We start from the raw sequence: 72,089 nt of genomic DNA, 5'->3' as shown, positions 1-72,089 counted from the left end.
AAGTGCTTTATCAATTTTGGCAAGAGGGAATAACTTCTTTGAAGACTCACTTTAATTTGTATTTGACTTTAGAGTGAAAACAATGAACTTGTAAAACGAGGTTACAAGTTGAAAATACTTAAGAAATGTTTTTGAGCGGCCATTTGAAACAAACAAAATGACAGGTTATAGAGAATAATTGTCATGTAATATTAATGTCGCTGTTATAAGAATAATGAGGTTCCAAATTCCACTTGATATGATCCGTATATCCAAACAAAAAAATCATAATCAAGCCAAAAATAGTTCTGATAATAGAATTTGATACAAACAAAATTGTCCTAACGTATATGAAAAAGTTGATTCAAGTCTTTTTCTTCTTTAGCACTTAGTTTATGTAGGATAGAGCTTAATACGTCTTTGTTAAGTTTATTCCATTTATGTTTGTTTGATTCACATACTATAACGATTGTTTATAAGGTGATTAATAATATTGAATGACTTTTATTCTATGATTAATGATAAAGAAATTGTTACACATGACTGACTTACGTTTAAAGAGCAATTTGCCTTTAAGTGGTTTCATCCCTAAATAGCTAATATATATTTCTTATTCACATTTATGCAACATGATTTTCGCATAACTTAATACGAATATTATCGAATTTCCCGTCATTCAAATGCGGTACTTTTTTTTCTTAGGCAACTAAACAAATATTATATTATTTTATGTGGAGTTATATACTCGAATTAAAAAAAGACAGTCAGATAAATAAAATATCTTGTATTTACGCAAGGTCCACTGAGCTTACTATAATGCAAGCGTTAGTGGTTGATTCCACGGCTTGAACCTGTAACCTATAAATCACACGGAGATAATTTTATCGTTACGCCAATGCTCCTTTTCACCGGGATTAATTTGTTCAAATACAATCAACTGAAGGGCCCCTTTGTTTGCCTGGCAGTACACCTTTAAGCTATGAACTAATTAGATGATGTGTTCTTAGTTGTCTTTGAATCATTTGGTGTTTGGTCTCTCCAAAATAACTCATAATTATTTGCCGTTTAATTTGTCCTTTATATAGCTTTTGGATCTTTTATCATCACTTTGTGCTTAGTATTTATTATTTGTCTTTATATCTCAAAGGGGGCCAAAACATTCTTAAATTACAGAATAAAAAAACGTGATTAACATATGGGGAACTTGTAAAAGAATGTGCATCAATTTTAAACTTAACAATTGATGTAAGCACCTTTGAATTTTACACAAGTTTGACCATGTTGTCGTTAAGCAAAGTGAACGGATTGATTAATTCTCATTAAGGCAATAGCCTAAACTAGCTAGTACACTTCACTACTTGATTCAAGAAAAGACTGCTGTGAAATTTGAATATTTTAGACTGCAGTGAAATATTAATCTCCAGCTTTTATTATGTCTTTATTGTTTCATAGCATCATAAACATCTCAAGAACGCAGTGATTAAACTCGGTACGGAGCCACCTATACTAAGAGATGTTAATTGACACCTTTTCGCCAGAACATTAAATTGTATAGTTTAATCAAAATTTTATTTTTATGTATATATATATAGTGAGTTTACTTTTTTGTGAGTTTACTTTTTCATATTTTGACACATCTTAATAAAATTAATGGCTCAGTCACTGCTTATAGTATAAAAATATTTTGGACCATCATTGTTTTTCGCCATGTTGTAGAAGATAGCATGTCGTATTTTTCAGGTTACTAATCATGATTTTTTTTTTCTATTATTTAAAATTTAAATATGGTTATAGAAGGTAATATGTCATATTTTTCAGGTTGCTAATCCCATCCTTCGTTCTATTATTTTGAAGTTAAACTCCATCTTTATTAGCAACTAAACCATGTTTTAAGGAATTTCAATTTTTCGTTTGTTTCATTGGGGTTGGGAGTACTGGGGATGTGTCGGTGGCTGGTTAATTGGCTGGAGACAACCAACAATTAAGGACGAATATGAGAAACACTGCTACTTCATCCGCTCCATAATAACTGATTTTTTTTAATTTTTTTTTTTGCATATTTTCACACAAATTAAGAAGCTTACATTTTAACAATAATTAGCAATAAAATTGACCATATTAACCTTTACTATTTTTTCACATAAACACTCCTAACACATACTCCAACACTATTTAGTATTTATTCCAAGGTGAATATAGGAGAAAAATAATTAATTCATTCTTGAAATCTGAAAAATCAATTATTTTGGATCACAAAAAAGAGCAAAAAAATCACTTATTGTGGACCGGGAGAATAGTATTTAATCACGACTTATGAGGATTAGTAAATGAATAAGAAGTACTACAAAGGACACTCGCATCATTAATATCTTGGGGGTAGATATAATAAATTAAGCACAATTAGTAAGTAAAGAGTTAGAAATATGGATATTTTAGTATTTCTCTGGAAAATATGTGGAGTTAACATTAAAAATTACAACAACAAAAAAACACAATATATAGAGGACAAAGTTGTATAGAAGAAAAGTAAAAATGAGTAACATAAATTTTATGTATATAAAATATATTACTAAAGCTTTTAATTTATGAAAAGTGTAGAATATTTTGGGAAAGCTCAAAGGAGGAAAAATTGGCATAAATTGCCTTAAACTTTTTTTGGGTGTATGTATATAAGATCCAAGGGTAAAACTCAAAGTGAAGAAGAGTTAATTATATGGATTAGCGAAGACAAAATAAGAGCTAGTTGTGGTTTTCTTTTTCTTGGACTCAACAAAATTCAACGTGCATGAGACCACAGACAAAAGACGACAAGCAATTATGAAACATTAGAATCGACAAAGTACTCTCTTGAGAAAGTTTCTCGTTAAGATTTACATTAATTGATGTTTGTTTGGATTTCTCAAATCTTGAAAGACTATGACGTTGTTAATGTTTCCATTGATGGTTTTTTTGGATTCTCAAAAGTACGACGAAATTTCTAATTATTTGTTTATTTGCAAGTGGGGGTGGTGGAGGTTTTAGGAAGAAGTTTCATAGAATACAAAACAACAAACAAAAAGCATCAACCCCAAGATAGCAAGTGGAGTAGCAAGGTTGATTACTTTGAGCCACGAATAATGGAGAAAACAATTCCATTATTAATTAATCTTTTTTATAATTGGAGACAGAATTATAGTAGTTTCTAATTGGGTTCTAAGTCAAAATTATGCATCAAGTTCCAGATTACTACCTTGATTTATGCTGTGTGCTTAATAGAATTATGAACCCATTATATTATAGGGATGAAGTCCGTAAAGGGAAACAACAACAATATATTAAGTGTAATTGCATAAGTGGAGTCTGAGAAGAATATAAATTATACGTAGACTTTTCTCCTACCTTGTGCGAGATAGAAAAGTTGTTTCGATAAATCCTCGGTTCTAGAAAAATAATTCGTCTAAAATAAGAAAAAGAAAATAAAAAAACATTTAAGTTATCTTTAATTTTTTCTTCAAGCATTTAGTGTTTTAGCGCTCCCTACTTCCTACAAAAAAAAAACCTCATCCTCAAAACTCAAATCAAATGAATTAAGAAACTTGTCGATTCCACCACATTCTTAAATAGTGCATATAAGTTAATATCGTATATACTCGTACATTGATTTCTTAATTTTTTTAATTAGAGTTATACATCTACAAAAAGAATATTATAGCACAGCTTCTATATTAAAGATTAATAGAATTTGTTTTAACAGCATAGTCAAGAAAAAAATGATTTGACTCCAAATATATAGTGTTATATGAAAGTAGACAAGGGAAAGGATTCTACAAATGGGAAATTTAAGCTACATTTGTCATAGTACATTTTGAAAGAAAAGTGACATGGAAAATTCATCGGATTTTCGTTATAAATTAAGGGAGAGGAAAAAGAAGATATTTGTCTGCATGTGTATATTAGATTTGTATATGTTAAATCAGTATATTATTGTACCTATACGTTTCCATAGGACAACAAATAAGACAGGTTTAGTGTAGTCGACTAAATTCATTCCTAATACAGCAAATTAAAATTCATTTTTATAAATTATAATTATTATTCGACAGACAAAAATGCCAAAATTACAATAATTATTCAAAGAAGAATATTTTTCCAGGCAGGAACCTAACTTATTAGCAGACAAAACTTGGATCTTCTTTGAGGTTTAGTACTTCAACTTGTTTAGATACCTAATTTTTAATTCATCTTTTCAGTAATTTACAAGCTACATCTACCATAAAAAAATGTTCATTTTACCCCTTTTACTGAGCAACATTTATAATCATCTCTTATAGTTCTTCTTAATTTTACTTCGCCAGATTAATCAACCATACCGCTTCTTCTATCACAGAAACTGCTCATTTTGCAGAATTGTTGCATGTTAAATATGCCAAGGCAAATTCTAGAATTTAATCTTGATAAAATCAATGTTTAAAGTTCTTACTTCTTAGTAGTTATTCTATTTTTTGAAGTTATAGGTTTAGAATTTTATATTTGCTTAAATTTTAGTGGATTTTTATATATTTAACTATGTATCAATGTTTCATGCCGAATATTGAGTTCCATATACATAATGTTCTTTGCATCATTTAAATTAAAATTTAGAAGAATTGACCTAAATAGTCGTCCACCCAACCGCTTAAAATTTAAAATAGTTGGCAGATGTATGTAATACATGTATAATTAATCCATTTATAATAAGTGTGTAATAATCGTGTATGATCAATGTATAATCTATATATAACAGAGAGTATGGGTGGAGCTAGAATATAGGATACAGTTTCGGCCGAAACCTAGTAGCTTTAGTTCAAATCATATATTTGTCTTAAGAAAATCACTTATGGGTCGTTTGGTTGGTAGTTAAAGCTATGGGGGTAGTAATAATGTAAGGATTAGTTATACAAGAGTTAGTTATGCACGGATTAGTTATGCTGGGTTTAATTATATTACGATTAGTTATGCAGAATTTAGCTATGCATGAATTAGTTATGCATGGATTAGTTATACAAGTATTAGTTATGCAATAGTTATGTAAGTATTAGTAATTTAGTAATGTAATGTGAGTATTTTTTATTATTTGTCTAGTTTATTCTATTAAAATTGTTAAGTATATTTTAAACTAAAAATTTAAGTTTGAATAGAGGTTATTCTTGTCATCTTGTATTTTAATACAACTATTATTAATACATATGTATAAGTTATTCCATCTTCTATCTTACATAAATAATACATAGATTCTCTTTTAACTTATACATGTATTAGTTATGCGGAAAAGAAAAGCATGAACCAAATATTATATTAGCAATACTATGTTTTATGTGAAAAAGAGAAAAAGAACAACCAAACATTGTATAACTTATGTTAGATTATATGTGGAGATTACTTTTTCCTATTTTTATAACCAAACAATGTGTAAAATTATCTCCAACCGGCTACCAAACGACTCTTTAACATTATAAATTTTTAATTTAGAATCGATTAATTAATTAAAAAGAGTCGAATATAGAACCCATAAGATTCAAATCCTGACCTCATCTCTGCCGGCTAGGAAAATTAACCAGTAAATTCGACCCGGCTATTTGTGTAAAAATACCTTAAATTTATTGAATTATTCGGAAGGGGCAAAGTTCCAAGTAGAAGTTTCCAAATATGATGGTGTTATATAAATAAGCTCTAGACAAGTCAATAGCATTAGGAATGGTGCTAAAATTCTTAGTCATTTCTCAATTCGTTTCTCCAGCAAAACAGCATGTTAATAGTATATAATAGAATTTGAGCAAGTATGGGCTGAAAAGCCTGAAATTGTACTGAAGTCACGTGCTGCCCCTCGATTTTCATGAATATATTCATAATTTAACCCTCTCATAAATTTTGTGTGTGTGTTTCTTTCTTCACTTAGCCAATTTATTTGTTTTTTTTTTCCATCGTGCGTACTACTTCTCAAGCACTACTTACATTAATTCTACTGCAATTTCATATTCATAAATGATGATGTTGCCTATATACAACCAGACTTCTTTGTAATAGCCATCATCTATACTAACACTTTACTGTAATAGCCAAGTTTTTTTTGGAACCAAATTTTTATTTTATGTTATAATATATGTTTTCTATAACATCACTTCACTATAACAACCAAAAAATATCAAAACAAATGAGTCTGTTATAAAGAAGTTTGACCGTAGTTGAAAACTTGAGCTTTGCAAGGAAAAGCATATGGTGATGATGATAATAGTGCGATTTCGTCATGTAAGAATGTTTTATCTTCCTTTTTGTTTTTTGGTAAATTTATTAGATATGCGGTCATGAAACAAGAAATATTATTTGTGTAAGGAATAATACTCTCTCCGACTCTCTGTTCATTTTATGTGATATTGTTTCATCTGATATGCACATTTTATCCGGCCTTAATGACATGACTTATTAGATTATACGAAGATATATATAATATGGAAGGACAGGTAAACTCTAGTATTTCTCATTTGATTGTTGATAATGAAGATAATTGTAATACTTCAAATATATATTTACCTTATGTGTCAAAAGTTTATATTTATTTCTTAAATTTTGTGATCAAAACACCGCTATATAAAATAGAACGAAGACACTGGTTTTTTCAAGAAATTAAAAGAGCATTTATCATGCAAAATGGCAAAAATACGTCGTGTAGCATCTTTGGATACCTATTCGGACGTAAATACTTGCGACAGGTGTTAATATAAGTTATTTTTCATTTTTAGTTTTAAATGTTTTCTTCAGTTCAAGTTATAAACCAAAGTCAAGATATTTCCATCGATTAATCGGGCTCTAAAACGAAAATTGAATGAAGGGCGGAAGATAAAAATAAATTCTTACTTTAATTACAGGACAATACTTTAACTTTCAAATTACAATATCATTGTATATAGAATTTATAGAATTTCTAATAGGGTAATCCATATTCGATTCAAACGGAGGTGTGTGAAATAAACTTAAATTAAAATTCTGCTCGTAAATATAACAGTATAAGTCTATTTGATGTAAAATTGAGTGATTAAAGAGAAACGATCGGGTGATCTAGGAATTCCAAGTGGAAGAACTTAGGGGCGGATCTTTAGTGTTAATTATGGGTCACGTGAATCATGGTCTCTCTGCCATATTTTATGTACGTTTTTTTCAGAATTGGTCTAATATTATGTATTGACACTCATGCTCTATATATGTTGAATGTTGCACTTGGTAAAAAAAGAAGAAGGTATTTTTGAGTAGAAGCAGAAACAGATTTTGAGAAGCATAAAAATGTAGGTTCTCTCCGAAACTACTTTTGAGAATAATATATTTAGAAGCAGTTTTTAAAAATTTGATCAAATACTAATTACTGCTCAAAAGTACTTTTAAAATTAATTAGTCAAATATACAATCACAAATAATACTTTTTAAAAAAAAAATACTTTTAAAAATAATCAGATTTTAAAAGTTTGGACAAAAAAAGGGTTATCGGTGAATGCTGCATTGCAAGTGGAACTAGAATTTGTGTACTTACAAAGTTGGGAAGTAATTAATAAATTGGTAAAATTTAGGTGAGAAAGTTGATGGGAAGAACAAGCGGATCGTACGGGCCATGTCTCGGAAGTCCAAAACAATTTAATGGACCTGTTTTTTGGACTCAAATGGGCCCACAACTGGTTCCACGCTGACACCTGTCCACCACCCATTTGAATACTCCGTTACCGGCGCCGTTTAAGCTCCGTCCGTTAACCAGCTGAAACGTGTACCTTCACGTGACGTCGACGTGTCTCCGTCGTGAATGGCTTGGAAATTTGAGAAGTCAAAAAACAATTCCCACTTTTTTACATTTATTATTTACTATAGTAGAGATGGAACAGTAGTGGTCATTGAATAGAGAATATAAGAGAGAGGACTAACAAGGATTGTAGTGAAATATTAAGTATTCGTCTTGAGATCAAGCTAACCACTTATATGGAATTTTTTTATGCTAATCTGATTTTAATCGAATTATGAGTATCGAATACGGGGTGAAAAATAAATAAATAATTATATCTTAGGTAGGATTTACCAAAAGTAATGATGGATGATGGATAATAAATATCTTTATATTCTTAGTCAAAATTTTTAGTTTTGAGTCATGAGAATGAAATAGTTTTTTACAAGGAACGAAGTATTTCAATCAGGAATTTCCCGATTAGAATCTAAATTAATCAGATTCCAAAATATTAAGAGCTAGACGAAAAAAGAGTATCTTCTACATGGTTCTTAGTTAAGATGGGTAGTTTAAACATTATATTCGTGTTAAATTAATAAATGGAAAATAAATTTTATAAGTTAAATATAAATTAATTATATTAATGTTGTATATTAATTTGTGACTTATACGGATAAATCATCTAGTTTGGTATAAAGATTGAACGTAAGTAATAGCATGTTTGGCAAAAAAAAAATTCTTGGCCAAAAGTGTTTTTTTCCTCAAAGTTAAGGTGTTTGGCGAAATTTTTTTAAGAAAAAAAGAGTTTTTGAGTAAAAGTAGATGCATTTTTTGAGAAGCAGAAAAAAATAGCTTCTCCCCATAAATACTTTTTTGAAAAACATTTTTGAGAAAAATACTTAGAAACACTTTTTAAAAGTTTGGTCAAACACTAATTTGTGCTCAAAAATATTTTTCAAATTAATTAGTCAAACACAAAATTCTTCTTACCAAAAGTACTTTTTTGAAAAACACTTCTATAAGTTTTTCCTTATATATAAAATCAGCTCTAATCGATTTTTAGTCTAACAATCGATGTCCTATTTTCTGTCACGATCTTATTTTTTTGTTTTACGTGTTAACATACTAACATAGAAAACCAATTGAGATCGCAATCTTTTTTGTACCACTGAACTATTTTTTTGAGTTTTAGAAATAATTTGTTTTTGCTTGGTTATTCTGATAAATTTATTATGGCATGGTATTCAAACAAAGTACATTACTAATGAAAAAATGTAGGCAATATACTTTTATATCCTTTTTGAACAGTAAATATTTTCTTAACTTCTTTAAAATTTTACTCTTCCAGAGTTCCAGCCTTCCTTAATAATCTTTTTCAATAAAAAAATGTTTTCTTTTTCTATTTTTTTCTTTAGAAAATGCTAGATTCATGGGACTTTGTTTTGGCTTAGTACTCTGCCTACTTCCTAGATTTTGTCGTAAATAAACGGAGCAATTACTTCTTTTTCACCCAAACAAAAAAGATGTATTTATATATACATATACTATAATTTTGACTACATGTAATTAGTTTAAAATGTAAAATGGAGGTTTAGGTAGGGGACACGAAGATACTAAAACACGCTTGGAATGTATGCCTATATATTGCTAGATATGTGTTTTAATATATAGTTTAATATTTTAATTTTTTCCTGAGCTATAACAAAGTAGGGTTGACTATAGTTTCTTTGATGACATTAATTCTGTCTTAATTCTTTTTTGCTAGCTTAAAGTGCACTTTTGCTTCTTACAAAATACATATATTCTTTACTCATTGCTCTTATTAATTAAAAGTAACAATAAATAAAAGAAAATTATGACTAGTCATCACTACTATTTGTCAAAAACAAATTGTAGTGGACAACTCAAAAGTAATTAAAAAGGGAAAATACATCCATGCCAACACTTACCTCTTATTCAAAAGGACAATTCATAGTACATTTGAGGTGCCCAAAAGGCAACTCATTTAATTTAAGAACTTATATTCAAATGATTAACGAAAGAGTAGACCAACTTAAGCATGATTAGGGAATTATTAGGCTGGATGAACCTTTTTTGAATTATTATTTATATTTTGTCCTTGTTAAATTTATTTTGAAGACAATAGCCGTGTCAAAACATCAAAATACCCTTGCCAAAATTTCAAAGCACCAAAAATTCTGAAGATCATCGGAAGTTTCAGCACCAGAATTTTAAACCAAAAATTCTGATGATCGTCAATCTTCATCCAAATGGTAAAAGATTCTGGTAGTCTGTTAGGATTTGCGACAATATCCTGACGATCACCATAATTGTTGAAATTCTGCCGAGTTTACTTTAAAATTTTGGCGATCGGGAAAAATTCTGCCCGATGTGTTTTAAATATAAGACATGGGATTTTTTTTCTCAAAACTTGTGTTGATGGGGTCAAAAAAATCAATAGTAACACAAAAGTATCCTGTTTTTGTCACTTTCCCTATATCATTAGGAACATAAGCAAATTTAAATTTTAAAATTGATTGGTTTAACTTTAAAAATTGTTAGGACTACACATATTGGACTATTAAAAATATTTGCTCAAAATTTAAAATTTGTTAAAATCTTGATAATATTTTACACACACATATTATATGCCGAAAATACTAGATTCAGTTTAACTGTTTTTTGCACGGTATATCTTCACAAATGAATTGTATGTATTATTGTATTTTGCTTTCCTGGTTTAAAATCTTTGGTCAAGATTGGGTGGAAGGTCAGGCTGTGATTCTTAAAGCTTTTCCAGTTATAATAGAGACAACATCTAAGTACATTATTAGGAAATAAACTAGAGGGTTTAGCATTAATTGTGATTAAACTAGAGGGGTTTAATTAAGACTTAATAACCTGAATCTGATATGCTCCGCCACTCGTGTGCACGACTATACTTTGCCTGGACTAAGCTACAATATTTGAATTAATTCTTTTTGTTCTTGAATAGGGTTTGCACGTGCCATATTTTATGCTGAAAAAACAGTTTAAAAAACAAAGGCATCTTGTCTTTGTTTTTTTAAACTGAAAAAAGGGATTAATTAATAAATGGAAAGGTTGAATAAAATTCCACAGTAAAAGACATAGGTCACAGTTCCCCATATATAAAGCCAATAATTAAAAGAAGATATAACAGCGCTTTAATTGCTTTAAACCCACTCTCTTTTTTTGGGAAAGATTAAAGAAATCCAATTTAAATTACATTTCTTGAATATTGACTCCGTTGTTTACGCTACGAATCGACAAGTACTGTTCAAATGTAGATAGAACTGGTGAAATGGTAATCTTATAGTAATGTTTTTGGTTCATAAATAACCAAAAAAATATGTGGACGAAGTAAGAACCAAGATTCCATATTAGGTGCATTGAACTTATTTCCGAATTTATTTCCTTCCAAACACCATTTTTTTTATAATAGTGGTGTCCGAAATTTTGCGAGTACCTGCTATCTCGAACCATAACAAACACCCAAATTTACGAATTTGACTGCATTCATTAACTTTGGTCTAAATTGTATATTTGTTTTAAGAAACTAATTAATCTAGAACTCAGTAATTTAATTAGACTAAAATTTTAAATTTATAAACTTTAAATCCTGACACCCCTCCGCATATTATGACATCTTTACTAGTGTGTTGTATTTATGAATTTTACTATGATCTTAACTATAGCTAGGATTTATTGCATTTGATTTGACAAGTGCTTGAATGTTGGGTTGATTATGATTTAATTTTTAGTACAAATGCACTAACGATCAACGACAAGTTCTAGGAAGATATACTAAATCTTCTTTTATTAATAATCTTTTGAACATATTAAAAAGGAAGAAAAGGACAACTCGTAGTTCGAAAGAAGAATAATAGTTGTGGGAAAGTCATGCTGTTATACTATTTTGCTTTGGAATTAAACTCACTGCTTTGTATATATGTTGCTCATAAATGAGTATGGTAGAGCATACCTAATTCTTTTAGTTTTCATAAGTCTAGTATTTGCTTTATTACATTAAATGTCAAACTACTTTAGCAGAAAACTTCAAATGCATTCTGCAAATGTTTGATTGTCTGTTTTTTTTCTTCAATTACACTTCATGTTACACATTAAATTAACACATTATACTTTTCACACATTCAATGCTATGTTCTACATAACATATCTACAACGCATTGGATTTTGCCCAACAATTTACTCTTCAAAGTACAAATGTGTGGCCTATTTCATTAATTTGATCGATGCACTAAAACCTATTAATAGAAATGAAGAGAAATATATAGAACTATATATTACATTTTTATTAAGATTAGCTTGTGCTAAACATAGATATTGCAATAATATGATTATATATTGATAATTGACAAGACTGTGATGGAAACTTGAATAGATGTACATGGAACGGGATAACGTTTCATCTAGCATATATTTTGAAAAAATAGCGGTCTGACAAATTATGATGTAGATTTTACTGTCATAAATTATGACGTAGGCTCGGCCAATGGGTTCAAACTTAGACATGCATTTCCCCTAAGTGCATAGGAAGCTTATGAAATAACCTTTCCTTGTCATCCATGGATCCCTTCCAAGTAAGTTTCAAGCAGTATAAAATTTGTATATTACAAGTATATCATACGTTAATATACAAAACATATACACTTTACCGGCTATTATTTTTTGGAGCGGCTATACTATGTAATTTTTCCTAATTACAATATTTTCCATATAACCAAGGTACGTAAAAGATGAAAGAAGAAAAAGGGGGATTTGGCATGGCATGACAACTAGGTCCAATAATTGGCATAAAAAAGCCAAAGTTTTAGGATTTGGCATATGGTAGCCTAAAGTTATTCTCTCTTCTAATGGTTAAACCACCATCTTAAAAATAAACCCCATCAAAATTATTTTCCTTAAAAATAGCAAAAAATATTTAAAACCTTCTCTCTCTTCTCTCATAGCAACCATCATCCCAAAAATTAGGTTCCATTTCCTTTAGTAGTATCCGAAAAAACTCTCAAATATTTTATAATTATTTTTTTACCTTTTTTATCTGTATATCCAAATATATATAACACAATAATAATTAAATTATTTGTATATCACAGTGTATAACATAATAATAATGTGTATATGAAAAAAGTATATTAAAATTTTATTTTACTTCTTTGTATAACAAATTTCAGATTGAAAACTCAAGTTTAAGACGACTCCACATGTGTATTCCCTATTGCACCCCGTGTACATCTCTATGTACATCAGTGATATCTCATGTATGTCATGTGTATCTGTGTATATCCATGAAACTTTGTGTTATATATACGATATACAATGTGATATACACAGGCGTCCATAAAACAATTGTGTTGCATACATGATATACAAAGTGATATACGCATACGTCCTTAAAATACCGTGTGTGATATACACTGATGTACACGATATATAACGTGATATACACATGCTTAAATTTTTAGGTACGATTGTTTTTTACCTGAAACCTGTCTAAATCACTTCTAATCATGCTTAAATTCTTATATAGACTCTTTTAGGTATTTTCAACCAATTTCAATCACACCCACTCATTCAATCCAACCAACAAAAAAAAAAAGAGAAGAAAAATAAATTTGAAATGTATTTTTTCTCTCTTAGTTTTTGCTTATGATTTTCTCTGACGTGAGATCAACCTTACATTTTCTTCCCACTAATTATTTTTACATACTTTGCAATAATTTTTGCTAAACTATGAGAGTTAAAGAGAATAGACAGAAGAAGAAATATAAGGTGAGAAAGGGGGAGGGAAACGGTGAACAAGAAGAGAAGTGAGCGGCGAAGGCGGGGAGGGGGGGGGAAGTAGACGGTTTGGGGCCAATTATTTGAGAGAATATATAAGAGAGTAGTTTTTTTTAAGATTTGGCTATTCTTTGCCAAACCTAATATAAGGCTAAAAAATTATCAATTCATATTATGTGTTGTCACCTGGTGCCATTTCTTCAAGAAAAAGTTCGGAACTAGCCCATAACAGATGTTTGGGCTTGTCATTTAGGCCCTTCTATTTTTGGGATTTGGGCTGCTGCTTCAAGCTTGGAATCATTTAGTATTTTTTACACACTTGATCCTTTTTTAACTATTATTTTAAAAAATAGCATCATTTATTGTTTATTTCATAAAGAAGACTTTTTTTTCATTATTAGCATATTATAAAAATTAAACCCAACATTCATGTTCTTCACTCCATTTTTTAAAATCTGATGCATATGTGAATGCCACCTAAATTCAAGATGTATTGATTTATACGTCTTTTATACTTTGTATATCAAGTATCACTTTAATTCAAAATGTATTTTTATGTATATAATTTTTGTATATTTATTTGATAAGTGTCATCTTATTTTAAGATGTATTTTTAATGTATATTTCAAATATATTTTATATGTCAAGTACCATTTTAATTCAGGATGTATTTTTTATATATATGTTTTTTGTATATTTATATGCCACTATATTTTTTATGTATATTTCACATGTCTAAGTGTCATCTTAATTGAAGATGTATTTTTTATGTATATGTTTTATATATTTTATATGTGTTAATTCAATATATATTTTTTAAAATTTTTTTTTTTATATATTAACGTATATTATTATAGAAATAAGATCTTTATGTTAAGAAAGGAAGAGAAAAACTTAAGAAAGATAATTAAAAAGAAAACGAATGGAACAAATTTAGAAAATATATTGGATTCGGCAGAAAATAAAATTAAGAAGATGAAGAAAAAGAATGAAAGCTAATAAATAAAGAGAAAAAAGATATGATTTTTGTACAAAGAATTATTGACTTTCCATTCAAATTGCTTATGTTTAGAAAATAATAATTAATAATCCTATTTTAATAAAACTGCGTGCTACAAATATAAATATTTTCATGCCACAACTATGATATTGGATTTCATGCTACAAAGTTGTTATATTTCTTTACAATTATGTAAAGGTCCCAATCATTTAAGCTTTCGGGATCCTCTCAACTAATACTATGCTGGATTAGTTGAGAGGGAAAAATCAAAAAGAAAAGCTAACAGTATGCTGGATTCCAGGGATGAGCAGAAAACTAAGTTATTTACTTCATTAGATCATCATATTATATTATAAGTATGAAAACTTTTAGATGAAATTATTTTATTAAAGTATCCTTCAAAAACTAAATGACCAAAATATCCTACTAACTCAAAAGTTAGTTTATTGAAATCATTCTTTTAAAAACTAACCATTTTGTCCATAGAAAAAAGAAAGGGTCTTAGGTATTATAGTATAAATTTTCTTAGTTATTAGTCACTAATGTTTTCACATTTCAGTTTCGTTTTTTTCATCTTCCATACTAATAGTAGTGCAGGCTATAAATTTTCGTAATTATCATGAGGGATCACATTTCAATTTTATTTCTTTCATCTTTCACCGGGGAGCTAAGCTTTCTAATCTTTTTATGAACTTTGGTAGTTCCCACCCGCTTTTCGTTTTTATGTTGCAGTAAGTGTCTTTAGCAGCCTCCACGAAAAAACTCCAGCGAGTGGTATGCTTTGATTTTCTTGATCTAAAATTCCGTATAGTTTCACAAAACACCTTCCGAATGCGAAAATATTTATTCCCAACTATAAGCTGCTAATGCATTCTTATTGGATACTGTGTATGAGAATGATGGATGACTAGGCATATGTAATTTTATCCATTATTACTAGAAGACCTGGGGGGAGGGGGGGGGGTCAATTTTTTCTTATAATTTGTAAATCTCTCTTTAAACTCTTCTTCTGAGGTTCCACTGTTTGAATCTGACCGTGTCTTCTTTTTCTTCTTCTTCTTATTATTATTGTCACACCTCCTTTTTCCCGAAGGGATAAAGAATTTTTTCAATTAAAGTGACATTAATTGAAATAAGTTTATTTATTTGTTCAGAGTCGTCACTTGGAATAGTTTATGGTGTCCCAAATCACCGGTGTATTTTAAATCCCAAATCGAGAAAATTGACTCTTATTTATGGTCTGCGAATACAGAAGACCGAGTAAGGAATTCTGTTAACCCGGGAGAACGTGTGAGGCACTCCCAAGTTCCGTAGTTTTAGCAAGGTCGCTCAACTGTAATAATTGGCCTAATTGTCTGATTTAATACATATTTGAAACATATTGTGCATTTTTAACTTCTAACCGCTTTCAATTAATTTAATTGTCTTTTAATGCTTACGAAATTATTCCTGGAACAAGTTACGATGTCGTACACTTGTCGTTTTGGTACATATTGCAAACCGCGCCACATGAAATGCACCCGCAATTTACGACATGTTTATTTTAGTTATTGTTTGAAGTTATGATCGGGCCACATGAAATGCACACCCGAATTGGAGATTACGTATCACGACTATGCTACGGGAACCGTACCCATAACCGTGATCATTTAATTACTCGCATAAAGCAAAGCTACGAATGTTTATGCTTAGATTGATTTTTCTAAGTTTGAAATCGTGTATGAAATGTCCAAGTATGGGGAATTTATAAATAAGGACACAGGTGTATTGACAGATTGCCAAACATCTTATAGACAGCATAATCTTTATGTCAGCTTGATTTGTTAATAAAGAAAAATGGGTTGGAAACTCATTTAGCCTTTTCTGTTCTCCAATCCGAGATGGGCCTGGAGCCCAATAGCTTGTTAACCAATAGAATGCAAAGACACATCTACTAAATTAGCTAGTATACGAAACATGACAATTCAAATCACCGGCCAATAAATTACAGCATAATATAATTACAAATCGGGCTAAATGTTTGACAATTAAAACGCTAATCAAAGAGAAAAATCGCACTTTAAGTTTGAACTATTACAAAGCCAAATGATCCTAGCCACAATTGATGTAATCCTACCAAACTTAACCAACAAAATATGGGTACACGTATATTTATACAATTTCAGTTTCAAAATCCTATCTAGCAAGTTTAAATTGCTCTTATCACCTGACTAACACCACAAACTTGTTCATGACTAATGGAAAATCAATTATGTAAAAAATCTTAAATTATTCTTCGTGGAGAATCATAAGCACAGTATACTCCATCATAGAATAGGGAGGCAAACAAGCTAAATCACAATTCCATTTGATATCTTCATACCATGACTGTCATCATGTATTATTTCAATACAATAATAATGCGTTTAAAGCATGGTAATGCACAGAACATATTTAAATAAGAATGTTGCAGAACATGCTAATCACATGGAGCTTAACAGGGAATTCCAAACTTCATGTATACAACCATGGAAGAAGAAATGCTCAACTTCATACCTGGTTACAGCAAAAATACACAAAGAAAATAAATCTCTGAATGTTGAGAAAAATATCAGCACGAACAGCTAAAAGCAAACCAAAACAGCTTCAAAAGGCCACTTCCAAAATCCAAAGAGAACCCAGAAAAACTATTGAAATAGTATGAATTCGAATCTCTCCTTTTTTGTTGTTTTTCTAAACCATTTTCTTTAGTTTTTAAGATATTTTTTGAAAGAAAAGTGGAGAGTCATAAGATCCTTCTTTCTTTCCAAAAATGCAGAGCATCCAAAAAAAAAAACCTTTATTTGTGAGGAAGGTCCCCTTTTTATACTAAAAATCAAGGAATCTCTTTTAACATGTGTCAACCCTAAAAATAAGGAAAAAAGAATCTTCTAAAACCGAATTGGACAGTTGTCCCTTTTCAAATGTTTTTCTTTATTTTTCAGCTCCTTTACTTCTATTTATTTGCTCAAAAGTCCCAAAAATCTGACTTCTTTTAGTTTTCTTTTTGCTAATTAGTCCTTTCCCTATCCTCTAGAACCTTCTTAATTGGTTACAGAAAATATTCCCTCAATTTTAATTCCTAAACTACCCTGCAATATCCTTGTATTTACACCTCTTGTGAAAATGTAACCCTACTGATTAATGAACTACTGGGCTTGGGTCGAAATTGGAGCAAGATTTGGGTCGCTGATCACTGGCCCAATGTGAAAACAAACTAAATAGCCTCTTTCTTTCCTAGTCTAAATGTTTTCTAAATTGACCAATCTAATTCTAATTATAGCTAACTTTGCGAAATTAACCTAACTATCTATTTTCTAACAATTAACTAATTACTTAGCGAACAAATGCATGTAAAATCACTAATATATTTTTTTATTTTAATAATACAAACTAAATATTAATAATGCAAGTAAAAATCTAAGAATGCAAAAAGTAAAAAGAGAAAAAATATTTTTTAATCATTTTCATGATTCAAAATGCTACTAAAACATGCTAAAAGTGCAAATGAATGCCAAACAAATAAAAGTAAAAATTCTTAAAATTCTACAAAAGTCACTAAAACTTTTTTGTTTTTGAATATTTTGGGAGTAATTTCCTATACGGGGCAAAATTTAGGTGCTCACAGCTGCCCCTCTTTGCTCGGAAACATGAAGAGTTTTCGGGCAAAGATAAAGTGAGCAATCATGAATAATGTTTGCCCGTTGGATACTCCATGGGAGGCGTTTTAAAATTGTTTGACCGAACTTTGCTTCGGAGGTTGCCTACATATCCTTGGCTAGAAAGGAATTAGGTTAGTGTAGTTTTGGAAGTTTTGGTAGCTGGGCCTACCGAATAGCTATGATTTCACTGTTGTTGTTGCTGTTACTGCTTGTTGAGCTCCTTATTACACCAAAATCAAAATGAAAAGAAACTAAACAAGCCTATTAGCTATGAGTTACAAGATTCCTATCTATAAGTTTTTTGAAGCTTGATCTTGAATCTTCTACAGTCCTGTTGTGCATCTTGAACTGTTGACTCGCATTCTTGAGGCGAGCTTCTTCTACTTCTTAACTTTAATTGACCATATTCTTCAGGCGGGCTCCTGCTATTGACTTGAAACTTGAAGTGAATTCTGAAATGACTTCCCTCGTTCTCCAAGTGGGTACCTGCTAATGACTTGAACTTGAAAAGAATTCCCTCATTCTCCAGGTGGGCGCCTGTTAATGACTTGAACTTGAAATAAATTCCCTCATTCTCCAGGTGGGCGCCTGCCAATGGCTTAATACTTGAATTGAATTCCCTCGTTCTCTAGGTGGGCGCTTTCTAATGACTTAAAACTTGAAATGAATTCCCTCGTTCTCCAGATGGGCGCCTGATGACTTAAAACTTGAAATAAATTCCCTCATTCTCCAGGTGGGCGCCTGTTGATGACTTAATACTTGAAATAAATTCCCTCATTCTCCAGGTGGGCGCCTGCCAATGACTTGAATTTTGAAATAAATTCCCTCATTCTCCAGGTGGGTGCCTAATGTTGAATTAAAACTTGAAATGTATTCCCTCATTTTTCAGGTGGGTGCCTGATGCTGACTTAAAACTTAAATGAATTCCCTCATTTTTCAGGTGGGTTCCTGATGACTTAAAACTTGAAATAAATTCCCTCGTTCTCCATGTGGGTACCTGATGCTGACTTAAAACTTGAAGTGAATTCCCTCATTCTCCAGGTGGGCGCCTCATGACTTAAAACTTGAAATTAATTCCCTCGTTCTCCAGGTGGGTGCCTGAAGACTTAAAACTTGAAATAAATTCCCTCGTTCTCCAGGTGGGCGCCTGATGACTTAAAACTTGAAATAAATTCCCTCGTTCTCCAGGTGGGCGCGTGATGACTTAAAACTTGAAATGAATTTCCTCATTCCCGAGGTGGCGCCTGCTGACTTAAAACTTGAAATAAATTCCCTTATTCTTCAGGTGGGCACCTGATGACTTAGAAATTGAAATGAATTCCCTCGTTCTCCAGGTGGGCGCCTGCAATCATGACAACACAGACAAAACAGAGAAAATTTTCTGCTCCAGTTTATGCCAGGAACATTCTTGAGTGTTAGTTGAATCCCATTATCCAGGAGGGTCCTGAAAACTTAAAACTGAGCTTATCTGGACATGCTTTCCTCATGGGGATTCCTGGCAAAGCGAACAAGATTTCTTGCCCCTGCTGAAAACAAAGAAAATTTTGTCAGTTTGAAAATGTGGCGGTTAGTTTGTGGCATCCTTGCTGAAAGTATCTGCTTCTGCCACTACCCCGCTTCATTTTGATTAGCTGCTTCGGGCTATAAAGAATTGTTTGACCTTTCAATTGGAACTCGATCACAAAAATTCTGAATGACTTGAATCCCTTACACTCAACTCGTCGTATTGCACTTTCATTCTGACAACTGTTGAACCTTTGCATTTCCTACAAATTCACGAATCACTTGACCATCTGAACTTCAGTTACCACCGCATTGCTCATTCTAAATCATGTCACTTGTGATGTGACTCGCCGAATTTCGCTTGGTGCAAATAAAAAGCTGGTAATGAGCTTTGAAGTCCTTTCTTGCTTGCTTAACAAAAGACTAATTTGACAGAGACTTAGAAAAATAGACCCAAAAGAAATGAAGCGAAGTGACTTCGAGAATTAGGAATAAAAAAGAAAAAACAGAGATGACTATTTGAAGAAAAATAGAAAAGAAACTTATCTTAATGAAGTAACTGGCTCCAAAGACCATGACATGCATTTCGGATTGATCAGCCTAATCCATCCAACTAATCACATTTCAGTTCATGCCATGTCTTCATACTTCAAAACCAGGGTTTCCATAATTCAATTTCTCTGTAAAGTAATGAACCCCATTTGGCTTGTAATGTCCCAAGGGGTTTTCACCAGCAAGTCTCTCTCATTTGATCCTCTCTCAAGTCATTGTCGCCTTACAGTGCCCGTAAGGGTTTTCACCAATAAGATTCTCTCATTTGAATTTTCTCTCGACTCACCATCGCCCTATGGTGCCCGTGAGGGTTTTCACCAATAAGACTCTCTCATTTATTCACTTTTCCTTGTGCCCATGAACAAATGTGCTACCCATGATGTAAATCGTACCTCCATCTCACTTGACTTGGCATCCTCAAAGTTGATCAGAAGGTCTTTTTTGGACTGTAGTGTAGGTTTTGGACAGGGTTAGAAAGAAAGAGTGGCATGCAGGCTCAAAATAATTTAAGATGAAAGTGTTTAAAATTACAACTTTTGGAATCGGATCTTTTTACAAAACTAAAACTTCTGCCCCAGTTTCATTTTTGGATTTTTATTTTGATGGGACCGAACCGTGTAAGGCTGCCTACGTATCCTTAAAAGGAATCAGGTCGAACGTAGTTCAAACTAGTAAAAGTTGTTTTGTTTTTGTTACTTTGCTTTTCTTTTTCTTTTTCTCTTTTCTTTCTTTTGCTTTTCTCTTCTTTTTTTTTTTCTTTTTTTTTCTATTTCCAGCTCTAGTTCTGATTCCAAAAGAGGGGTATGAAAGAACATAAATAAGGCTCAGAAAGGGGTAACAAATGATTAAAGTGTTTGGGATAGCAGAATAAAATGCCTTCGTCATTCCAACTTTGAACATGCCTAGTACAAAATGCGATTGAAGATAAGCAAAGAAATCATACATAATACCTCTTGACTGCATCGGAATTGATAGCCATATCCACACATTTACCTTCTATGTCTGTTAAATACAAAGCACTATTGGGAAACACCTTTGTCATAATGAACGGCCCCTGCCAGTTTGGGGAAAACTTGCCTTTAACTTCGTTTGCAAATGTCATCAACACCAGCTGATCCACTTCAAATTTTCGGGGACGCACCTTCTTGTTGTATGCTCTTGCCATTCTTTTATGATATAATTGACCGTGACATACTGCTGCCAATCGTTTTTCATCAATCAAAATCAATTGCTCTAGCTGGGTCTTGACCCATTCATCATCATCAATTTCAGCTTCAACAACGATTCGCAAGGATGGAATCTCAACTTCCGCAGATATAACTGCCTCGGTTCCATATACCAGCAAATAGGGAGTTGCACCTATTGAAGTGCGAACAGTAGTGTGATAACCCAGTAAAGCAAAAGGTAACTTTTCATGCTATTGCCTGGAACCTTGCACCATCTTACGAAGTATCTTCTTTATGTTCTTGTTAGCAGCCTCAACAACTCCGTTTGCCTTAGGACGATACAGAGTGGATTTTCGATGCATAATCTTGAACTGTTGGCATACCTCTTTCATCAAATGACTGTTGAGGTTATCAGCATTATCTGTGATGATTACCTTGGGAATTCCGAACCGGCAAATAATGTTTTAATGAACAAAATCTACTACCGCCTTCTTGGTCACGGACTTGAAAGTTACAACTTTGACCCACTTGGTAAAGTAATCAATGGCCACCAGAATAAACCTATGCCCGTTTGACGCTGTCGGCTCAATTGGCCCAATGACATCCATGCCCCAAACAACGAAGGGCCAAGGTACAGACATTGTGTGCAACTCAGATGGCGGGGAATGAATCAAATCACTGTGCACCTGGCATTGATGACATTTGCAAACGAAGCTGATGTAATCTCGTTTCATAGTGAGCCAATAATAACCTGCTCGAAGAATCTTCTTTACCAAGACATACCCACTCATATGCGGCCCGCAAACTCCGGAATGCACTTCGGCCATGATAGTCGAAGCTTGTTTAGCATCTATGCACCTTAGTAATCCTAGATCTGGAGTTCTCTTGTACAATATTCCCCCACTTAAGAAAATTCCACTAGCCAAACATCGAATGGTTCTCTTTTGATCACCTGTGGCACGTACCGGATATACCCCCGATTTGATGTATTCCTTGACATCATGGAACCAAGGCTCACCATCAGGTTCCTCCTCAACCACATTACAATAGGCATGCTGATCACGGATTTGGATATGCAGAGGGTCGACATAAGTCTTATCCGGATGGTGTAACATTGACGCCAGAGTACCCAAGGCATTGACAATCTCATTATACAACATGAATCGTTGACAAAGATTATGCAGACATTGTCGATACGGTATGAGCTTCAAATCTCAAGTCTCGCATTCTACTTGAATCTGATGAACCAACAAATCTGAATCTCCCCAAACCAGAGCCTCAAACCCAGAATGCATGCCTCGTATTCAGCCATGTTGTTATTGCAATAGAATCAAAGCTAAGCTGTTACGGGGTAGTGATGCCTTGTTTCAGAAATGAGTACAAACCCTATTCCGACACCTTTCATGTTAGCAGCTCCATCAAAGAAGAGTTTCCAACCTGGCTTTTCATCATGATCAGCCTCGTCAACATACATCAATTCTTCATCAGGAAAATAAGTCTTCAGTGGCTCATATTCTTCATCCACCGAATTCTCGGCCAAGTGATCGGCCAGGGCTTGGGCTTTCATCGCGGTCCGAGTCACATAGATGATGTCAAACTCTGTGAGTAAAATTTTCCACTTTGCCAATCTTCTTGTAGGCATAGGCTTCTGAAAGATATACTTTAGAGGATCTATGCGAGAAATGAGGTAAGTAGTGTAGGATAATAGATAATGCCTCAAATTTTGTGCCACCCAAGTCAGGGCGCAACATGTCCTTTCAAGAAAAGTATACTTAACCTCATAAGGAGTGAACTTCTTGCTGAGATAATAAATGGCTTTCTCTTTCTTGCCCGTGATGTCGTGTTGACCCAACACACAACCAAAAGAATTATCCACGACCGTCAAATAGAGAATTAAAGGTCTCTTAGGTTCTGGAGGGACCAGCACAAGTGGGTTTGACAGGTAACTCTTGATCTTATCAAATGCTTACCGACACTCAACAGTCCACTTAACCGCAGAATTCTTCTTCAGCAACTTAAAGATGGGCTCACAAGTTGTCATGAGTCGAGCAATAAACATGCTGATGTAGTTTAACCTTCCGAGAAGACTCATCACCTCGGTTTTGTTCTTTGGCGATGGTAATTCTTGGATGGATTTTATCTTTGATGGGTCCAACTCAATACCACGTCGACTGACTATTAATCCCAACAGTTTCCCGGACGGGACACCAAATGCACATTTTGTCGGATTGAGCTTGAGGTTGTACTTGCGGAGCCTTTGGAAAAACTTTCTCAAGTCTCCAACATGGTCGAACTGCTTCTTTGACTTTATGATCACATCATCTAAATAAACCTCAATTTCCTTGTGTATCATGTCATGAAATATGGTAGTCATTGCCCTCATGTAAGTTGCCCCAACATTCTTCAAACCAAATGGCATTATCCGGTAGCAGTATGTCCCCCATGGTGTGATAAATGTTGTCTTTTCTGCATCTTCCTCATCCATCAGGATCTGGTGATATCTCGCGTAGCAATCCACAAAATACCCAATCTCATGCTTGGCACAATTGTCGATCAAAATATGGATGTTCGGCAATGGAAAGTTATCTTTTGGACTTGCCTTATTGAGATCGCGATAATCAACACAGACCCTGGTCTTACCATCCTTCTTTGGTACTGGCACGACATTAGCTAACCAAGTGGGATATCGAGTGACCCGAATGACCTTTGCGTCAAGCTGCTTTGTGATTTCTTCTTTGATCTTCACACTCATGTCAGTCTTGAACTTCCTTAACTTTTGCTTGACGGGAGGGAATGTCGGATCAGTTGGCAATTTATGAACTACCAAATCAGTGCTCAAACCCGGCATGTCGTCATACGACCATGCAAAAATATCTTTATATTCAAACAGTGCTTTGATTATTTCTTCCTTGATTTGTGGTTCCAGATGCACACTTATCTTGGTTTCCCTGATATTATCTTGATCTCCTAAATTGATTGCTTCAGTTTCATTCAGATTAGGCTTGGGTTTTTCTTCAAAGTGATTTAGTTTTCTACTGATTTCCTGAAATGCTGCTTCTTCATCATATTATGTTTCATCATCACACTCTACTTCTTGGATTGTTATTTCGGAATTAGATTGGCTTTTAAGATTTGGCTGAAAATTCCGCATGCATGTCATGTCATTGAAACCAGCATAAAAAGAAGTGTATAGAAAAGAAAAAAAATGAAACGCTATCAGGAATAATGGAAAACGGGAAATTGTATTTCATTGAAAATAAAAGGATAGAAGGGTTTGTACATCAAAACAAGCAAAAAATAAAAAATCTGGATTACAACCCTGGAATAACCCAGATAACAGAAAGGAAAACAAAGCAAACTACCAAAACTCCTTCTGGGTGGGGAGAGGAGTAGCTTTCAAATTGCTAAGCTTCACATTTGGCCCAACGAGATGCACATCGGCATTACTGGAACCTTCCCCGATTTCCACCATGTTAACCTCATCAAACAAACTCTGGAACCTCTTGATCAGCTCTTCATCAAAGTCGACCACAGGTTTTGGGACCGCTGATATTGGGCGTTTTGCGACCCCTGGCTTGACAAAAGACTTGGAGATATATGGAACATGCTTAGGAAGTGACCATGCCTTTCTTTTCAAATTTTTAGCCTTTTTCATGTCCTTCCCTGTGAGTGTGAATCCCAAACCAAATGTACCGAAACATTCACATGGACACACCAGATGTGCAATACCCTGCAGAGACGAACCCGGGCCTTTGCCCGGCACAAAACCATTCTTCAACATTTCATTTGCTACCATGACGTACGCGGAGGGTAGCTTTGGACCTGGAATGCATTCTCCTTCAAGAATCTTCTCGACAGACACTGTTTCAAACGTTTGGTACACCCAAGGCCCTTTATCATCTTCAACTTCAATAAATGGAACAATTGTGTCATTGTAAGCAGACAAGTTCTCATCACCGTGCACAACTATTTCCTGCCTGTCCCATTCGAACTTTACCATTTGATGTAGAGAAGACGGGATTGCCTTGGCAGCATGTATCCATGGCCTGCCCAACAACAAGTTGTAGGAGACAGCCACATCTAGCACTTGGAACTCCATAGTGAACTCAACTGGCCCTATTGACAATTCGAGCATTATATCACTGACAAAATCTTTCCCTCCTCCATCAAAGCCTCGAACACATACATTGTTCATGTGGATCCTTTCAGTGCCAATCTTCAACTTTTGCAAAATGGAGAGAGGGCAAATATTTGCACTAGAACCGTTATCAACCAGTACCCTTGAGACAACAGAATCCTCGCACTTCACTGTGAGATAAAGAGCTCGGTTGTGCTCTGTACCCTCCATAGGAAGTTCATCATCTGAGAAAGTCATCTTGTTTGCTTCGAAAATCTTGTTAGCAATCTTTTACAAGTGGTTTACCGTGATCTTATCAGGAACATGGGCCTCATTCAAAATCTTTATCAGGGCTTTGCGGTGTTCATTTGAATGTATCAGCAAATACAAAAGAGAGATCTGAGCTGGTGTTTTCCTTAACTGCTCTACAATGGAATAGTCTTGCATTTTCATCTTTTTCGGGAACTCTTCAGCCTCTTCTTCGGTGACCGGCTTCTTTACTGGGATGTGGCCATCCTTGAATGGCTTGGCTTTCCTCAGTTCTTCTGGGGTAAAACATCTCCCAGAACGAGTCAGTCCTCCGGTTTCATTGACTTATTCCTCTACTTCTTTCCCTTTATATGTTACTATCACCTGTTTGTAATTCCACGGGACGGCCTTTGTGTCAACCATTGGTAACTGGGACACTGGCTTAATAATAACGGGGGTAATACGAGCCCCTTCCACTATTATGACAGGCTTGCCCGGGATCCCTAGCACGACCACTTTTTGCTTTTCTTGGTTCGCTTCAACATCAATCGGAGGCCTTTTCACAACTAATACAGATGGCTTCACGTTGAGTGTGCTTAGCTTCTCCGACACCCCTTCAACTGTCAACGGCATTGCTTTTACAGAATCTAGAGCTTTAACTGGATTACTTTCGCTAGCCCGGATCATCATGACAGACTTGGAAGAATTCTTGGGCTCCCCATCCTTATGAACTATCTCAATCATATGTGTATCTGCATAGGACGACAAAGGATTTTGGTTGATGTTTGGTGCCTCCGGGTTCTGGACCACAATTTGATTTGTATCAATAAGCTCTTGGATCGCCCTCTTCAAATGACAACACTTCTCCGTGTCATGCCCTGGGGCATCAGAAAAATATGTGTATTTGAGGGAATAATCAAGGTTCCTTGGAGGTGGATTTGGTGTCTTTGGCTCAATCGGCCTCAAAGCGTCCAACTGCCTCAACCTTTGAAACAAACTGGTATACGACTCTCCAAGAGGGGTGAATGTTTCTTTCCGTTGCTGCCTCTCTTTTCTATAATCCGACCTCGATCGAAAGCTTGGACCAGTAGGGTTTCGGTATGGTTGTGGGAGTGGATAAGGATTTTGTGGAGTTGGAGCACACCATTGTAGGTAAGGAGGGGGTTGCGCATATGACTGTGCATGGTGAACATGGTATTGGGGTAGTCTGACTGAATATTGAGGGTCTTGCGGTGGAAAATAATGTTGGGATGGATTATATGGAGCTTGGATGTAGGCTTGGGGTTGGGGTCAAGGTTGGGTGTACTGGTGAGGTGAACCCCTTGGGCCACGCCCTGATCCAGAGACAAACATAGCGACATCATCTTTCTTCTTTTTGCCTAACAGGCTTCCGGTGCCACTTTGAATTGCATGTGTGGTTGTTTTTATGGCGGAGTAGCTCATGATCTTGATTGACTTAAGTCCCTCTTCCACCATTCCTCCCATCTTTACCACATCGTTGAAGGACTTACCTATGGCTGAGATTAAATGGCCAAAGTAAGTAGGTTGTAAGGCTTGAAGAAAGTACTCGACCATCTCGTCTTCTTCCATTAGAGGATTGACCCGTGCAACTTGTTCTCTCCATCTGAAACCATATTCCCTAAAGCTCTCACTGGGCTTCTTCTCTACCTTGGTCAAAGATAGGCGATCCGGGATAATGTCTATATTGTACTGAAAGTGCCGAGCAAAGGCCTGAGCCAAGTCGTCCCATGTGTACCACCTGCTAGCGTGTGTAGCATTCCAAAGCCACCCCACTCAGACTCTGACTGAAATACGTCATTAATAATTCGTCTTTCCCACCGGCGCCTCTCATTTTGCTGCAAAAGCCTCTCAAATGGGCCACGAGATCTCCATGTCCATCGTACAGCTCAAACTTAGGCATTTTGAACCCAGCAGGCAGTTGGACATCGGGGAATAAGCATACATCCTTGTAAGCCACAGCTACTTGGCTTCCTATCCCTTGCATGTTTTTCAAAGATTGCTCTAGACTCTTCACTTTCCTGAATATCTCATCCTGCTCTACGTTCCGGGATGGTTTCTCAGTTTCAACAAGAGGTTCAAAGTGAGGGGTGTAGGAATAAGGATCTGTGACTTTGAAAGTTGGTTCCGGAGCATAATATTGGGTATCTGAAGCTTAGAATGCGAGTTCACTAGAAGATCGGTGGAGGGTAGCTCGCGAAGGGGCTACGAAAATAGGAGCAGATGTCGGAGCCGGGTATGCGGTTGTTTTGGCTGGTGGAGCATGGAAAGTTTGGGATGAGGTGCGGGGGTAGTGGTGGAAAGGGGTAAAACCCGGTGCATGCTGAGGGGAAAAATAAACAGTAGTGGGATTCTGGGCTTGTGTCAGTGGTGGGATGAAAGCGAGATTTTCTGTGTAGTTAGCGAGAAATGAAGGTGGAGGATGCCCCCGATCCAGGCTTGATACATTTCAGCCATTTGATGCTTCAACCTGTGGACCTCCTCTTTCAATTCAGACTCCGATTCTACAATCTCCCTCGGCGGGTCGACAACACCCGTGTCCGACTCTTTTCTAGTCATGACTGCCTTGCACTTTGATCTAGTATTATAGGGGTAACTTGCCAGGATGCCAGCAAACTAACCGCCTAAACAGAACCTGTCTTTTTATGCACACACAATAACATGGTTAGTTTTGAAGCATTTAACAAATAGGGAATCACATATTGGGGATGCAATGCACATGAGCAGTTAAACGTTTCTAAATGCTTTGCGACGACTTATGTGTTTCATCCCGGCTCTTTTCCCAAATTTTCAAATCCTGATTTTTTTCTCTCTCCTTTTGCTGTGTTTCGCTCTTTTAATTCTCATTCTCGTTTTTTTTCCTTTTGTTTGGCCCCTATTTTCTTTCTTCCCTCTCTTTGTTCTTTTCCTCTCTCCTTTTTTTTAAGACTGATCGAATCCTATGAGGATTGCCTACGTATCATGACGCCGCATGAATCAGATCATTACGTAGTTCAGGGAAATAAATGCGAAATGATTTTTTTTAATATTTCATTAATAAAAGACATCTTTTTAGATTTTCTATTACAAGGACTTAAAAGTAGTGATGACTACAAAAGAAAAATCTACAGACTCGAAATAAAGCAATAATCAGCCTTGACAAGGATGAACAAAACTCGAGGAAAGTAAAATACAGACTCAAAAACTAACTAAAAAAGTCAAAAATACATAAGAGCCTCCACTGGTACTCTGGGGGCTTGCGGGACATCAGCCGGTCTCCGCACGGGCCTACGGGTAATATCTTCTTGAAGGTGGTCTAGGTCAACTATCACATGTCGAACGAATGTCATTACAAAAGCAAAAAACATAGACTTGGTCATGTATTCACATTCATGGCATTTAATTACAACATAATCAGCTATCTCTTTAATCCTCATTCTGATGACACCTTTTTCTTGAAGCAAACGTCCAATCTGCTGGGCCCGAGCCTCTAACACTTGTGTATCTGTGTTATTTTGGTCTTGTAACTGTTGCAGGCTTTCTTGTAGTTGGTAAATCAATGCATAGCAATGCTCTCTTTCTGTCTTGAAATCCTTTATTTGCTTGACTATTTCATTTTCCAAGGCAACCAGCTTTTTCTGTAAAATTGCTACTTCTTTGTCATATTTCTGCTTCAACTGGTGGGCTAATCTAGCATGTTCTTTCGCACTTTTGGCCAACTTTTCTTGAGCATTTAACAAGTCCCTTTCGGCCTTTGTCAAGTCAAAATCATAATCATGCACTTTTCACCTTAGGTTGGTTATAATTTTCTCATCTCTCTCACTTCTTACCGGTGTCTCGGCAGCTATTTTCATTCTCTGGATTTGGGCTCGAAGGGCTTCATTTTCCCTAGCCAACCTCTTCTTTTCCCCTTCATCTTCAGCTGCCTGTAAATTACTATCAAATTTGATTTTTTCAATTTGTTCTTCTAGTTTGTTTATAGTAGTTCGATATTCCTTTTCTTTAGCTAACCAAACTCATTGCTCTCGTGCTCCATCGATGAATTGTTGGACATGGGGCCTTTTGGCAAGCTGTTCTGGCTCTTGATCGACCCGACTTCTTTTACCATATCATGTGGCGTAGTTGGATCCTACTTTACCTATGGACAAATCTCGTACTTGAGTTTGTAGTTTCAGGAACCTACATTGGTGCCAAATCAGGCGAACCCTTTCTTCTGGAAATGTGACTTTTGGGCATAGTTCAATAACCTGTGGACTCAAATCTTCGTCATAGGGGACTGTTTGGTATCTGCCCAATTGGCGTAGACCCGATGCGGGGCATATGGCTGAATACTACGAAGACCCATTAATAAAATAAAGCACACTCCGGCGTACATGTAAATAACTTCATCGACCGGGAGCCAACCGAAAGTCCACTCAATTCGATTTGCGTTTAAAGAACCCAAATACTCAAACCATGCCTTAGTACCTTCTGGCAACTCATGATCGTTTACTCGGTTTTCATATTCTTCAATGCAATTGAGTCCGGTCATACCGTAGTTCATGTAACCTGGGCGATGACAAAGATGTTCTACCAACCACATTTGTAAACGCAAGTTGCAACCCTCAAAAAGTTTTGTCCCGACTCGACAAGTGGTTAAAGCTCGATAAATTTATGTGAGAATCATTGGTATGATAGTGCCATTGGCCTTTTTGACCATAAAGTCGGCCGCTCCTGCGAGCCCCAATTCTATATGTCTGTCACTCCTTGGGCATATCAGAGTGCCTAAAAATGCCACCACAAAGGCCAAACCCCTGTGTGCTTCCCATTTGTCTTTATTTCCCTGATGATTCAAACCAGTGTACGGAGCCTCAAATATGTGGGGGTCCCCATACCGGCTGTATAAGAAACGGAATGTGCAGAGTCCTACGGCTAAATTTTCATCTTTAACATACCGGCTAAGACTCAAGAGGTCCAAAAACTTATGAGGGGTTACAGTTCTTGGTGCTACTGGATATTGATGCCTTAGCTTCCCTTCGAAACCAGCATAACCTGCTATCTCCTCTAGTGTAGGGGTCAACTCGAAATCAGAGAAGTGGAAAACATTGTGTGTCGGGATCCAAAACGGTATCAAAGCTTCGATTATATCAACCCTTGGTTTAATCTCCAGAAGACCAGTGAGCCCACCTAAAGCCTTTGTCACAGAACGCTTGGCGACCTCCCCCAGGTCGTTCCACCACATGTGGAGTCCTAGTGGAATCTCGTCTACGACTCGAAAAGGTATATTTTCAACAGTGCTCATCCTGCACATTTTTATTTAAGGCGACTGGTTAAAAACAAATGATTTTTTATTTTGATTTTTTTGATTTTTGACCCCAAAAGAAAGATTATTTTTTTGCAAAATAAAACTCAAACAACTCAAGGCCACCTTTGCAAATACGGCCCTTCAGAAATGAAGATTTTAAAAACTATGCTTGCTAAGTGGTCAAAATTAGGAAAAGAGCCATATATGACTATTTTTGCAAAACAAGCCTTTCGACGTCCCGTCGGGACGTTTCTGGCCATTTCGATAGAAAATGGCATCCCCTAAATTTATTTATGACAAAATGACGTATTTTTTGGTTATTTTTGCAAAAACGGGCCCGGGCCCGGACCCGATGAGGGTTGCCTACGTATCTCACATCCGCTGAGAATCAAACCCGCGTAGTTCGGTCAATGTTGATGCACAGAAAGATATGATTTGTTTTGAAATGTTTTTTTTCTTTTTCTTTTTTGAAACTTTGGTAGAGTAACGGGATTTTTGAATATTAGGATTATCAAAATCGGGCATTTTTCTATCCTACCTCACTCTTGATTTTTCTTTTTCTTTTTTTTTCTTAATTTTCTTTCCTTACTCTAGAAGCCGGTCAACATACAAGCCAAGAAAATTAATGCATAAGTAGCACGTAAAGAATGCATCAAGATGGTCTTTTGATTTTTGGATGCACCTATCCTAGACGGACCCAACCCCTGTGTTGAGTCCCCTAAGTCAAATGCATGTGATGCAAGCAAACGTACCTACTAGGGATCCGGCATGAGGCTGTGTTATTCTAAGTTTTAAATCCTGGGTGTATTATTCTAGACCTGGCTTACCCGAGCGGACAACTCGAGCCGGGGGGAGGGAGGGGCAACGTACCGGGAATACAGAAGCTTCACCGGCTTTGCAACTTGTCCGAACCTCGTTCTAAAATTAGGATATGACTCTAACAGAAAAGAATCCATGCGAAGCGCACGCTCCCCAGAAGATTTAGAAGACTCATAGAGAAGGAGGGTTTCGTAGCAGTTTATATACAGTTCAAATAATATCAAAGCGGTAAAAAGAAGCATTTAGCACATTAGGCTCAAACACGTAAAAATCAGATAATAGACAAAAATCAAGTATAACAGTTATTCTAAGCTCGAATTCTGAACCCTGAACCAGAGATTCTGGGTTCTTGTCCCCAGTAGAGTCACTAAAGCTGTCACACCTCTTTTTTCCCGAAGGGATAGGGAGTTTTTCCAATTAAAGTGACATTAATCGAAATGTGATTATTTATTTGTTCAGAGTCGCCACTTGGAATAGTTTATGGTGTCCCAAGTCACCGGTGTATTTTAAATCCCAAATCGAGGATATTGACTCTTATTTATGATCTGCGAACACAGAAGACCGAGTAAGGAATTTTGTTAACCCGGGAGAAGTGTGAGGCACTCCCGAGTTTCGTGGTTTTAGCATGGTCGCTCAACTGTAATAATTGGCCTAATTGTTTGATTTAATACTTATTTGAAACATATTGTGCATTTTTAACTTCTAACTGCTTTCAATTAATTTAATCACCTTTTAATGCTTACGGAATTATTCCTGGAACACGTTACGATGTCGTACACTTGTCGTTTTGGTACATATTGCAAACCGTGCCACATGAAATGCACCCGCGATTTATGACATATTTATTTTAGTTATTGTTTGAAGTTATTATCAGGCCACATAAAATGCACACCCGAATTGGGGATTACGTATCACGACTATACCACGGGAACCGTACCCATAACCGTGATCATTTAATTGCTCGCCTAAAGCAAAGCTACGGATATTTATGCTTAGATTGATTTTTCTAAGTTTGAAATCATATATGAAATGTCCAAGTATGGGGAATTTATAAATAAGGACACAGGTGTATTGACAGATTGCCAAACATCTTATAGACAACATAATCTTTATGTCAGTTTGATTTGTTAATAAAGAAAAATGGGCTGGAAACTCATTTAGCCTTTTCTGTTCTCCAATCCGAGATGGGCCTGGAGCCCAATAGCTTGTTAACCAATAGAGTGCAAAGACACATCCACTAAATTAGCTAGTATACGAAACATGACAATTCAAATCACCGGCCAATAAATTACAGCATAATATAATTACAAATCTGGCTAAATGTTTGACAATTAAAACACTAATCAAAGAGAAAAATTGCACTTTAAGCTTGAACTATTACAAAGCCAAATGATCCTAGCCACAATTGATGTAATCCTACCAAACTTAACCAACAAAATATGGGTACACATATATTTATACAATTTCAGTTTCAAAATCCTATCTAGCAAGTTTAAATTGCTCTTATCACATGACTAACACCACAAGCTTGTTCATGGCTAATGGAAAATCAATTATGCAAAAAATCTTAAATTATTCTTCATGGAGAATCATAAGCATATTATATTCCATCATAGAATAGGGAGGCAAACAAGCTAAATCACAATTCCATTTGATATCTTCATACTAAGGCTGGCATGTGGGCCGGTTCAGGCCCGGATTTGCGGGCCAAACGGTTAAACGGGCCTGGACCGTTTGGTCCGGTTTTAGCGGGCCTGGTCCGGTCTCGTGGGCCGGTCCTATGATTTGGGCTCGTCATGCCCAGGACCGTTTGGCCCGTCAGGGCCCGGGACCGGCCAAGTTCCTTAGCGGGCCCAACGGCTATTTTTTTCAAAGATTTTTTTTTCCGTTGGGCTGTCAAAAATAGCCGTTGGCTATTTATGAAATAGCCATTTAACCCCTCAACTTTGTTTTAATCCCAAACTTTTTATAATTACACGTTTTCCCTATTTTCAACTATAAATACCCCATCATTATTTCTTTTTTTCTTACAAAATCATCAATCTATCACAATCTCTCTCTAATTTACTTATATAATTGCTACTATTGCTTACTTTATTGTTACAATTTGTGAAACAATTGTGAAGTTGGTGAATTGAAGTCTTCAACGATAATCAATTTCCAACAAGTTGTTCGTCAATTCGGTAAACTCGTTCCAACTCTTAAGTTTTAATATTATATTTTTGTTTGTTTTATTTACTTTGCTTGATTAATTAAGATGGATTATTCCTTAAAAAATATGTTTAGTAAAAATAAGGGAAAATCGAAGAGTGGTGAATCTAGTGGCCAATATGTTCCTCCTCCACTTCCCCCGGCTCCCCGACCCAAACATGTTACCCGTCCTACACCTCATATTCTTGATAGCGATAATAGTTTATTACAATTTACCGAGAGCCAATTTTGCCATAATATTGCACCCGGTGAACAACTAAACCATGAATATATGAATGCTCTTTATGGTAATCCAACTATTGATGAAAATGATGATGAAGAAATAGATTTTGATGAAACGCAACCGGATGATGATACACCCACTAGTCCTGCTCCTGAAGTTAACCCAACTAATAATAATCTAGATGATCCCCCGTATGACCCTCCTATTTATTCAAACCGTAGAAGTAGACTTAGAGAATATTTTAAAAGATGCAATGAATTTGGCCTAAGAGAAAGAAAGGTTCCTAAACCTTGTCCAACTAGATGGAATTACATGTATGAAAGTTTAGTTGTTGCATATGAATATAGAAACCCCATAAACTCAACGTTTAATGCTCATGTAAGTGAAGATGATGAGCACCTTACAAATGCGGATTGGGCTAATGTTAAAATGCTTGTAGATTTTTTAGAAAAATTCCATATTGCTACAAATGAATTTTCTGGGTAATATTATCCTACTATTTCTAACTGTTTAGTTTATATTGCAGAACTTGCAAATTTGTTTGATCATTTTTCAGATGGTGGGGAAATTTATCAACTTTCTATTGATTCCATGAGAAAAAAAATTAAAAAATATTTTTCCCCTATTCCCCTATTTATGGTATTGCTGCATTGTTAAATCCTACTATGAAATTAGGAGGTCCTCAATTTTGGTATGAAACTGTTTATAATGGTTTAGCACTTGAAGATGAGGAGTTGTCTAAACTTCCGAACGCAATAGCCTCAATTAAAATAAATGTTCAAACTATTTATAATGCTTATCAAGTTGCATTAGATCATGCTAGACCAAATGTTCCAACTCCTTCTTCTTCTAGTTCTCAATCATCTAAAAGAACTGCGGGAGTAAGAGCACTTAGTGCTTGGGCAGGGTTCAGGGGTTCTCAAGGTTCTAGTACTAGTGATTTTTCACAACTAAATGAGCTTGAAATTTATTTGTCACAGGGAATTGAGGAAGTGAATCCCGACGGCTCCTTTAATATTTTGGAATGGTGGAAGGACAAAGAAAAACACTTTCCAATTCTTTCAAGGATGACCCGAGATATTTTAACGATTCAAGCTTCAACAGTGGCATCAGAGAACGCTTTCAGTCAAGCAAGACTTCAACTCGGTGATTATAGAGCGTCTATGAGGGAGAGCTTGGAAAAATCAGTACTTTTCAGAGATTGGATCCGTTCGGAAAGAAGAAATTTTGGACTTGCTGAATCACAACCAGAGGTAGACGAAGCTTACGAAGAAATTCTAGCTGAACTTGCGGAGGATGATGCTTCGCCTGGAAGCGGTGATGAGCAAGCTTCATTTCCGCCACCACCAACGGAAATTCCTCCGAACCTTGAAGGATTTATGTAATTTGTAAGAGATACCATGTAAATTAATATGTAACTTGTATTTTGGCACATTTTAATGCTATAATAAAAATATAACGCATTGATTTGAATATCTCTTTACAATATTTTTGTCTTTTTATATATCTTAAGATATACATATAGTATAATATACTATACTATACTATATATATACATAGTATACTAGATATATATATAGTAGATATGCATGTATATATAGTATATCTTAAGATGTATATATAGTATATAAATCGAATATAGCTTATATATAGTAAGATGTATATATATTATATTATAGTATAGTATATATATAAGCTTTTATATATATACATCTTACTATATATATATATTCGATATACATATATATATATAAGCCTATATATATACTATCGAATACGGCTTATATACTATAGTATAGTATAGTATATATATACTATATATACAACTTAAGATATATAAACTATATTCGATATACTATATATACATCTTAAGATATACTATATATACTATACTATATATACATCTTAAGATATATATACATCTTAAGATATACTATATATACTATACTATACTATATATACATCTTAAAATATACTATATATACATAGTATACTATATATACATAGTATACTAGATATATATATAGTAGATATACATGTATATATAGTATATCTTAAGATGTATATATAGTATAGAAATCGAATATGGCTTATATATAGTAAGATGTATATATATTATAGTATAGTATAGTATATATATAAGCTTATATATATATATATATATATATATATATATATATATATATATATATATGTATATCGAATATATCGAATATAGCTTATATATCTTAAGTTGTATATATAGTATATACTATACTATACTATAATATATATACATCTTACTATATATATTATATATATCTTAAGATGTATACTATCGAATATGACTTATATACTATGTATATATAGTATAGTGTGTGTATATATAAGATGTATATATAGTATAGTATGTGTGTATGTATATATATATATATATATCTTAAGATGTATATATAGTATAGTATATCGAATATACTATGTATATATAGTATAGTATACACACATATATATATATATCTTAAGATGTAAATATATATACTATAATATACTATATATATACTATAATATATATACATAGTTTATAAGTCATATTCGATAGTATACATCTTAAGATATAATATATATACATCTTACTATATATATATATAACTTATATATCTTAAGATGTATATATATCTTACGATCTACTATACTATACTCTATATATATAGTATATCTTAAGATGTATATATAGTATATTTTAAGATGTATACTATGTATATAATATAGTATATATATATATATATATTTATTTATTTATTAAGATGTATATATAGTATATAAATCGAATATAGCTTATATATCTTTATTACTATTTTTTTCCTCTAACTTCTATAAAAAAAATATTAAAAAATACAAAATTTCTGTTGGGCCCGTTTAGGCCCGGGACCGGCCCACTTAACCTGGGACCGTTAGTTCGTGGTCCCGGTTCCGAGCCGGTTCCAGCAATAAGGCCGCAAAGTCCGGGACTGCTTAGGACCGGGCCCGCGAAGTCCACTTAGGATCGGACCCGACCCACTTGCCACCCTTACTTCATAACATGACTGTCATCATGTATTATTTCAATACAATAATAATGCGTTTAAAGCACAGTAATGCACGAAACAGATTTAAATAAGAATGTTACAGAACATGCTAATCACATGGAGCTTAACAGGGAATTTCAAACATCATGTATACAACCATGGAAGAACAAATGCTGAGCTTCATACCTGGTTACAGCAAAAATACACAAAGAAAATAAATTTCTGAATGTTGAGGAAAATATTAGCACGAACAGCTAAAAGAAAACCAAAACAACTTCAAAAGGTCACTTCCAAAATTCAAAGAGAACCCAGAAAAACTACTGAAATAGTATGAATTCGAATCTCTCCTTTTTTGTTGTTTTTCTAAACCGTTTTTTTTTAGTTTTTAAGATATTTTCTGAAACAAAATGAGAATGAGGATATTTTTTGAAAGAAAAGTGGAGAGTGAGAAGATCCTTCTTTCTTTCCAAAAATGCAGAGCATCCAAAAAAAAAAAAACCTTTATCTGTGGGGAAGGTCCCCCTTTTATACTAAAAATCAAGGAATCCCTTTTAACATGTGTCATCCCTAAAAATAAGGAAAAAAACATCTTCTAAAACCGAATTGGACAGTTGTCCCTTTTCAGATGTTTTTCTTCATTTTTCAGCTCCTTTACTTCTATTTATTTGCTCAAAAGTCCCAAAAATCTGACTTCTTTTAGTTTTCTTTTTGCTAATTAATCCTTGTCCCAAAAATCTGACTTCTTTTAGTTTTCTTTTTGCTAATTAATCCTTTCCCTATCCTCTAGAACCTTCTTAATTGGTTACAGAAAATATTCCCTCAATTTTAATTCCTAAACTACCCTGCAATATCCTTGTATTTACACCTCTTGTGAAAATGTAACCCTACTGATTAATGAACTACTGGGCTTGGGTCGAAATTGGAGCAAGATTTGGGTCGCTGATCACTGGCCCAATTTGAAAACAAACTAAATAGCCTCTTTCTTTCCTAGTCTAAATGTTTTCTAAATTGACCAATCTAATTCTAATTAAATCTAACTTTGCGAAATTAACCTAACTATCTATTTTCTAACAATTAACTAATTACTTAGCGAACAAATGCATGTAAAATCACTAATGTATTTTTTTATTTTAATAATACAAACTAAATATTAATAATGCAAGTAAAAATTTTAGAATGCAAAAAGCAAAAAGAGAAAAAATATTTTTTGATCATTTTCATGATTCGAAATGCTACTAAAACATGCTAAAAGTGCAAATGAATGCCAAACAAATAAAAGTAAAAATTCTTAAAATTCTACAAAAGTCACTAAAAATTTTTTTTTTGAATATTTTGGGAGTAATTTCCTATGCGGGACAAAAATTAGGTGCTCACAATTATTATTATTATTATTATTATTATTTTACTTTATTCACTCCAATTGACTGCCTTTAGTCTTGTTGGTATATATTTTATGCCTTTATTATTTTTTCTTCAGTTAGAGCTTGTAGTTTTACTCTTCAAATTTCATAAGTATTACTTATCAAACACATATTGTAGTATTATTTATTCTCATGTCTTTTGTGTTTGTCAAGTTCTTTTGTGATTATTAAGACTTAAATTTGTAAACGAAAAGATATTATTTATCCTTATATAAGTGTATATTTTTTAAGGATTACAAAAATATCACAATGGCAACATCTAGCACGTAATTATGCTATATTTCATAATACAATTATATTCTTGTTATGTATGCAGCTGTGAAAGGTGAAGACTATATTTTCTTAAAAAGAATGTAATATCTTTATATGAAATATTTGTAACCATAACCGATATTTAAATTATGTGTTGTTCACATAGTAAAAACATAAATTACTATCAAGTTGAATATATTGATATTATAAGAATAATTAACAGAATTGAAGTCATTTGAATATTACTTTTGAAATTCATTTGATAGCAATTTTTTAGTATGATTGTGCCTTGCAATAATAATAAATATCAGTTGAATAGGCTCACCATTCATCAGATTGAGCTTGCATTATTTGTCTTCAATTTTGTTCAACTCAATACACTAATTATAATATTTTTATTAAAATATCTGAACTAATTAGCATGGAATACACGTGCAAGCAAGACACGTGTTCGAGAACTAGTTAACTTAAAGGGTGAAACTTGCTTAATTTAAACCCATCCATAGAGTTACAAAACCGTTATATCGTAACACAAACCAAAAAGCAAAATTGAAGTGTTTCAAGAAGTAACAACATAACCTTTCCCCTTGAGCTGATTATGCATAAGAAACACTTCATTTTCCAAAATCACACTCTTTTAACTAACCCATGGCATACGCTCGGGTCCAAGCCCTGGCAGTTGTTTCGTACCTGTTTCTATCAGTCTTGTACATATGAGCAATCTCCGGCACCAAAGGATCATCAGGATTAGGATCTGTTAGCAGAGCACATACAGACATCAACACCTGCAACGAACAAATACAAAAATAAACATGCCAGCCCGCACTTGATCAATCGATTATGCTTAAAGATGTTTAAAACAAAGAACAACTTGAATACATATTAAGTTTAAGAATTAGAAAGAAGAACATCAGCCACCAAAAACACTAACTAATTTATTCCCATCTGCCTAAGACTAGATGGGAAAAGTTACCTGGTACCAGTGTAATAGTCGACGTGTGAACATGTTAACTCGAACACAATCAATACCAAAAAAGAAAAAAAGAAAGAAGAAATTCAACTGATGCTAGAGTTTCATTAGGTAAATGTATTTTAATCTCCTATGTTTGACTCACTTATGTTAGTTTAGAACAAGAACTAAATAATCGACATAAAAGTCCTCACGATCCACCATTGAAATAACATTTGACAACGTTCTCAGCAAAACAGGAAAACATATAAATAAGAAGCAAAAACAAAAGATTAAATCAGAATGGGAACAACAGGAAATGAATTTCACCGTGGAGATTGTAAGCGCTGGGCTCCACTGTTCCTTCAAAACGTCAAGGAAAATGCTACCATTGCTGTTGATATTTGGGTGGAAAACCTTTGTCCTAAAAGCTATCTGCACATTTATCTCGTATTGTCATATAAATTTGTCCAGGGAAAAGAGTAAAAAGAGTATTTATTTTTTTTAAAAAAACAAGAAAATGCAAAGACATTACATAAATCATTCTTCAGGGGACACCCAACTCCCATCATAAAATTTTTCACATTGAACACCCGACCAGTGGCGGAGTCAGGATTTTCATTAAGGGGTGTCATTATATAGTATATAAACATATTTTCTCCCTTGGGCGCATGTGGCTCCGCCATTGCGCCCGACTAGTTTGGAGTTGAGGCATAGTTGTCGATAGATTGGTACATTTGTTGAACTTCTTCTATACCAATGTACTTATCCAACTGAATCTAACATATAAATTGGACTTCTTCTAGACCAATGTACTAAGCCAGACAACTATTCATATCAATTGTAAGCAGTTCTCTCCCTAGCAAATGAGCTTAAATATCTGTATATTCATTAGAAGATTAGCATGAACAAATATACTTGTTAACTCAATGATACTGCAAAATTACAAGCCAAGAAAACAAAAACGATAGCTTCTTTGATTCTGTGAAAAGAATCCTTTGCACAATTTAAACAATTAGGAGCCTATGAGCATGTGAAGGGGAGCCATGGTGTAACCGGTAAAGTTGTTGCCATGTGACCAAGAGGTCACGGGTTCGAGCCGTGAAAACAGTCTCTTGCAAAAATGCAGGGTAGACTGCGTACGATAGACCCTTGTGGTCCTGCCCTTCCCCGGATCCCGCGCATAGCGGGAGCTCAGTGCACCGAGCTGCCCTATCAGGCAAGTCACTTCATGCTTTAGGAAGAGTACCTTGGGTGGCTTAAATGGATAATCATGCGGAAAATGAATGGTAACAAGAAACATTCCACCGGCAAAGGGACTATCAGGTGGACCAATAATTGTTGCTTCCCAGTGAAACAAATCGTCGGCAGCAACTGGACCTAAATACAAACAACAGGAAGCAAAAGCATAACTATCAGAGAACTCTTCAATGCAACCTTAAGACACATTTTTACTTGTTATTTGGGCATTTAGGCTTAGTGCAAGCATATCTACAGCAGCTTGCCTAAAAAATGCGGGCAAACACAAAAGCACAGAGAACCAGAGAACCATTTTCCAGAACGTAAACAATTTCAAGCATGAGCATGCAGGGGCGGAGCTAGTTTGTATGTTACGGGTTCAGATGAATCCAGAAACTTTAACCAAATCCCATATTTGTCTTAAAGAATTCACTAAAAATATGTAGAAATTTTTAGTTAAGAACCTAGTAACTTAAAAGAACTAGAATCCCAAATTAATAAACTTGAAATCCTGACTCCACCTATGTGAGCATCGACATGGTAAGCTGGGGAAGAGGAACGTACGTCTACCCTATTTACCTCATTTCCAAACATTAGAACATTGTCCCGTGGAGCCTCCCCAACCCAAACCGGACTTATATGTTCCTTTTGCCAACCTTCCTAAACAAACAAATATGTTCAAGGCCAATTTTTTTTTTTGTTTAGGTTGAAAAACTAATTCATACACCAAAAGATCATACATAACCTTCAAATTACATCTCAAATAAATTCGACCCTTCCCACCATCAAAAAGCCAAACAAGTTAATTCACTCCACAAGGCACTCATTTTTGGTCCAACCAATATCATACAAAACAAACTACAAATAATTGACTATTTTTAACAGATTCCTCTAAAAAAAAAACCTCCCTTGGCAGTTGCAATAATATAGGAGAGCACCTAATGATAAATCTTAGTGCGGTTAACTTGTGTTTGTGGGGGGTGGGGGTGGAGGTGGGGGTGGGGATGAAGAATCACTACTAATTCAAAAGAAGAAAAAAAAACAAAAGTTCAAACTAAGAAAAGAAGGTTATTTTTATGACTTAGAATTGCAACGGCTAGTATTGCATGGTTCAAAACTCCAAACTCCGCAATAATAAGTCCATCCCTCCACCTTCTCCACTTAAATACCAACTTTTCATCTACGACAGGATTCGCACTCGATGTTTACATCAAACCAATAAATACAAAACATGCACATTCGGTACACACATTTATCACTTAACCATTTCACTTCAATTTTTAACTACCAAAGTTAAATTAATTGGTTTGGTGTAAACACCGGTTACAAATAAGCATTTACATGTTTGAACTTGGTACATGCATTTAGCTCACATTATCACATATTACGCTCTTGCCATTAAACCAAAGCCCTCGGGACAAAGTAAAAGGAAAAGAAGGTTCTAGAAACAAACCAAGAGTGCAAAAAACTTCACAAGATCCTTGAGCTCTTTTAGAATCCTCTTGGACGCCATCCTCGACCAAATCCCTCTACAAAAAATAAGTAAAATAACCCAAATCAGCTCTATAGATAAATAAATAAATCAAGTCAAACTTTTTTATAACAACCTCGGTTGTTTTGGACATTTTTTGATTGTTATAGCGAAGTATTGTTATAGAAAATATATAGTACAACATAGCATGAATAATTGGTTCTAAAGAAAATATGACTATTATAGTGAAGTTATGTTATAAAGGATGACTATTATAGAGAGTTTGACCTGTAAATAAAGAAAGAGGAATTTTTCAATTGTATTCAAACGCGCAATGAATATTTCGTTCGCGCAACAAATACAACCAAGGCGAAATACAAAAATACAGAAAAATAAAATATTATTATTGAGAGTCGAACTCAAGATCTTCACTTACTAAGCTTGTGCTCTAACCAACTAAGCTACAAGAGCTTGTTGCTTTTTTGTTACAGTTCAAACTAATTGATTTCTTGTTTTAGTACTACAAGCAGATTTGCTATAAAATTCAACTATATCTACGAATGGTAATTTTCTGAAAGTATAGCTACAAACAGTAAATACAATATACAATATATGTTTAATTTGTTGTGTCACATAATTTTTCCAATAGAAGAAACATACATGCAGAGAAGACATGCATAGTATAAAAAATCACAACTAGAGAAAGAGAAAGAAGAGAAAAGAAAATTTTACCTGAGAGATTCAACTACAAAGATGCAATTTTCAGATTCTGAGAAGCGAACAGCACAATGTTGAACTCAGAATTTTGTTTTAATAAAGGCTTTCGTATCTCTGTTGGCCGACTTACAGCTACGCCCCAAATGGTTTGAACATTTTACACTTAGATCCCTTTATTTCTTCAATAACTGTAGTATACATCCAATTTATGTTCTTTCTTTTCGCAAATTTTTACTTCTAGAACAAGTTATAATTTAAAGTAAAATGTTTTTGGTTTTATATGGAGATGTTAGTTGTAGTATTTAATAGTATCATAGGGTGAAGATTAAGTGATTTAATTAATGTTGTAAATGTGAATATATTCGTCATTTAAATAACTAAGAAAATTCTCTACCGAAAGGCTTTGGATTGATTATTAGATGGAGTAATAAAGATTATATCGAAATAAAGTTTAAGAAAAATAGAAATAGTGTTGAAGTGGAATAAGAGAAAGGGAAAGTGTCGTTTGTGGGACCGTTTCTTTGTAGTAAATAACGATATTATTCTTGGTGTAATTACTCGATATACTTTAATTTTTTAAAGATAAACATAAATTATACACTGATTATACATGATTTATACTTAAATTATATATTTATCGACTATTTTTTTAGTTTAAGCGACAAGATTAATAGTTATTTATGTTAAGTTTTTAGCTTGTCTATCTATAGCTCGCACGATTGTTTAATATCCACGAAACCATATGAACTTTTTCTGAAACACAGGTCACCCCTCCTATCTTGGACTAACTTAAAGAGCCCGATATATAAGTCCCAAGGTTCATATAAAACATTTCTTAGCAAAAAAATACCAAACTATTTTCTCATACAAAATGAACCTTCAGATAATTGTCATAAGTTCATCTATGTCGTTAGATCACAACTCTGCATCATCAAAGGTTGATAAAAAATTTGGTTAGTACTGTTCGAATTAAGTGCCGTTTATTTGTGGATGCATATAAATGTCTAGTAAATTCTTTACACATATATATAGTTCGAGTCGAGAACAATGAATATAGCTGCACATTACATGCGCTCAAGATTCCATTGTGTGCACCATCCATAGAATCCACTTAAAGCCTACTATCAGATGAAGTTTATTCTAGCAGTAGATTAGTAATTCCTTGACATATCTTGTCCGACGGTAAGAAAATGGACATTGTGCCTAATTCATGTATATATTTTATGAAGCGCACACATTTCGAATTTTGTAAACCTTGAATATTAAATAGCACAGGCTAGCCAGTTTTCGGACTGGTAATTAAAAAATAGTCACAGTTTGCAAAGTCATTAAAAAATAGTCATTATTTTGCAGCAACACGGAAAGTTCTAGCATAATATACTGGAAATTGGAGCACATGTGTATGAACTTCCAACATATTATGCTGGAACTCCAGCACACGGAAAGTTCCAGCATAATATACTAGAGATTGGAGCACCTGTGTATGGACTTCCAGCATATTGTGTTGGAGTTCCAACACATTATGAAATTCCTTATATGTAAAAAATTCGAACTCTAACATATTATGCTGGAATATTTCTGAATTTTGAACAATATTTTTGAACATTGTTCAGATTTATCTTTTACATGAAAAGTGACTAAATTTCGATTACTTTTGAAACTGTGGCTATTTTTCAATTACCACTTGTAAATTTGGCTATTTTTGAATTTCTCCCACCTTGAATTTGTTGAACATTCACACCATGTATTTGCGATCACTGCATCAAGAACATGGAAAAGATAATATCTTGAGAGTGAGAAAGAGAACTTAGAATTTATAATCAGAGTACAATTTCAAGAATACCTTAAAATAGTATCTTTGGTACACTCTTAACCATGAACTAGTATCAAGTTACAACTATTCATATTGTTCACTGAGAGAGTGAAGTAAGCATTTAAACATGAATTAAGATGGTAAACAGTAATAAAAATGGCTACAAAGAAAATGCTCTAGAGTAGCTCATTGAGTATCAGATTGTGTCTCAGGCACAGGTGTGGCTGCTCTTGGTGTTGAATTTTCTGTTTTGCCTTCAGATGAAAGCTGATTGTCTAAGCCAGTTGGCCGAACGTTCTCGATCATTTTAACGACCTCGGACATTTTTGGTCTTTGATCAGCCATCCTTACCACACAAGACATTGCTATCTGTAACATTTCCACCATTTCTTCCTCTATATTTGGGTACCTCAATAGTTCCAAGTCGAATACTTCAGCAGTCCACTCCTCTCGGACTACTGAATGAACCCAACGGACCAAGTGTATAATCTCATCTCCGTTCGTTGTATGGATGGGGGATTTACCTGTAAGGAGTTCCAATAACAACACGCCGAAGCTGTAGACATCAGAAGGTTGTGTGGCTTTTCGGGTGTCTGTTATTTCTGGGGCACGAAAACCAGCAGCACGAGCAACTGGATGAGCTAACGAGCTCATTATTGATGACAGACCAACATCAGATACACAACCATATTGTTTAGAGTTCAGAAAGATATTTGAGGATTTGACGTTTCCATGGACTAGCTTGCCACCATTCTCGGCATGTATTCTAGCAATACCTCTCGCTGCACCAATGGCTATCCTAAGTCGAGTTTCCCAATCTAAAGGGACCCTGTTATCTCCCCGTTTACCTACAAGGTGTATATTCATAGATGATAGTCAACAAGCCAGTAGCAAAAACATTACTCAATAACAGGTAATACAGTGATCAAACAGAGATGACAAAGATACCAATTACCTTAAACGACGATAAAAAAAGGAGATAACATGTATCAGAGTCAAGATTTTCAGTAATTAGGTGACCTATCTGTGCCCCATTAGACCAAAGTACCAACATTCCATTTTTAACAGAAGCAACGGATCGGGGGTTCAATCATCTGTTCTCTCATTTGTTCATTTTTTAGTTATCATTGAATAACATGCCGAAGATTAGAGTAATCAGAATGCCTGGGTTGATGAAACTTAAAAGTTAAAACATCTATTGCAAAACTCATCATCTTAATGAAAAGCTACACATCACACTTAGATGATTTTTCTTTTGGCCGAAGTTACACTCAGATGAAATATTAGGTTAGCTTAACTAAAATACAATATGGAGATAACCATTGACTTTCTACAAGTTAAACCATTGACTTTGTACAAGTTAAACCATTGACTCTCTACAAGTTATCATTTCCTTCCATTTGGTTTGAGAAAGGCAACAGAACTCCTAGCTCTAACACCAAAATTGGGGGAGTAAAAAAGAAACATAACCACAAAGAATTCTATCGTGATGTTCGTAAAAGATACTATACAGAATAAGGTTGACAATAGCTTAGGATTCACTATTCTAGACTTCTATTTAATTAAATCAGGTCCTACTAGTTATCTAAAAAGCTTAGATGTTTGTGAGATTTGACATCATATATATTTGCTTGATGGACAAAAAGTTAGGAAAAAAGTAAGCTTCTCGACAAAATCATGAATTATTTTGACTTACCATAAAAGGGAACAGAAATCAGAAATGATTATCCACATGCTATGAAATAGTTCAATCAACTAGTGGATGAAATGAAAGGAGTTCACTACCCCACAAAGATGCTTAAACCACATGCCAAGATCATCCAAACTTTTTAAGGACAACTAACTATTAAGCTGGAAAGAGAATATATGGAACCTACAATATACCTCAGTGGATTCCCACTTACATCTTTGTCCCTAACATAACACAACAAATTATATTAGTTGGCCTTTTAGATTAGAAGATTCTATGCCTTTCTGATTTGCTGTATGTTCTTCACTGAATTAACATGTCCGAATGCTATATGTTGAAGGGAGCCAAAGCTGTCTCCATGTGACATATAGGTCACGAGTTCGAGCTGTGAAAACAACCACTAATGCTTGCATTAGGGTAGCTGTCTAGATCACCCTTCCCGGACCCTGCGTGAACGCGGCACCGGACTGCCCTTTAACATGTCTGATTGTGAGATATCACTTAGGGATAGCAAAAAACTGGTTTTAACAATCATATTTGCAAAACTAACTCATATACCTATTCAAAGCAAACAATAAAGCAGTATGAATATGACAGAGTTTAAAAGTTAAGAACTATGAAATTTCGCGAGTGCATAAAGTGAAATACCATGGAGCATTGCAGCAACATTACCCTCACTGAAATAATCAGAGACAGTAAGCTTCTCATCTTTTGAATAGTAATATGCTCGAAGCTCAACGACATTTTCATGTTTTATACTTCCAACCACCTCCATTTGTTGCTCGAACTCCTTCTTCCCGGCACCTACATCCTTTAACCTCTTCACAACCACAGTGGTAGCATCTTCTAATATTGCTTTATACGCCATACCGAATGTGCCTTTTCCCAATACCTCAGCAGAAGCTCTAAGCAAATCTTCTAAATCAAATGCATAGTTACAACCCTCAAAGAAAACTAATCTATTATTAGCATCTTGACTCCGCGAAATCGCCTTCTCGGGAGACATATCTCCCTTCTCCATCTTACCAGGAAATAAACCATCTTCTTTTTTTCTTCTAAAACAACAAACAACCAACAAGAAACAAAATCCAAGAATCCCAATTACACTACTAGCCACTATTATCCCAAGCAAAGCCCTCTCACTCAATTTCCTAACATTCTTGGATTTTGGATTTGGTAGTTCAGGCAGAGAAACAACAACAGGAGAATTTGAAACAGTATAGTCAAGTAAAGACACATCATTACCAATGAACACATTCTTGGGAAATCTTTGAAGTGATTTTGGCACTTTACCTATAAGATTATTGTTTGACAAATTCAGTAGCTGCAAGTTGGGCAAATGCAAATCAGGAATATTACCAGAAAGTGAGTTATTAGCAAGATTCAGTGAACTAAGATGACTCAAACCAGAAATTGAGCTAGGAATAGTGCCATTGAATCTGTTGTGTGACAAGTTTAAACTGGTAAGATTTTTCCAAACAGAGAAATCAAAAGGCAGAGGACCTGAGAAACTATTGTAATGAAGATAAAGATAAGACAAGTTTTTGAGGTTACTAAAATCCTTAGGAAAAGTACCATTAATACCATTAGATCTAAGGCTCAAGATCTGCAATGCAGTTAAACGGCTAAGAGTATTATTAGGAATTGGACCATTGAACCCAACCCCAGGTAACCTTAGTGCTATTACTCTAGATCCATCTTCATTACATGTCACTCCAGTCCAGTTCTTGCAAACTGAAAAATTTGCATCCCAATTCAAAGGGTGCAAATGAGGCAACTTGTTAACAAAATCCAATAAAGCTTGCTTATCATTTTCAACAAGAACAGCACCAGCAGTGACTTCTGACAATAGAAACATACCTACCAAGAAACCCAAACACAAAATCCCCCTCCACTCCATTTTCAAGAACCTAACGCTCAAAACTTTAGACATTTCAGACTCTTAAACCCCCCCCCCCACAACCCCACAAAAACTTAGCTCTTGCAGTTACATAAGTAGTAGAAATGAGCTTCAAGAATCTAAAGTTCAAAACTTTAAACTATTTTAAAGACTCCGAAACAACCTCAAATTCAAAACCTTACAAAAACTTAGCTTTTGTAGTCACATAAGAAGAAGAAATGATCATCAAGAATCTAAAGTTTGAAACTTTAAACTATTTTACAGACTCAAAAACACCCTCAAATCCACAAAAAGGAAATCTAAAGCTCAAAACTTTAAATTAAAACCTCACTAAAACTAAGCTTTTGTAGTCACATAAGAAGAAGAAAGAAACTTCAAGAATCTAAAGTTCACAACTTTAAACTATTTTAAACACTCTGAAACACCCTCAAGCACAGAAAAGGTAATCTAAAGCTCAAAACTTTAAATCAAAACCTCACAAAAACTTAAGCTTTTGGAGAGAGCAGCAGCTAAGCACAAGCTTAAAGTGAAAAAAAAAATGCACTCTGACAACAAAATGAGAAAACATGTGTATATATATAGGAGTGAAGAAAGTGAGAAAAAGAGTCAAATTCCCAAGAATGGTGTCTGGCAAAAGCAATGTGGGGTTATGAAAAAAGGGATTAAAAAAATGGAGGTCACAAGGTTTGAAATAAGGAGAGTTAGAACTTAGGGTCAAAAGGGAGTAATTTTAAATGAAAGCAAGCTGTTAGTCAGAATCTGTAGTAGTAGTAGAAGCTTTTCTTTTTGTTCTTTGTGCTTTAACTTTCCATTTGAATGCCAAAACCAAGATACTTTCTCAGAATAATAGACAGAAAAAATTAATAGAAAATGGTTCACTTTTTCTTGAATTTTTCACTTGTGTTCTTGTTCATTGAGAAATGAGGTGGGCAATGATGAATTAATTGGTGGGAAAAATAAATACTTTGGTCTTTAATTACATAAATTAATAAGGCTCGTGAATGGAGCGTAGGAACAAGGACAGTAAGTCTTTTCTGTTTTAACATTTTTCTCAAAATTTTGCACTTCAATTTACTTGTGGAAACTCATGTGAAATGAGTGAAAAGAAATGGAATGATGGTATTTATTAGACCCAATCTTATGATACATTTTGTTTTTGGTTTTCAAAGGGAAAAAAAAATATATGTTTTCATTGTAGCAATTAATCTACCTTATTTATTTATTTTAAAATTATACATACAATGCGTAAAAGTTAAGCTAAAAAGAAAATGACATGTTCTTGAGCCGAGAGTTTACTTGTGAGATCACACTGAATATGTTAGGAGTATTGTTTAAGAAGAATGGCACAAAGTGATTCAAAGTAATTGTTTGTTAATTAAATGTAGTTTTGAACATTAAAATCTTATAATTTCAACGTAATTACGTTCAATTGTAGCTTTTTTTTTCAATACATTCAATTATAGTTGATTAATCTAATTATTGAGTGTTAAATTGTTCATTGAAATGAGCGAAAGTAATGCTTAAATAAATTTATAGCATTAAATATAATATATGTACGCAGGAGGCAGTAATAAGTGATGAAATATTGTCAACTGATAATAGTAGTACAATTGATATGGTGAGTGGACCTATCTGTACAGAAAATAGAGTTATAGTCACGAGATGAACATATGAAAGTGATTTCATTGGCATTTACCCCACACACATAAAATAAATAAATAAATAAAGCTATGACCACCAAAATTGTTACTCGATTGTAGAGACGACTAAGTGATTTGACTTATTGCAAGTGACCAAATTCAGAATCGGACTATTTAACTATCTTTTGGTCATATATTCCCAAATTTATTTTGAAAATTTTTATTTGGGTGAAATTTAATTTGAAGATGAAAATATATTTGAACATCAGTTTTAAAAATATATTTTTTATTATTTTTTAAAAAATATATGAAATATGATTTATACCCACAAATTCTAAAAACTATCACAAATATCAAACAGTACATTCATCAATAACATTCATTATACGGCAAAGGGCCAAATATACTCCTCTACATTCGAAAATAGTCTAAGAATACTCCTCGTTATACTATTGGGTTATCTATACCCATGCAGTCATACTTTAGGTTCAAATATACCCCTTATATAAATGGAGGGACATATGTCATCGTCCTGTTAGTCAATTCTAAATATCTCTTAATTAATTAAAAAGACTCATTACCCATATCCAAAAAATATTTTTTTGTAAAAACTGGAAAAAACTAAAAAACAATTACAAAAAACTAAAAAAAACTGCTTTAAAAAAACCTAAAAGTAATTTTCTAAAGCAATTAAAAACTGAAAAAAACTGAAATATTTTTAACTTAAAACTGGAAAAAAAATATTTATTTTTTCAGTTTTTACAAAAACATTGCTTTAGAAAATTGTCTTTTAGTTTTTTTTCAATTTTTACAAAAATATTGTTTTAGAAAATATTTTTCAGCTTTTTTTAAAGCAGTTTTTTTGTAAAAACTGGAGAAAACAAATTCAATTTTTTCAGTTTTTAGTAAAAAATAATCAGTTTTTTCCAATTTTTACAAATAAAATTGCTTTAGAAAATTGATTTTCAGCTTTTATTTTCAGTTTTTACAAAAATATTATTTTAGAAAATATTTTTCAGTTTTTTCTAAAGCAATGTTTTTGTAAAAATTGAAAGAAAAAAAATCATTTTTTTTCAGTTTTTAGTAAAAATAATTTCAATTTTTTACTGCATAATACACTGTTATGCAGATGACCGAGAAGACGAAGCAACATTGTTACAAAATAATAAATGGTGGGCTCTTTTATAAAATATAAAAGTTTGGGGCAGTTTTTTAAAAATGTAATAGTAATATTTTAGGATTGAGTTGGTTTTGGGATTTGGGTTTTGGGAATTTGTCAAAATATGAATAAAATTTATGAACAAACATGTATTTGTCAAAAAATAACCTAAATAAATTTTGGCAAAATCTATGGTCAAACGGGTCCTTAATCTTTATAGACCTTGGATTTTAATAGTAATATTTTGGGCTTGAGTTGGTTTTGGGATTTGGGTTTTGGGAATCTATCAAAATATGAATAAAATTATGAACAAACATGTATTTGTCAAAAAATAACCTAAATAAATTTTGACAAAATCTATGGTCAAACGGGTCCTTAATCTTTATAGACCTTGGATTTTGATTTCTTAAAAAGGTAAAGTAAAATTAGATACGTACTTAAAGTAGTAGTCAAACTAATACGTATTAATGAATGGCTATTTCTTATTATTAAATTATTCACATAATCTATTTATACTTGTTCTATATTATTATAAAAGTACGAATAATTTATGTTAAATATTGAACGACTAAAACATCCCCGAAATATTGATTGACTTTTATGCCCTTAAATATTTATATAATTTAATAGTAATATTTTGGGTTTGAGTTGGTTTTGGGATTTGAGTTTTGAAAATTTGTCAAAATATGAGAACAAACATGTATTTGTCAAAAAATAACCTAAATAAATTTTGGCAAAATCTATGGTCAAACGGGTCCTTAATCTTTATAGACCTTTGATTTTAATAGTAATATTTTGGGCTTCAGTTGGTTTTGGGATTTGGGTTTTGGAAATTTGTCAAAATATGAATAAAATTTATGAACAAACGTGTATTTGTCAAAAAATAACCTAAATAAATTTTGGCAAAATCTATGATCAAACGGGTCCTTAATCTTTATAGACATTGGATTTTGATTTCTGAAAAAGGTAAAGTTAAATTAGATACGTACTTAAAGTAGTAGTCAAACTAATACGTATTAATGAATGGCTATTTCTTAGTATTAAATTATTCACATAATCTATTTATATATGTTATATATTATTATAAAAGTACGAATAATTTATGTTAAATATTGAACGATTAAAACATACACGAAATATTAATTGACTTTTATGCCTTTAAATATTTATATAATTTAATAGTAATATTTTGGGCTTGAGTTGGTTTTGGGATTTGGGTTTTGGAAATTTGTCAAAATATGAGAACAAACATGTATTATTCGAACATGTTAAAACATATAATTTAATAGTAAATTTTGGCAAAATCTACGGTCAAACGGGTCCTTAATCTTTATAGACCTTGGATTTTAATAGTAATATTTTGGGCTTGAGTTGGTTTTGGTATTTGAGTTTTGGAAATTTGTCAAAATATGAATAAAATTTATGAACAAACATGTATTTGTAAAAAAATAACCTAAATAAATTTTGACAAAATCTATGGTCAAACAGGTTCTTAATCTTTATAGACCTTGGATTTTGATTTCTTAAAAAGGTAAAGTTAAATTAGATACGTACTTAAAGTAGTAGTCAAACTAATACGTATTAATGAATGGTTATTTCTTAGTATTAAATTATACACATAATCTATTTATATCTGTTCTATATTATTATAAAAGTACGAATAATTTATGTTAAATATTGAACGACTAAAACATCCCCGAAATATTGATTGACTTTTATGCCCTTAAATATTTATATAATTTAATAGTAATATTTTGGGCTTGAGTTGGTTTTGGGATTTGGGTTTTGGAAATTTGTCAAAATATGAGAACAAACATGTATTATTCGTACATGTTAAAACATATAATTTAATAGTAAATTTTGGCAAAATCTATGGTCAAACGTGTCCTTAATCTTTATAGACCTTGGATTTTAATAGTAATATTTTGGGCTTGAGTTGGTTTTGGGATTTGGGTTTTGGGAATTTGTCAAAATATGAATAGAATTTATGAACAAACATGTATTTGTCAAAAAATAACCTAAATAAATTTTGGCAAAATTTATGGTCAAACGGGTCCTTAATCTTTATAGACCTTGGATTTTTATTTCTTAAAAAGGTAAAGTTAAATTAGATACGTACTTAAAGTAGTAGTCAAATTAATACGTATTAATGAATGGCTATTTCTTATTATTAAATTATTCACATAATCTATTTATACTTATTCTATATTATTATAAAAGTACGAATAATTTATGTTAAATATTGAACGACTAAAACATCCCCGAAATATTGATAGACTTTTATGCCCTTAAATATTTATATAATTTAATAGTAATATTTTGGGTTTGAGTTGGTTTTGGGATTTGGGTTTTGGAAATTTGTCAAAATATGAGAACAAACATGTATTATTCGTACATGTTAAAACATATAATTTAATAGTAAATTTTGGCAAAATCTATGGTCAAACGGGTCCTTACTCTTTATAGACCTTGGATTTTAATAGTAATATTTTGGGCTTGAGTTGGTTTTGGGATTTGGGTTTTGGGAATTTTTTAAAATATGAATAAAATTTATGAACAAACGTGTATTTGTCAAAAAAAAACCTAAATAAATTTTGGCAAAATCTATGGTCAAACGGGTCCTTAATCTTTATATACATTGGATTTTGATTTGTTAAAAAGGTAAAGTTAAATTAGATACGTACTTAAAGTAGTAGTCAAACTAATACGTATTAATGAATGGCTATTTCTTAGTATTAAATTATTCGCATAATCTATTTATATATGTTCTATATTATTATAAAAGTATCAATAATTTATGTTAAATATTGAACGACTAAAACATCCACGAAATATTGATTGACTTTTATGACTTTAAATATTTTTATAATTTAATAGTAATATTTTGGGATTCAGTTGGTTTTGGGATTTGGGTTTTGGAAATTTGTCAAAATATGAGAACAAACATGTATTATTCGTACATGTTAAAACATATAATTTAATAGTAAATTTTGGCAAAATCTATGGTCAAACGTGTCCTTACTCTTTATAGACCTTGGATTTTAATAGTAATATTTTGGGTTTGAGTTGGTTTTGGGATTTGGGTTTTGGGAATTTTTCAAAATATGAATAAAATTTATGAACAAACGTGTATTTGTCAAAAAATAACTTAAATAAATTTTGGCAAAATCTATGGTCAAACGGGTCCTTAATCTTTATAGACATTGGATTTTAATTTGTGAAAAAGGTAAAGTCAAATTAAATACGTACTTAAAGTAGTAGTCAAACTAATACGTATTAATGAATGGCTATTTCTTAGTATTAAATTATTCACATAATCTATTTATATATGTTCTATATTATTATAAAAGTACGAATAATTTATGTTAAATATTGAACGACTAAAACATCCACGAAATATTAATTGACTTTTATGCCTTTAAATATTTATATAATTTAATAGTAATATTTTGGGCTTGAGTTGGTTTTGGGATTTGGGTTTTGGAAATTTGTCAAAATATGAGAACAAACATGTATTATTCGTACATGTTAAAACATATAATTTAATAGTAAATTTTGGCAAAATTTATGGTCAAACGTGTCCTTAATCTTTATAGACCTTGGATTTTAATAGTAATATTTTGGGCTTGAGTTGGTTTTGGGATTTAGGTTTTGGGAATTTGTCAAAATATGAATAGAATTTATGAACAAACATGTATTTGTCAAAAAATAACCTAAATAAATTTTGGCAAAATTTATGGTCAAACGAGTCCTTAATCTTTATAGACCTTGGATTTTTATTTCTTAAAAAGGTAAAGTTAAATTAGATACGTACTTAAAGTAGTAGTCAAACTAATACGTATTAATGAATGGCTATTTCTTATTATTAAATTATTCACATAATCTATTTATACTTATTCTATATTATTATAAAAGTACGAATAATTTATGTTAAATATTGAACGACTAAAACATCCCCGAAATATTGATTGACTTTTATGCCCTTAAATATTTATATAATTTAATAGTAATATTTTGGGTTTGAGTTGGTTTTGGGATTTGGGTTTTGGAAATTTGTCAAAATATGAGAACATACATGTATTATTCGTACATGTTAAAACATATAATTTAATAGTAAATTTTGGCAAAATCTATGGTCAAACGGGTCCTTACTCTTTATAGACCTTGGATTTTAATAGTAATATTTTGGGCTTGAGTTGGTTTTGGGAATTTTTCAAAATATGAATAAAATTTATGAACAAACGTGTATTTGTCAAAAAATAACCTAAATAAATTTTGGCAAAATCTATGGTCAAACGGGTCCTTAATCTTTATATACATTGGATTTTGATTTCTTAAAAAGGTAAAGTTAAATTAGATACGTACTTAAAGTAGTAGTCAAACTAATACGTATTAATGAATGGCTATTTCTTAGTATTAAATTATTCACATAATCTATTTATATATGTTCTATATTATTATAAAAGTATCAATAATTTATGTTAAATATTGAACGACTAAAACATCCACGAAATATTGATTGACTTTTATGACTTTAAATATTTTTATAATTTAATAGTAATATTTTGGGCTTGAGTTGGTTTTGGGATTTGAGTTTTGGAAATTTGTCAAAATATGAGAACAAACATGTATTATTCGTACATGTTAAAACATATAATTTAATAGTAAATTTTGGCAAAATCTACGGTCAAACGGGTCCTTACTCTTTATAGACCTTGGATTTTAATAGTAATATTTTGGGTTTGAGTTGGTTTTGGGATTTGGGTTTTGGGAATTTTTCAAAATATGAATAAAATTTATGAACAAACGTGTATTTGTCAAAAAATAACTTAAATAAATTTTGGCAAAATCTATGGTCAAACGGGTCCTTAATCTTTATAGACATTGGATTTTAATTTGTGAAAAAGGTAAAGTCAAATTAGATACGTACTTAAAGTAGTAGTCAAACTAATACGTATTAATGAATGGCTATTTCTTAGTATTAAATTATTCACATAATCTATTTATATATGTTCTATATTATTATAAAAGTACGAATAATTTATGTTAAATATTGAACGACTAAAACATCCACGAAATATTAATTGAGTTTTATGCCTTTAAATATTTATATAATTTAATAGTAATATTTTGGGCTTGAGTTGGTTTTGGGATTTGGGTTTTGGAAATTTGTCAAAATATGAGAACAAACATGTATTATTCGTACATGTTAAAACATATAATTTAATAGTAAATTTTGGCAAAATCTATGGTCAAACGTGTCCTTAATCTTTATAGACCTTGGATTTTAATAGTAATATTTTGGGCTTGAGTTGGTTTTGGGATTTGGATTTTGGGAATTTGTCAAAATATGAATAAAATTTATGAACAAACGTGTATTTGTCAAAAAATAACTTAAATATATTTTGGCAAAATCTATGGTCAAACGGGTCCTTAATCTTTATAGACCTTGGATTTTTATTTCTTAAAAAGGTAAAGTTAAATTAGATACGTACTTAAAGTAGTAGTCAAACTAATACGTATTAATGAATGGCTATTTCTTAGTATTAAATTATTCACATAATCTATTTATATATGTTCTATATTATTATAAAAGTACGAATAATTTATGTTAAATATTGAACGACTAAAACATCCACGAAATATTAATTGACTTTTATGCCTTTAAATATTTATATAATTTAATAGTAATATTTTGGGCTTGAGTTGGTTTTGGGATTTGGGTTTTGGGAATTTGTCAAAATATGAGAACAAACATGTATTATTCGTACATGTTAAAACATATAATTTAATAGTAAATTTTGGCAAAATCTACGGTCAAACGGGTCCTTACTCTTTATAGACCTTGGATTTTAATAGTAATATTTTGGGTTTGAGTTGGTTTTGGGATTTGGGTTTTGGGAATTTTTCAAAATATGAATAAAATTTATGAACAAACGTGTATTTGTCAAAAAATAACTTAAATAAATTTTGGCAAAATCTATGGTCAAACGGGTCCTTAATCTTTATAGACATTGGATTTTAATTTGTGAAAAAGGTAAAGTCAAATTAGATACGTACTTAAAGTAGTAGTCAAACTAATACGTATTAATGAATGGCTATTTCTTAGTATTAAATTATTCACATAATCTATTTATATATGTTCTATATTATTATAAAAGTACGAATAATTTATGTTAAATATTGAACGACTAAAACATCCACGAAATATTAATTGAGTTTTATGCCTTTAAATATTTATATAATTTAATAGTAATATTTTGGGCTTGAGTTGGTTTTGGGATTTGGGTTTTGGAAATTTGTCAAAATATGAGAACAAACATGTATTATTCGTACATGTTAAAACATATAATTTAATAGTAAATTTTGGCAAAATCTATGGTCAAACGTGTCCTTAATCTTTATAGACCTTGGATTTTAATAGTAATATTTTGGGCTTGAGTTGGTTTTGGGATTTGGATTTTGGGAATTTGTCAAAATATGAATAAAATTTATGAACAAACGTGTATTTGTCAAAAAATAACTTAAATATATTTTGGCAAAATCTATGGTCAAACGGGTCCTTAATCTTTATAGACCTTGGATTTTTATTTCTTAAAAAGGTAAAGTTAAATTAGATACGTACTTAAAGTAGTAGTCAAACTAATACGTATTAATGAATGGCTATTTCTTAGTATTAAATTATTCACATAATCTATTTATATATGTTCTATATTATTATAAAAGTACGAATAATTTATGTTAAATATTGAACGACTAAAACATCCACGAAATATTAATTGACTTTTATGCCTTTAAATATTTATATAATTTAATAGTAATATTTTGGGCTTGAGTTGGTTTTGGGATTTGGGTTTTGGGAATTTGTCAAAATATGAGAACAAACATGTATTATTCGTACATGTTAAAACATATAATTTAATAGTAAATTTTGGCAAAATCTATGGTCAAACGGGTCCTTACTCTTTATAGACCTTGGATTTTAATAGTAATATTTTGGGCTTGAGTTGGTTTTGGGATTTGGGTTTTGGGAATTTTTAAAAATATGAATAAAGTTTATGAACAAACGTGTATTTGTCAAAAAATAACCTAAATAAATTTTGGCAAAATCTATGGTCAAACGGGTCCTTAATCTTTATAGACCTTGGATTTTGATTTCTTAAAAAGGTAAAGTTAAATTAGATACGTACTTAAAGTAGTAGTCAAACTAATACGTATTAATGAATGGCTATTTCTTAGTATTAAATTATTCACATAATCTATTTATACTTATTCTATATTATTATAAAAGTACGAATAATTTATGTTAAATATTGAACGACTAAAATATCCACGAAATATTGATTGACTTTTATGCCCTTAAATATTTATATAATTTTATAGTAATATTTTGGGTTTGAGTTGGTTTTGGGATTTGGGTTTTGGAAATTTGTCAAAATATGAGAACAAACATGTATTATTCGTACATGTTAAAACATATAATTTAATAGTAAATTTTGGCAAAATCTATGGTCAAACGGGTCCTTACTCTTTATAGACCTTGGATTTTAATAGAAATATTTTGGGTTTGAGTTGGTTTTGGGATTTGAGTTTTGAGAATTTGTCAAAATATGAATAAAATTTATGAACAAACATATATTTGTCAAAAAATAACTTAAATATATTTTGGCAAAATCTATGGTCAAACGGGTCCTTAATCTTTATAGACCTTGGATTTTGATTTCTGAAAAAGGTAAAGTCAAATTAGATACGTACTTAAATTAGTAGTCAAACTAATACGTATTAATGAATGGCTATTTCTTAGTATTAAATTATTCACATAATCTATTTATATATGTTCTATATTATTATAAAAGTACGAATAATTTATGTTAAATATTGAACGACTAAAACATCCACGAAATATTAATTGACTTTTATGCCTTTAAATATTTATATAATTTAATAGAAATATTTTGGGCTTGAGTTGGTTTTGGGATTTGGGTTTTGGAAATTTGTCAAAATATGAGAACAAACATGTATTATTCGTACATGTTAAAACATATAATTTAATAGTAAATTTTGGCAAAATCTATGGTCAAACGTGTCCTTAATCTTTATAGACCTTGGATTTTAATAGTAATATTTTGGGCTTGAGTTGGTTTTGGGATTTGGGTTTTGGGAATTTGTCAAAATATGAATAAAATTTATGAACAAACATGTATTTGTCAAAAAATAACCTAAATAAATTTTGGCAAAATTTATGGTCAAACGGGTCCTTAATCTTTATAGACCTTGGATTTTGATTTCTTAAAAAGGTAAAGTTAAATTAGATACGTACTTAAAGTAGTAGTCAAACTAATACGTATTAATGAATGGCTATTTCTTATTATTAAATTATTCACATAATCTATTTATACTTATTCTATATTATTATAAAAGTACGAATAATTTATGTTAAATATTGAACGACTAAAACATCCCCGAAATATTGATTGACTTTTATGCCCTTAAATATTTATATAATTTAATAGTAATATTTTGGGTTTGAGTTGGTTTTGGGATTTGGGTTTTGGAAATTTGTCAAAATATGAGAACAAACATGTATTATTCGTACATGTTAAAACATATAATTTAATAGTAAATTTTGGCAAAATCTATGGTCAAACGGGTCCTTACTCTTTATAGACCTTGGATTTTAATAGAAATATTTTGGGTTTGAGTTGGTTTTGGGATTTGAGTTTTGAGAATTTGTCAAAATATGAATAAAATTTATGAATAAACATATATTTGTCAAAAAATAACCTAAATAAATTTTGACAAAATCTATGGTCAAACGGGTCCTTAATCTTTATAGACCTTGGATTTTGATTTCTTAAAAAGGTAAAGTTAAATTAGATACGTACTTAAAGTAGTAGTCAAACTAATACGTATTAATGAATGGCTATTTCTTAGTATTAAATTATTCACATAATCTATTTATATATGTTCTATATTATTATAAAAGTACGAATAATTTATGTTAAATATTGAACGACTAAAACATCCACGAAATATTAATTGACTTTTATGCCTTTAAATATTTATATAATTTAATAGTAATATTTTGGGCTTGAGTTGGTTTTGGGATTTGGGTTTTGGAAATTTGTCAAAATATGAGAACAAACATGTATTATTCGTACATGTTAAAACATATAATTTAATAGTAAATTTTGGCAAAATCTATGGTCAAACGTGTCCTTAATCTTTATAGACCTTGGATTTTAATAGTAATACTTTGGGCTTTAGTTGGTTTTGGGATTTGGGTTTTGGGAATTTGTCAAAATATGAATAAAATTTATGAACAAACATGTATTTGTCAAAAAATAACCTAAATAAATTTTGGCAAAATTTATGGTCAAACGGGTCCTTAATCTTTATAGACCTTGGATTTTTATTTCTTAAAAAGGTAAAGTTAAATTAGATACGTACTTAAAGTAGTAGTCAAACTAATACGTATTAATGAATGGCTATTTCTTATTATTAAATTATTCACATAATCTATTTATACTTATTCTATATTATTATAAAAGTACGAATAATTTATGTTAAATATTGAACGACTAAAACATCCCCGAAATATTGATTGACTTTTATGCCCTTAAATATTTATATAATTTAATAGTAATATTTTGGGTTTGAGTTTGTTTTGGGATTTGGGTTTTGGAAATTTGTCAAAATATGAGAACAAACATGTATTATTCGTACATGTTAAAACATATAATTTAATAGTAAATTTTGGCAAAATCTATGGTCAAATGGGTCCTTACTCTTTATCGACCTTGGATTTTAATAGTAATATTTTGGGTTTGAGTTGGTTTTGGGATTTGAGTTTTGGGAATTTGTCAAAATATGAATAAAATTTATGAATAAACATATATTTGTCAAAAAATAACCTAAATAAATTTTGACAAAATCTATGGTCAAACGGGTCCTTAATCTTTATAGACCTTGGATTTTGATTTCTTAAAAAGGTAAAGTTAAATTAGATACGTACTTAAAGTAGTAGTCAAACTAATACGTATTAATGAATGGCTATTTCTTATTATTAAATTATTCACATAATCTATTTATACTTATTCTATATTATTATAAAAGTACGAATAATTTATGTTAAATATTGAACGACTAAAACATCCCCGAAATATTGATTTACTTTTATGCCCTTAAATATTTATATAATTTAATAGTAATATTTTGGGTTTGAGTTGGTTTTGGGATTTGGGTTTTGGAAATTTGTCAAAATATGAGAACAAACATGTATTACTCGTACATGTTAAAACATATAATTTAATAGTAAATTTTGGCAAAATCTATGGTCAAACGGGTCCTTACTCTTTATAGACCTTGGATTTTAATAGTAATATTTTGGGTTTGAGTTGGTTTTGGGATTTGAGTTTTGGGAATTTGTCAAAATATGAATAAAATTTATGAACAAACATATATTTGTCAAAAAATAACCTAAATAAATTTTGACAAAATCTATGGTCAAACGGGTCCTTAATCTTTATAGACCTTGGATTTTGATTTCTTAAAAAGGTAAAGTTAAATTAGATACGTACTTAAAGTAGTAGTCAAACTAATACGTATTAATGAATGACTATTTCTTAGTATTAAATTATTCACATAATCTATTTATATCTGTTCTATATTATTATAAAAGTACGAATAATTTATGTTAAATATAGAACAACTAAAATATCCCCGAAATATTGATTGACTTTTATGCCCTTAAATATTTATATAATTTGATTGTAATATTTTGGGCTTGAGTTGGTTTTGGGATTTGGGTTTTGGGAATTTGTCAAAATATGAGAACAAACATGTATTTGTCTAAAAATAACCTAAATAAATTTTGGTAAAATCTATGGTCAAACGAGTCCTTAATCTTTATAGATCTTGGATTTTAATAGTAATATTTTGGGCTTGAGTTGGTTTTGGGATTTGAGTTTTGGAAATTTGTCAAAATATGAATAAAATTTATGAACAAACATGTATTTGTCAAAAAATAACCTAAATAAATTTTGGCAAAATCTATGGTCAAACGGGTCCTTAATCTTTATAGACATTGGATTTTGATTTCATAAAAAGGTAAATTTAAATTAGATACGTACTTAAAGTAGTAGTCAAACTAATACGTATTAATGAATGGCTATTTCTTAGTATTAAATTATTTACATAATCTATTTATATCTGTTCTATATTATTATAAAAAGTACGAATAATTTATGTTAAATATTGAACGACTAAAACATCCCCAAAATATTGATTGACTTTTATGCTCTTAAATATTTATATAATTTAATAGTAATATTTTGGGCTTGAGTTGGTTTTGGGATTTGGGTTTTGGGAATTTGTCAAAATATGAGAACAAACATGTATTATTCGTACATGTTAAAACATATAATTTAATAGTAAATTTTGGCAAAATCTATGGTCAAACGGGTCCTTAATCTTTGTAGACCTTGGATTTTAATAGTAATATTTTGGGCTTGAATTGGTTTTGGGATTTGGGTTTTGGGAATTTGTCAAAATATGAATAAAATTTATGAATAAACATGTATTTGTCGAAAAATAACCTAAATAAACTTTTGCAAAATCTATGGTCAAACGGGTCCTTAATCTTTATAGACCTTGGATTTTAATAGTAATGTTTTGGGCTTGAGTTGGTTTTGGGATTTGGGTTTTGGGAATTTGTCAAAATATGAATAAAATTTATGAACAAACATGTATTTGTCAAAAAATAACCTAAATAAATTTTGACAAAATCTATGGTCAAACGGGTCCTTAATCTTTATAGACCTTGGATTTTGATTTCTTAAATAGGTAAAGTTAAATTAGATACGTACTTAAAGTAGTAGTCAAACTAATACGTATTAATGAATGACTATTTCTTAGTATTAAATTATTCACATAATCTATTTATATCTATTCTATATTATTATAAAAGTACGAATAATTTATGTTAAATATTGAACGACTAAAACATCCCCAAAATATTTATTGACTTTTATGCCCTTAAATATTTATATAATTTAAGAATCTAATTGTAAATTACTTAATGATGAAATTCTTTTTCGATTTAAACTATACATATGTTGGCCCTACAAATTTGATCCTACTTGGATTAGAAAGGCACGCCCATAATTTCCTCTCTTTTTTATTTACGTAAGATGCTACATATGCATATAATCAAGTAGCATGGATGGAGTTTTAGCCTCTTTTTATATTTCGTGATTTATTTTATTTTTATCTTTGTAATGTTTGATTGATTTGGCAAAAGTTCTTAATTTTTATTTATTGTTGGAGATTATTTAGCTATTGAAAAATTTCTGTCTTTGCTTGAAGAACAATAATTTTAGTTATGTTTTTTAATTTCTCTCCATATCTAACACACAGTACAAGATAAGCATAACTATATTTGATTATTTGCATCACACAACATATTTAATTAGCAATGATGCTAAATCAATAGTAAAAAATATCGTTTTTTTTTCCGTGAGGCTAACCAAGAAAAGATTTTTCGATTCCTACAGTAGGAACAATGCCAAATATATTTTTTCGGTGAGTGGCCTCCTATTGATCTCTAATTCTTATTTTCTGTCAATAAATATTATCTTTTAATGGCAATTGAACTCAACTTCGGTCTAAATTATTAAACTTATCCTGCCAACTTATCTCAACCTTCACTTGCCAAAATATTCAAATTTCAATACCAGGATTGTAAATCACAATACCCAATCAAGAAGTGCAAACATTTTGAGATTGACGGGGACAAGAAAAAGAAAAGAAAAGAGGAACCTCTCTTACTAAATAGCATGTGCACCAAAATGCAAAATATAATTTTCCTCTTGTGTTTTTACGCTATTTTGATAATATGGCTATTTGGGATTATATGTTGCTCACTTGAGTCTCTTTCTAAATAGATATATGATTAAACTTTTGTGCATTATTGTTATGGAGATTAAATGAATATCTTATTTTTTTGTCACTTTGTTGTTGTCCGACAAAAAATGAGCCATTATATACTGAAATACGAAAGAAAAATGCTAAACAAAAAACGTAAATCTTTGACTAATCATAATTGGATTATTCATCTTTAGCCTTAAAGCTTATATAGAACCAATTATTTAGAATTCGAAGGTCCTTACATGCAGTAGAGTTATGAAGTTTTATATCTTTTTAAAAAATAAATTATCCCCTCGAGTAAGTAATAGATGAGTTTTTCATGTATAAGAGACTTATTATATGCAAGTCTTTCCGGAATTTATAGTAAAAATAACTAAAGAGACATACTCTTATCTTTACAAGTCTTTCTAAAAATTAGCCGTATTCGATCGAGAACAAAGATAAAAAGGATACAAAAAAAAGAAACTATACTAATTAAGTGAGCAAGCACATGCCTTCTGGCATTAATTTTATGAATGAAAGCAAATTAAAATTTATGCAGTTAGATTTCTACTACTTCAATTTTTATGTCATAGTTCAACTAAATATGTTCTGAATATTAATGCAGTTAATAATATTACTATTTCATACGTAAATTTTCTACTAAATAACAATAATTCTATAGACGTTGTGGCAACGCACGTCTATAGAGATTAATTTATAAAAAAATCGTAGTCAAACAAAAAAGTGTTTGACTTTTTAAGTAATATCGCATACTAAAATATAACATGTGGGGTAATTTGTTTTTTACCACAACGTAATTTAATAAAGTTGGTATTTGGCAGCACTTAGCAGTTTTTCACTTTTGAATTTTTCTTGAAACTGCAGAGTGTGAAAGAGTGTTTCACACAATCTCTCTCTCTCTCTCTCTCACACACACACACACACACACACACATATATATATATATATATATATATATATATATATATATATATATATATTTGTATTGTAATATTCATATTTTGTTTCAAATGAAATAATATATAAATTCTCACATGACACACGAGCTATGCGAGTATAAGCGATGCAAAGTTTAAATACTATGAACCAAATGTTGTATTATTATGCAAAGTATTATATAAGATTCCGGATTTTGCATTTATCATGCAGAGGGTAAATTCGTAATACTGAGTTTCTGTTACTAACTAATCATTTTATTAGTTCGACAAAATATTACGTTAATATTATTTTTTCCTATATCTATCTATCTCTATCTCTATCTCTATCTATCTATCTATCTATCTATCTATCTATAAAAATAATTTTGGCTAAATGTTGAACGACTAAAATATCCCTGAAATATTGATCGACTTTTATAACATTAAATATTTGTATAATTAAAGGATATAATTATAAATCACTTAAGGCTAGAATTCTTTTCCGATTTAACTTACAATACGCCGAGCAAAAAGGAAAAAGCGTGAAGGTGGAATACTGTTATCCAAATTAATTTTGGATTCATCCTCCCGTTGCTATCCTCCTCTCCGATATTTTCTGTCACGATCCAAAATCTCACTACAGGCGTCGTGATGACACTTAGTCTTCAAGACTAGGTAAGCCGATTACAATTACGAGTCAAACCATTTTTTTATAATCGAAACCAACATCGAAAATAATTATAACACCTTCCCAAGACTGGTAATACTGAGTCACGAACTCTAACTGAATACATTCAATGATCTCAAAGACCGAATATACCATATTGTTCAAATAAGAGTTGACAGTAAAAAAAAATAGAAAGACTCCAAGGGACTGCGTCGACCAAGCAACTCTACCTTGAATCCTTGCGGTCAACACACTAACTCTGTCCGAGTCCGATATCTCCAATAACTAGCTCTGCACAAAGTGTGCAGAAGTATAGTATGAGTACACCACAGTCGCTACCCAGTAAGTATCAGGACTAACCTCAGTGGAGTAGTGATGAGGTACAGTCAAGACACTCAATAGTCAAATAACATGTGCAATATAGCAATATACAATAGTACCGGAGAACAACTAGCAATGATAACAACAAAATCAACCAGTGATATAACAGCAAGGCAACGAGAACATCATAATTATTGCTCAAACGAATAAGGAACACAAGTACAACCAATTAATCAAATCCTTCAAATATAAATCCTTAACATATTATTTTTTAAGATAAATATCTTTCGAAAATACTTGTTTTGAATAAATATCTTTCGAATATATTTCTTTCAAATAAATATCTTTTCAAGTAAAAGTCACCATGTAACCTCATTTCACAATCATAAAGTTTACGGGTCTCAACCCACTTTCATATTTTTCACGGCACCTCGTGTCCATATTTCTATCACAACCACACTGATAACTCACGTGTCATTAATAAAATCAACATATTTTTCCCGGCACCTCATGCCCATATTTCTTTCATAACTGCACGAACAACTCACATACCAAAATATCAATGTATATAAGATCCGCATGATCAAATTATTTTCAATAAAGTAGGTTTGTAATTTTTAAACCAAGTAAGAAATCATCAAAGAAATGAGTTTATTTTTGAACTCGTTTGGGTGAAGAAAATGACATTTCAATTAAAATGAAGCATCCGATGACTACTAATTTAGATGTAAAATTTATTAAATTAAAATATAATAGCATTTTTTTTATTCGAAACAACTCAAATCTCGAAAACCAGTAAGAATCATAAACACAAACCCTCAAAGTCTTGTACAAAGAGCCAAAGCCAATACAATACAACAAGGAATACAAAATACATAATAAAATCAAATAATACATCACGGAAGAACACAAGAATTTACATATCACAGAAAAATAAAATAACCAAAGGCAAGTGCAACCATCGAAAAATATCAGCAAAGGGCACTCCCGAGGTACCGCCTCTTAGTCCCAAATCATAAATAAATTTCAACAAAGGGCACTCCCAAGGTACCGCCTCGTAATCCCAACACAAATATCAACAACAATAATGCCCCTAGGCCATTACAAGTCATCACAAATCAATCTCCGACATAGCCCACCTTGTCTTGCCACGTGCACAATAATGAAGTAAATGCCCTCCTTGTCTCGTCGCACACGCATAATAATATTCCCACCTTATCTCGCCACATGCGCAAACCCATATATATAGCCCGCCTTGTCACGCCGCATGCGCATATATCAATAGTAACAATAGCACGGCAGAAACCTCGTGCAAACACCCGACCAATCCTCCCAACAATATCATGTGCCAATATCACAACATCTCATAAATTGTACCTCAAGTGCTCAAATATTACAACATATCACAAATTACACATCGAGTGCTCAAATATCAAAATATATCGCAAATTGCACCTCAAGTGCTCAAATATTTCAACTTGCCACAGAAATCAACAATACATCATTTTCCACAATAAGGAGCCCATGGCTCGACCATAATTTGCATAAAATCTTAACAAAAATATTCGGGAGCGGACAACTCAACAAAATAATATTTCATAATTTAACACTTTGCCTCAAATATCATTTACGACCTTTATAACTCAATACCAATTGCAACAACATGAACTGAAAAGTAATTTATCAAGGAACAACGCCTTCTTAAATCCAATTTTTTTGAAAAATAGATTAGTGCCTCCTTTTAAACTTACATAATAAATTATTTGCAAATGAATAATCCATAATGAAATTATCTTCAGGAAATATCAACTCAACAAAAATACGGGATTTACATAAAAATCAAAGTGGCAATCACACCAAATTATCATATAAAAATAAATTCAACAAACAAGGATTTATGCATGGCAAATAAAGAATTTAGTATGTTCCAACAATTTTTCAATTTAATACAAAAGGGCGTCTACGAATTTCAATCAATGTAATTTGCACATATAAACCAAGTATGTACTCGTCACCTCGCGTACACGGTTTTAATTATATAATTTTCACATAAGACTCAATGCCTAAGGGGTAATTTTCCCCACTCAAGGTTAGGCAAGATACTTACCTTTTTGAAATTAGGCCGATATTCCAAAATCGCCTTCTTGCTTGAAGTGACCTCCGGACAGCTCAAATCTAACCAAATTAATTGTATAACTTCATTAAAATTCATCGAAAATAATTCCGGATAATAAAACATCAACTTAAAAATTTTACATTAAAAAGTTAACGTGGGGCCCGCCTCTTGGAACCCGATAGAATTTTTACGAAATCCGAACACCTATTTCGATACAAGTTCAACCATACCAAATTTATCAAATTCCGATAACAAATTGACCTCCAAATTTTAAATTTTCGTTTTATAAAATTTCTATAATTTTTTTCCAAATTTCCATCTTAAAATACTAATTAAATGATAAAAATAATGATATATTCATGTATATTAACCAAATTCGAGTTAGAATCACTTACCCCGATGATTTTTTTGAAAATCCCACGAAAAATCACCACAAACCGAACTCCCAAAGTCTAAAAATGAAAAATGAGATAAAACCCTCGTTCATATAGTATAAAATCTGATCCCCATTGTGTTGACCGCATATTTTCATGTGCGGTCGCACTCCAAATTGTGCGGCCGCACTTATGCAGCTCTGAACTATCAAACTTCGGTAAATTGACCATAACTTTCTCTATAAATATTCAAATGATGATTGGTTTACTTTTATGGAAACTAGATTCAAAGGGCTACAACTTTCGTTTTTAAATCATCTCAAAATTCCATGTAGATTAAAAGATATAAGCTTCCGAATTCGGACCATCGAACATGAAAATCTCATTTCTGGGGCCGTGAGAGAAATTCTGCAGAACGCACAATTTAAACTGCGGACAGCACAATTTCAAGTGTGGTCCGCACAATTACCACTGCCTCTGCCTCTGTACTTTGGGAGTTTGTGGCCGCACTTCTGCACTCTAAAATATTCCCTCCACACTTCAACTGTCCCATAACATCGTAGAGTACCGAAATGCTCGGACTACCTCAAAACTCACCCCGAAATTCATTCAAGCCACTCGGGACTCCATCCGAATGTACCAACAAGTCCTAAAATATATTACGAACTTATTCGAGCCCTCAAATCACATCAAACAACATCAAAAATACAAATCACACTTCAATTCAAGCCTAATGAAAAACTAGCAATTTCTAACTTCTACCTTCAATGTCGAAACCTATCAAATCAAATCCGATTGACCTCAATTTTTTCACACGAGTTATAAATGACATAATGGAGGTATTCAAATTTTCAAAATCGGATTTTAGCCCCGATATCAAAAAGTTAACTCCCCGGTCAAACTTCCAAACTTAAATTTCTATTTTAGCCATTTCAAGCCTAATTTAGATACGGGCTTCCATATAATTTTTCGGACACGCTCCTAAGTCAAAAATTACCATACAGAGCTATTGGAATCATCAAAATTCAATTCCGGGATCGTTTGCTTAAAAGTCAACTCTCCGGTCAACTCTTTTTTTTTAAACTTCTTAAATAAGAATTGCTCTTCTAATTTGACCCTGAATCATTCGAAAATCAAACTCGACCATACACGCAAGTCATAATACACATCACAAAGTTTTTTGGGACCTTAAGTTGCTGAACGAGTCGCTAATTCACAAAATGACAAGTCGGGTCGTTACATTTTCCAACAATACAATATACAAACCAAAAGAAAACACCAAGAAATAAAGAAAACCCCCAAAACTCTTTCTCTCTATGTAGAGTTTTTTGCCTACTTCTTCTTGGACAACATATGCTTCGTATAGTAGCCTTCTTCTTTTTGGACGATAATATGCTTCGTTCATTTATGCTTTTCCGGTTTGCGTGGGGTTTAGATTTATTGATTATAAAAAGGTTCGAGGTTCTTGAAACATTAAAGTCACAAAGTCATAATTTACTTCAAATCCTAATTATCAGGTAACCATCATTTCATCCATATTAAAATATTTTTAAAGGGTTAAAGAGTTGATCAATATCTCAATACAATAACACTTGATTCTTAATTATGTGAATCACTCCTATATAAACAGGGGCAGAGACAGTATACATATTATGGGTTCGACCGAACTCAGTAACTTTGGTACAAACTCTGTATTTGTGTTAAGAAATTGATTGAATATGTACAAATTCTTAATTTAGAACCCAGTACTTTAAAAAAACTAGAATTTCAAACCCAATAACTTTAAATCCTAGCTCCGCCTCTGTATATAAAAGAAACTAAAGTACACAAAAATAATCCTCATATGCTACCATTATAATAAGATAGAGATACACACATAAAAAAAATATTAAAGTTGTGTTCTTACTACCTAACTAAAAGAAGATGAGAGGAATAGTACGAGCAAAATCATTGTTATATATTCATCTATAATAAGATCGGAAAATTATGAGACCTCACCTTTGATGAGTATAATTTCTTTTCCTTTATAATTTATGTGGAACTTTGATGGACCAATAAGCTATCACACGTGCCTTTCTCATCAAAACTTGACTTCTCAAGCTAAAAAATGACTATTATTTTTAAAATTATATTTAGTAAATATTTTCAATATGTTTATATTTATAACGACAATAAATAAATTATATGATCGATCAATCCCTCATGTTAGATTATTTGTCATGACATATTTTTCCAAATGGGTAAGAAGAATAAATGAATATATACCAAGATATCACGTTTAAATTAAAGAGGCATTAAGTGAAAGCTATCAATCATTTTAGTGTTGTCTCAGGTTTAGTGGCCAATCCGGACAAATCACATATTTTTTTAGCTGGGGTAGAAAAGGATTTGAAGAATGAAATTTTGGATACCACTGGTTTCTCCCTTGGCTCATTACTAGTGAGGTACCTTGGACTCCCCTATCTTTAAAGAAGGGGAGCAAAGTGGAATGTCATCAGTTAGTGGAGAAGATTACAACGAGGTTCAACACTGGATACTCCAAGCAACTTTCTTATGCTGGCAGATTGCAGGTCATAAATGTTGTACTCTTTTCTGTGTATAACTTTTGGGGAGCTGTTTTTATACTTCCTCAAAGTGTGTCTAAAGCAATTGATAGGAAGCGTAGAGACTACTTATGGGGTATCAATGAAGAGCATAGAAAAATGTCTTTGCTTGCTTGGAAAAAAGTCTGTCAACCAAAGAAAATTTGGTGGACTTAATATCAAAGGTTGCAAGCAATGGAACGTGGACTATATAGGTAAGCTATTATGGCTATTGGTGACAAAAAAAGATGTGCTATGGGTCAAATGGGTATATGATATATATATATATATATGATATATATATATATATATATATATATATATATATATATATATATATGAAGATGTGTATAGACATATGGGCTCACAATCCACCGATGAATTGTAGCTGGTATTGGAAGAAGTTGACTGAGCTAAAGGAAAAAATGGCACATTGGTACATGGGCAACATTTATAAGCTGACTAGTAGTAGTGCTTACTCTGTTTCATGTAGCTACATTGTTATGGCTGAATTGAGTACAAGGTTGCGAGAAGCAGAAGTGATTTGGAGTGGGATTATGCTACCAA

The 72,089-nt window shown here is 32.3% G+C and overlaps 1 protein-coding gene and 1 long non-coding RNA gene across 2 annotated transcripts; both read right to left on the bottom strand.

Moving 5' to 3' along the window:
* Positions 1 to 39,499: 39,499 nt before the first annotated feature.
* Positions 39,500 to 43,512, bottom strand: LOC104119342 (uncharacterized). Its single transcript, XR_011410662.1, has 4 exons — positions 43,429 to 43,512; positions 42,679 to 42,754; positions 41,236 to 41,366; positions 39,500 to 40,421 (listed from the first exon to the last, which is right to left on the bottom strand). It is a non-coding gene; the product is annotated as an uncharacterized lncRNA (long non-coding RNA).
* A 1,688-nt stretch (positions 43,513 to 45,200) lies between these two features.
* On the bottom strand, positions 45,201 to 49,719 carry LOC104119341 (probable inactive receptor kinase At4g23740). The gene is made up of 2 exons (XM_033652323.2): positions 47,565 to 49,719; positions 45,201 to 46,074 (listed from the first exon to the last, which is right to left on the bottom strand). The coding sequence occupies exons 1-2, from the start codon at positions 48,847 to 48,849 to the stop codon at positions 45,413 to 45,415; spliced, it is 1,947 nt and encodes a 648-aa protein (XP_033508214.1). The 5' UTR covers positions 48,850 to 49,719; the 3' UTR covers positions 45,201 to 45,412.
* Between the last annotated feature and the right edge of the window lie 22,370 nt (positions 49,720 to 72,089).

Source organism: Nicotiana tomentosiformis, chromosome 8 (assembly GCF_000390325.3).
Source record: "Nicotiana tomentosiformis chromosome 8, ASM39032v3, whole genome shotgun sequence".
Taxonomy (NCBI): domain Eukaryota; kingdom Viridiplantae; phylum Streptophyta; class Magnoliopsida; order Solanales; family Solanaceae; genus Nicotiana; species Nicotiana tomentosiformis.
This window is presented reverse-complemented; position numbering and strand designations above follow the sequence as displayed.

What these genes read in the sequence shown, in the direction of transcription:
- LOC104119341 (XM_033652323.2), bottom strand. Translation starts at nt 48,849, where the DNA reads ATGTCTAAAGTTTTGAGCGTTAGGTTCTTGAAAATGGAGTGGAGGGGG. An exon ending in TGTTGCTGCAATGCTCCATG is followed by an intron (nt 46,075 to 47,564) that starts GTATTTCACTTT and finishes TACACCTTGTAG; the next exon opens with GTAAACGGGGAGATAACAGG.